We start from the raw sequence: 72,089 nt of genomic DNA on the forward strand, positions 1-72,089 counted from the left end.
GCATTTTGTCCAGAACTATGCTCGCCATGCAGAGCCCCTCCATGCACTCACAAGGAAGGATGCAGTTTTCTGCTGGGATGACAAATGTCAGGAATCCATGGACATTTTGAAAGAGCATGTCACATCTGCACCTGTCTTAAGATTCCCTGACTTCACAAGCCCTTTTTTCATTCACAGTGACGCCTGTGACCTTGGGCTGGAAGCTGCATTGATGCAGAAAGACTCAGAGGGAGCGAGAGATTGTTGTGGCTTATGCTAGTCGCTCTCTTCACAAAGCTGAAAAGCCATACTCCACCCCAGAAAAGGAGTGTTTGGCTTGGGCTCTTGAGCATTTCAGGCCTTACGTGGAGGGCCTCCACATGACCATTTTCACAGACCACAACAGTTTCAGGTGGCTCATGTCCCGCCCAAGCCCCTCTGGCTGGCTAGCCCGCTGGTCGTTACAACTTCAAGATTTTGACTTCTCAATAGTGCTCAAGCCTGGCGCTCGCAACACTGTGCCCCTGACCAATGACACTCCCATAGATCTATTACCTGAGTACGCTGTGATTGGCAGTTTAGACCTCCGCACCTTGCCACTTGTGCTTTTAGCAGATCGCTCACATTTGAAACAGCTGCAGAAGGATGACCCAGACATAGATCAGCTTCTCAGGGATCTGGAGACGAACCCACATGCTGACTTAGACAAAACCAACCCCCCACAGTTTGTTGTTCATGATAGTCTGCTTTACTACTCAGACCCAAAAGCCAGATGTGGTTTGCATCCTCTGAAAGAACTGAAGCTTTACATCCCCACATCAATCCATGGCACCTTGCTCTCCTATTATCATGACCATCCCACTGCAGGTCATCTCGGTTTTTCAAAAACATTAGCAAGGCTGCAGTTCAGATTTTTTTGGCCCAAGATGGCAGCAGATGTCAAGCAATATGTCACATCCTGCTCAGTCTGTCAGCTAACTAAGCCCAGCCAGAGGAAACCAGCTGGTCAAGGTGCCCCAACCTACCTGATCTCTGACAGAGGCTCACCCTTTGTCAGTGAGTTGTTTGAGCATGTTGTTTCCACCCTGGGATCTGTGCACAGGCTCACCACTGCCTACTACCCTCAAATGAACGCGACAGAATGCGTGAACCGGACATTCAAAACTGCTCTACGTGCCTATGTTGGGAACAAACACATGGCGTGGGATAAATACCTGTCACAAATCTGCTTTGCTCTGCGTACAGCCCCCCATGAAAGCACAGGCCTCAGCCCCTCCATGATGCTCTATGGTCGGGAGCTAGACACCCCGCTCGACCTCATGACACACCCTTCTAGTGACAGTGTGGATGAGCCGGGTGTGCCGTACCCAGAGACTCTCAGAGCCTCCCTACAGGAAACTCACGACCACGCCAGAGCAGTTCTTGACCACAGTCACAACAGACAAAAACACTATTATGACTTGAGACACCGTCAGGCCCCCTATGCTGTTGGTGATCTTGTTAGGGTAAAGACCCACCCTAGGTCTGACGCACAGTCCAACTTTGCAGCTAAACTAGCACCCCTGTTCACAGGCCTACTCTGTGTTAGTCAGAAGCTGGGAGATGTCAACTACAGACTAACTGGGCTGGATACTGGTGTGGATGCTGGAGTCTTTCATGTAGTTAACTTGCAACGTTTCCACACCTGGGACTCTGTTTCCCCTAGCAGGCATGCTGTGCCTGTGGCCGTGGAGCAAACCAACGCCTGGGCTCTGGACGAAGGCGGGCCCCTCACCCAGACTGACAGCCAGACATGTGCTTTGACTTGCCTAGTGACACTGACTCTGGCCCAGTGCCAGTCATGGACTGTGACTCTGAGGTGCGCTCAGCTATGAGCGTGTCTGACCTGAACCCTGATCACACTGACCGATATGATCTCAGACCAAGACATCACCCCGGAATCACATCTGGTTGGCTGGCCAGCATATGGACAAACTCTTACCATACTGACAGACTTGACCTGTAATCGGCAGTTGGTTTGTTATGTTGAGTATGTGTTGAAAATTGAAAAGCATTGCAATTTTTACAGTTCTGTGTTATAGAATTATTTTTTCATTCTTTGTCTTTGCATTGTGTATACTGTCTCAGTGGTACATGTTTCACCACAGTTCAAATTTCCTTGCAGGGTTTTGTTGAGGTAATTATCTTCATAGACCAACATAAGGAAACAGCTTATAATTATGGTAATGGGTTTTTTCACTGTTCTTATTCACCTGATGTGTTTAATGGGTATTTTTCTGTTTCACTGTGTACTGTGTACTCACACCAAACGCAATGGATGCGATGTCATCGCCCGTAACGCAAGTATCGCGTTGCTCGACACATTTGTGTCACATTTTTGATCATCGCTTCATCACTTCATCGCTTCAATCGCACAATGACGCAACCCACCCCCCGCTATTTTCTTCACATCCTGCTGTTTTATTTCTTTTTCTCGTCAACCATGGCTGAGTTAACAACCGTAGCTGCGCTTTATCTGTTGTGGACGTCTGATTTAATTAAGACGTCCACAGTCCAGCTGTACCTCCTCGCTGACCTTCTTCCAGGCATTATCTTTTTTGTTTCTGTCCTGGTAAAAGTGGGACGTTGTGTCGTATAGCTCCGTGTATCCACAGACAGCCACAATAATTTTCTCCTCCATTTTTTGAAATGTGCATCTGACGTAACTACGTCGGTGACATGGTTTGGACATCAACGCTGATTGGATGTCGCGGCACAGCGTCACGCGATGTTGCTTGAAAAGTTAAAATTTTTCAACTTCAAGTGATACACGTGAAGCGTCCATCGTGTCCATCGCGTCACTCCTATTGCCCGAAACGTGTCGCTCGACACGGCATTGCATGTCATCGCGTCATTTACATTGACTTTGAATGGAAACTTGTGGCGTTCATTGCGTCCATCGCGTTTGGTGTGAACGCACGGTTAGTGCTGCAGGTGTCACTCTTGCGTCTGTCTTTTTTTTCTCGACTTCCTTGATTTCAGTGATGTGGACCGTTGGTGAAGACTGTGAGCCATGAACATTTTGTTGTATATGTGTGTTGAGTGCGGTGGGACCTGGCCTCATATGGTCTGTACTTGTGTTGAATAAATGTACTGTGTGGAAATCCCTCCACTTCGTCTCCCGTCCTGCTACTCTATCTATGTTGGAGCTATGCTAGTGGCTAGGTCTTCCACCAACTCCATGTTACAAGACTGAAGATATGGACATAAAAACACAACTGAATCAACAAAAACAGCTGTTGTTGTTGTGTATGTATTTTTTTCTTACACGCAATTCGGCTGTGATGATGTTTGGTCGTAGTAAACACAGCAAACATTTGAAATGACATGAATCTTTCTTTATTCAGACTCAGACCTCAGATCAGGTCCTGGTCTCTGAAAAGCTAGTGTCCTAACAAAGCTTTGTTAGGACACTGACAGGTTCAAACTCAGCTGTTTGAATATGCAGAAACACAACATGACTGACAGTGGAGGAGTTGGCTGTGATTGTTTTGTCTCCTGTGATGAACACAGCATATAATGAAACTCATGATTATTTTACCATGTGGAAATCCTGCGCTGGTGATTATAGCCTGGATTTCACAGTGGGAGGTTCCCTGCAGTCAAATCAAGAACACAGAAGACAGCTGTATTTTACAGTTAATTTCCCACTTTCAGGTTTCATTTTGCATATTAATTTTCTATCAAATTACATTATTACAATATAACATTAAAAAGTCACTGATCTGGTTCATTTCCAAACAGCACAGGTAATGTTTAAACTAATAAACAACCTATTCCCTTGCAATATTCAAAAACAAATTTTTAATAGAGATGGGGATTTAAAATTAAAAAAAACTTTGTGTCCAAACAAAATTAAAAAGTTTTTGTATTTCTATATGTGGGGTGAAATTGTGGAATGGATTGAGGCAGGAACAAGGGCTTTGACCAGGTGTTCTCTCAGTTTATTTACTTACTTGTTTATTCACATAATTTATTCTCCAATATTGATATGAATGTATGTGTGTGTATATATATGTGTGTGTGTGTGTGTGTGTGTGTGAATGTGTATGTATGTATGTACATATGTATATGGGTATGTATATATATTTATAAGTAGACTGATGATTATTAAATTCTGAGAAGTGGAGAAGGAGTAGCATTAAATAAGCTTATGCTTCTTCCTATTCCTTTTCAAACATGCTAAGTTATTGTTATTTTCTTTTTTTGTTTTTTCTTTCTTTCTTCTGTGTTTTCTTTTCTTTTGCACTTAAATGGATTAGTTTCACAAGTTTGAAATAAAGCCTTCACTCATTCATTCATTCATTTATTCATTCATTCATTCATTCTATTTTAAGTTTTGCACTCCACCAATAAAAACTGATGTTGTATCACAGTACTATCTGTTTTAATATCAGATTTCATTTTTATATTATTTATGTTCCTGTTTTATGCTCAGTGTCAGATGTTTCCAGGTGATAAGTCACTTGATCCCTTTATTTGCTGACTTAATGGGACACAACAAGGGCAATGCTATAATTGTGTTCTGTCTGAGGTGTAAACACACCACTAAACAGGAGGATCACAGACATGGTCATCTATTTTAGATGGCAGCATGAGATGATGGAGGTCAATAAGCAAAGGGTGAAAAAGTATAGAAAGCAGTAAGAGAGACTGATGACTCATTCTCATATGTGGATGAGAGTATTTGGAAGAGGGGGAGGTTTTGTTTCAGTAGCATTTAAAGTAAATTGTCCTGTGTTGTCTTTGAAAGTAAATGTTACCACAGTGTCAGACTTGGCTGCTTTTCTGTCTCATGGTTTGGCACAAGACCAAGATTTTAATTTCACAGGGATCATGTCACAATTGATGCATTATTTATCATGGAAAAGTATTCTTCTGAATCTGGTCCATTCTGCTGTAATGGCCTCTCTGAGACTAGACAGGGTTAAGATCTGATACCTTCATCCCTCAGTGGCCTTTTTCTGACTGTTTGATCCTGAGTGCAGGAAGGATTAATTATTTAAACCGTCCTGAAACAAAGTGTGTGCTAGTGTTTCATATTGAAACAAACTTTTACTGTGTCTGTTTCCTGTCTCAGTCTTTATCTCTCTGGTTCAGCTGCCTCTTGTTTATCAGGACTGGTTAAACAGGGTGAATCTGGATTTTCATAACAAAAATCACACATCTCTCTTCCAACATGACCCCTTAAAACATTATATGAAAGAATATATAAACCTGATGTTGCTAATAATGACAGAAAGGAACAACACATAATGTGGATTCCATATTAGTATCACTCAAAACCTTATTTAAGCATAATACAAGTAGTTAATTGATCAACACTAATAGTAAATATATGTGGGTTACACAGCAGTCCTTTAATTATAATAATAATAAAGACACCATGGTGAGTGTTTAATTGTGTTACATTATGTGGAGGGTGTAACAGTCACATTATATTTTATATTTTGGTCATTCTGTAGGATAGAAATCTTGGGATTGAACGAAATTACATAAAACATTACGTGGGTTATAGAATATATGGACAGTTAATTTTATATTATTTCAAAAGTAATACATATGTGTCAGAGAGGAGTAAACTGCTGGTTTCTAGTCAGGATTAGATTGTGGCTTCTGACCTACAAATGTTTTTGGTCATTTGTTGTAATTTTTCCTGATGAAAAAAGTGAAAGAAAGTAAAAACCTGTTGAAATGCAAATTTTCTTTCATGGTTCTCTGCATTTCAACATCTATAACAATTTCAGCAGAGCTTCTTCTGTGAAAACACACAAACATTTTTATTTTTTAAAGAAGGACAAGGACACAAATGGAAACAATAGGAGAAGAAGATGACAACAGAAGCCAACTGCAGGGTTTAGAGGTGTTTAATTCAGTAAATGTGGATTAAAACAAATGAGCACAGGGCTGATTTTTAATGTCTTGGTGCTGCTTGTGTAAGTGTTTTAATGCCCCCTACTCTAGTTGCCAAAGTGTGTGCAGATGCCAGACACTTTTTCCAGGGTCAGAGGATAAGTATTTACAAGCATGTGTGCAACCGAGGACCTGAGGACTATAACCACACACAGCTGTCGTGGGTCAGTCACATCACTCAACAAACAAACACACACACACACACACACACACACACCAATACTTTTACACAATCCTAATCCCTCAGGTCCTCAGCTTCGTTCTTAACTGACACAAATTCCATGTATTTCCTTCTTCTCACTGAATCTGTTTTTTTAACCCCTTCATTCCCTTTGCATCATTCTATGTTATGACACAAGAGCACCAGAATAAATCATTAAAATAGCTGTCTGTCCTCATCTTTCTGTTCAGATGTATATTCTCATCCTCTATCATTACTCTCCTCAGCCTTATCTCTCTTTTTCTTCATTTTGCCAAATCCTCATGTAACACCTCCTGAAGAGCATATGATCATTTTACAAGCAGTGTGAGAACCAGGGCTTAAAGTGCTACAGAAATGATTTGCTCTCATTTCAGCCATCGTGTCCCCAAACCTTTGTTTTTTCTCAGAAAAAAGCTGACAGGATCGATGTTTTTCCTTCTGCTTTAGGGAGCTATAACGTCCCCATGTTGTCCTATCTATCTATCTATCTATAGTCTTGGTACAGCAGGTTGAGCTCATACATTAGTGTTATTACTGACTGGGCAAAGTGGACAACTGCCCTTTGAGCTAAGCATCATAAGCCTCCTAATGCAGCTGCACAGACCCTCTCTGGAATCTCATTGGCTGCCCATGGCCAGGGTTAGAAGGTGATAGGTTGTTGCCTTGTAAGAATAATGGATGGATTACTGAACAGGAATACAAGGCACAGGCCTGGGGTCCCTGTACAAGAGTTTGTTTTAAGTTTATTGACTTGCTTGAATCTCACCACAGTAACTTGAGATTTACTTGAGACTTGAACCTTAAAACTTCAAACTTGCTTGTGATTTGCAGATATTGTGATTTACTTTCACCTCTGCTCTGCACAAACTGTCATTAATTCCTTACTCACATAAGATGTCTGACTTGGGACTGGGAAAGAAAAAAGTGTGATGCCTGATGAGTCAAATGGAAAAATTGATGTGCTCTAATCTAATGACGATGAGGGATTGTGACCCAAGAAGAAGAAGAAACTATGTATAATACAGTTATGTGTATCAAATCATCAGAGGAACCTGTGTTTCATCAGCTTAAGACCTTTGTTGATGAGGGTTGGGACATTAACATGAACCCAGCAAAATAAGGGGGCACTGGATCCATCCCAGTCTCTAATCTTGCAGAACAGCAGTGGAGGGTGAGTTAAGTCCCAGATGATGCAGTCTATAGCTATTACAGGGAGAGCTTCCTATAACCGATGATGAGAGGACAGCAATTCCTTTTTCCAATTTCCAAAATGAACCAAGTCAATGTAATCATCTTTCAGGTATATCGCCGGGAGATCAATAGTCCTTTTACCCTCATGAGTGAAAGAAAAGTGTGTGTGTGTGTGTGTGTGTGTGTGTGTGTGTGTGTGTGTGTGTGTGTGTGTGTGTGTGTTTCTGGATCCCCTTTACAGAGGTCACCTATACTTAGTTCTGCCAAGAGACCCTCAGTCAAACTGCTGCTTCATCAGGCAGTTGAATTAGAAGCTGTATGTGGAAAAGCTATAAGATGATAACCAAGTTAATGAGTTCTGTATCAGTATTTCTATAACAGCCTGTGACAGATGAGGAGGCTTTGCAATGGGGCTGACATGTGCAGCTCTAGACATGGGATTAAAGCAATTATAATTAAAGATGGAGCATGTCCAGTCTGTGAGGGAATGATTACTTCACAGTCAAGTATGATCAAAAAAAGTCAAAGCCTCCTTCCTTTAATCTTTGTGGTTTTTAAGATTTGTACATAGCTATAAATCTGTGTGATTTGATAGCCTAGATAATTTATGTCAACAGCCCAGCAGATATATTTCTTCATGATTTCAACAAGACTATCATGGTCCACATGTGTGAGGCTTCACTTATGCACAGTGTTGCTTTCATCTAAATGCTAACATTAGCAAGCTAGCATGTTCAAATGACAATGCTTATTGTACATGCTGATGTTTAGCAGATATGATATGTACCATGTTCATCATTTGAAATTAGCATGTTAAGCATGCTAAGATTTGCTAATTAGTGATAAACACAAAACGGAACCCAAAAGAAATTAAGAATTAAAGTCATTATTGTATTTTCTTAGGACAATTTAGAAATTCAGTTAATTGAGGGCCATGCTAACGTCAACTGCAGATGGACTTGAAACTAGACTAGAAAATGATGGAGACTTGAATGCCGTGGATATCACTCATAGTGATCATGTCTGTCCAGGTCAAATTGATCAATGTATGATTATTTGATCTGATTTTTTTTTTCTTTTTCTTTATTTCTCTTGCAGATTAGCATCTAATTGACATTTGTATGTGGGTTAGGGTTAAGGTTACGTGGACACACATGCTAAGTGTTTACACAGCAAAAACCTAGAAATAACCACGGTGGGTTTCAACTTCCACCCATGACTGAGGCACATTTATTGAAATTGTCCTCAATGTGTTGCTGTAATATTTAAGGTTACCTTTTCACAATCATCTAAAAACAACTTGGGTTTGAGTCTAAATTCTTTCATCATTTTAATCTCTCAAATCTTCTGCATCGTTGCCCCACTGGTATTCTACTCATAATTCATGAATTCTGCAACAATAGGTCCCAGTGTTCTCAAGCTGCTTGGATCCTGATTTAAGGGTTCAAGCCCAAGGGGCCCTGGGGGCTACATATGCAAGCAGCAACTCTATTGTAATTGCTCAGCTTTTTAGGGGTCCAAACAAGACAGCAAACAGCAAAGCTACTGGAGACCTATTGTTTAGAATGTGGACAATAATACATGTTTTTTTGAGTTTTCATGGTCACATAAGTTGATCCGTGAGGTGTCCAAGAAAAGGTTTTCACCTGTGGGTGCTATCAGATTTAGGAGCTGAAAGAAAGCTGTCGTATTCATCAGCCTCAGCAGTTGCAATTTAGCACCAAGAGCTTAGAGCCTATCGCAGCAGCTGCGAGGAAGTAGCAAGCATCACACAACTGCTATGCAAAACATAGGAAGCATATATTACAATCTGTTACACTTCTTTTTCTGCAAAACTATGTTAGCTAGTCCTGCAGCCTTGACAGAAAACCCAGTCAAATTATACTTTCCTTAGTGCAAAGAGTGCTGCCCAAACCCATTCCCGCTGACAGCCATATTAAACTGAGTGTTATAGCCTGGCTGGGTTTTTTCCCCAGTGCTTTTTCTTCCCCAGTGTTTCCTTGTGTATCTTTCCTCTATGTCTCCTCCCACCTGTGTTTGTGTGTGTTTCCTTCCAGCAGGGGCGTGGTGCAGCACTGGCAGTCATCACTCATCAAGCCAGTTGAAAAACCTCAGTTGATCACCCACTCTCTGCCAGATTGTTCCGCTTGCTTCGTGGTAACACTTCAGGCCATTCTAGTCCCTTGTGTTTGAACTTAGATATTCGCTCATCTGTGTTCTCCTCACTCCAGAGTTTTCCTGCTCCAGTGCTGCTACCTGCTCCTACTGTGAGACCAATCCTGCTCCCTCAACCCTGACTCTCCATCTGTCTCCACACTCTGCTGTCATTACCTGCCACGCCACTCACCAGCTGGATTCATCGGCTTCCTAGCTTATTCCCTGGAAAAGAGACTTTGACCACTCTGATCTGCTGAAGTCAAACAATAAATCTTCTTTTTCTTTCACCTGCTTGTCTGTGTCTGAATCTGCTCTGGGGTCCAATCCTGAAAAAATTGTATGAGCCGTAACACTGAGCTCTGCAGTTCTTGGCAACAGATAAGTTGGGAATTTGTAATTTGTGATAGATCCTAAACAGTAAACAGTTGGTACACATATTAGTTATTGAATAAAGCATTACTTCTTCAGTGTGCTGTCAGCACAGGCCTAACATTAGCAGATCAATGAATGGATTTACAATAAGTCATAATGGAAGCAATATCATTGGACGGATGCTGTTAAAGTATAAAATTTGTCTGTGTCACACCCTAATCTTTGAAACTTGCTGCATTGTCATTCACCATTATTGCTGAGGAACTGCACGCAGGTTAATTTGATGATGAACAATATGGAGACCAGTGTTCACTGGTAATGTGTGCCAGTAATAATTTAACTTGTTCCAGTGGCAAACAGTATAACAAATTACTATTTTAGTTCCAGTAATAAGTGCAAAAAGGCTCTAATACACAAATTGCCACTTGCAGTAATGTTAATTTTTTTCACAGAGAGTAATTTTATAGAGATTCCACAGAGAGGTATCAGCATTTATTTTAGTTTGGGCTAAAATAAAGCAGATATACATCTAACTGAGTGGATGAACACAAAGCTGATCTTCACATGTTTTTCACATCATTTTTTATTAATCTTCCCCAAAGATATTTTAAGCTACTAATTATCATGAGACCCTGAATAATTAAAGTTTGTGTATTTCATATTTCATTTCATATTATTTAGTTAAAGACAACAATGACAGAAAAAACGTCAACGTTTTTAAACACACAGTCACACTTTGTTATAGACACTCATGCTGTCTTTCCTCACTGTAAAATAAGAATTTTGGAAGAATGACAAAACAAAATACAATAAACAAATACATTTTTCTCATTCAGCCAAATATCAGCTGCAAGAATATTCAACTGGTACAGATTTAAAGAAGAGAGAGACACTGACTGACTGTGAATTTACAAATGTGTCACAAAGATAGCAAAGGTTTGTTGTAGGGCTATAAGAAAATATTATCTTCATTCTTGACTGATCTGTTGATTATTTTTTTCAATTATTAATTTAATTTAGTTTTTAAATGTCATGACATTGTGAAAATTGCATAAAGTGACATCTGCATTGTTGTAGTTCATCATTGTCCTTTTGGAAATTCCTTGGGATTTACTAGAACTCCTATAATATGTTGCTTACAAAAAGTGTTTGTTTGAGCCAGATGAAGTTACATGTGTGCATGTGACCAGGATGGTACCAGGAAAAATCTGCTTTTCTTTTATTAAAATTTCAACTTCCTCTGCTGACGGATTTCCTCTCCTTATCTGGGAGGAAAGAGGAAAGCATTTAAACATGTCACTACTACAATGAAAATCCATGATATATTACTGTGTTTTCAGAACATGCTATGTACAGTAGAGCTATTCATAATCATATATGCACAGGTTACATGACTGTTATTGATATCTTTGTATCACCATGTGTAATAACCAAGGCTAGGGTGTATTTTCTTTTATCCAGACACAGTTTTTGTGAGCCTATTATTATGTAGATAATTTGTACCAGTGTAAAGTTACCACAGATCAGAACAAGAAGTATGAAAGCAAATGAGTCAAAGTCCTTCTTATCCCTGTCAGTCTCTGACACTTTAACAGCACATTTCAGGGCAATCTTAAACTTGAGTGTGCAGGGAATATTCCTCCTTTATAAGTATGGAATAATTATCTTTTCAAAGGGGAAATTCCATGTGTCCGTGCTGCTGCAGTGAATATTAAACCACAGCCTTATAAAATTGGGCTATGCATTACGTGTTTTCCACAGTAACTGCTAAAATGCCTGGTTCCTACCATGTCCTGCCTCTGCTGGCTGCTTACTTGTCTGGCATGTTGGTCAGTAAACATGCAATGCAATCAGCATGCATTAGCAATTGGGGCACTTCCACTGCCAGGCAGTGGTCACTCTGTAGACTTTAGCCTGTAGAGTTTAGTCTGCAACTCTTTATTGAGGAAACATTTATGGGTCACTACAGAATCTACCACACAACCATATTAGTTGGCACTTATGCATTGTCAACAGGCTCTTTCACAAAAATCCACCTAGGGCAGCGAAAGACATATGTGGAAACCAATAAAAAGAAATCAACAGGCAAGTTTTAAGTAATTTTTAAATGGGTAGACTGAAAATTGAAAATATATGATTCCATTTTTATGACCCATTACGTTTTCTAACAGCTCACTTATTCCAAAACTGATTTTCCAAAGGTGCTTTGGTAAAGTGAGCCAACCTCTGTATGTACCAGTTTCCAGTAGTCTCCAGAAGTGAGCAGACCCAGGTAGCCTATGAGAAAGGGAGGGGAACTTGTTGCTATCCAATGACTGACAAATTAATAAATAAAATGTCAGTGTGTAATAGATTTATATGTTTTTATAAAGATTTATCACAGAAAATTTTTTTTTTTTTCTTAGCCAAGTTTGTGATAGCTGTAAAATCAGGTTGTGTTTTTCCCAGACACAAACTGTCTATATGTCATTATAGTTAAACACTCATACTGTATATTGTTTTTGGTAAATAGCAATTTGATGTTTCCCTACTGTTTGGTTTAAATCAAAGCACATTAAGCCAGACTGTCAACAACCTTCATATGAGCTGTACATAACATGGCCGCTGTGTGCGCCTCTGCAGTCATGCTGTATATTTAGTTTATATGTAATTAAAATAATTTAAAAATGTAAAGATTTACCTTTTGCATGTAATTCATTAAAAGAGTAATTATGTTACTTGATAAGAACAATTATCTACATGTTTCATTACCTTTCTCTGAGTCATACTGGATTTAAACTGGACTTGAAGATGTGCCTTCTCTTGCCTCAGTTCTTACTGGAGTTCCAGGTATTTCACCTGCTGTGAGGTCATTAACCCATTGAGATCTGTTTAGGTGGCATGAGTTGTTGACTCACCTGGCCATCATGAGAGTAGTTAGGGTGACATGAATCCTGGTGTCAATGGGTGGCAAGCTGCCTGGGGAGGGATCTGAAGACTACATTGTAAATGGCTAAGTTAGTCATGGTCGTTCCAGTTTGATGTAAATGGTTTCTCTAACTCCTTTTTCCAGACCAGCATCCTTCTCTGAGTAAAATGTGGACGTTGCAGTTCTCTGTCTTTTAGATATAGGTGGACTGCTGAGTCCTGACCTGAGAGATCGACTCTCCTGTTTCCACAGTGTACAGGTCTGACAGTCCTCACTGCATTTATCTACATACACTACACTGCTTTGCCTATGCCTGGGTGTTTCTTGTCCTTAGTTCTTAAAGTTTTTAAAAAAAATTGATTTCTTCTCTGTCTGTTCTGTATTTTTATGGTTTTGACGAAGGCCCAGTTTGGGTCACTGCCTGTTTTAAGTGCTGCCCTGATGTGTTGTCACTCTTTTTAATGCCCAACACTTTAAAAATAAAGGTTGTCATTAAAGCAGATACACAGTCTTGGACGGAGTTTGGTAGTGGTGGCAGTGGAGAGTATATTGGAGATGCTCTGTGTGTGTGTGTGTGTGTGTGTGTGTGTGTGTGTGTGTGTGTGCCCTTGTTATGGAAGATGTCACTCTGAACATGATATCCCAAAGCAGACAGTGTTAATATGACTCTGTTTCTGTCTCTGTAGGCAGCTTGAACACACACCACCCAGCAGTTAATGGTAAAGCATTAGCAATATATTAGCAGAGTGTAAAGTGATAAACAGGATTGTCAATATTGGATTTTTCCTCATTTCTTCTCTTGGGGGATGAATTCAAATGAAAAGTGATATTACTGTAGAACAGAAAATAGTCTAGTTACATGGGGGGCTTGTGGGAAAAAAGATGAACAATATCCTGCTGTGTCAATCTGGATTGAGGTATGATCCACATCCTATAAGTAGCCTATTTATTTAGTTTCAGTCTTTATCATTCTTCCATTTTCTTCCGTACGTTTTTTAGTACGCTACTAGTCCTATAGTTTTGTAGTTAGAAAAATGGTTCCAAGCTAATTCGTTAAGCCTGTCTAGGAGAGGTATGCTATTACTTTTGGATCAGACATCTGTAATAATTAATTTTATGTACGATTTTTTTCCACCTTTAAAATGGAAAGCATAACTAGGCCATGTTAGCATGTAAACAGCTTTTTGATATATCTCATAATTAATAAGTAATGAATTCTTTAATGAGGTCATAAAATCCTTAATATCTCAAAAAAATGTGAAGGAAAATTAACAGCTGTTACCAAACTCTCTAAGTGGCAAGTTCATAACGTGTGTGTGTGTGTGTGTGTGTGTATTTGTGTTTTCTTGTCACACAACCCTGTCCCCCTCGCCCGGCTCTTCCCCCACTTTAATTCAGTCCCATTTAATGTATGAGATGGTCCTCACAACATAAATTCACTGAAAACATTTTTGTATTGCAAAAAGTGGGACACCTGGTGATTGTGAATGGCTGAGTAACAATCAAACTTTCAGTGTATAATAATAAGATTATTTTAAATCTTATTTTCTGTCAGTAAAAATTGAAATAAAGCAAAATCTGGAAAAAAAAATATCATATTTTAAAATGAATAGGAAAAGAAACCTTGAGAAGAGTCTTTGAGGAAAAATAAAATAGCAATTATGAAGGATAATATTTCATTAACACTGAAAAGCATTCAAGAAGACAGTAGATACATCTTAATTTATGAGAGTGGGGGCACATTTTTGACCTTTAGGAAAAGTATGTCTAAATAAAATAATCAGTAATCAATAATCAAATAATAAGGTCCTCATGATTTAAGAAAAATGTCCAATGAAATTTCTCTTACCAACATTGATTGAAATTTAGATTGTGATTATTTTCTAGGAATAGAATAAGAGGTCTTTATTTGTGATCCACAGTGTATTTAACTAGATGATTTTACCAAGAATATTCCAACTCTTAGTTGTACATTAATGGAATTAGATAAAATAATGCAATTGCTTGTTTCTGTTTTTAAACCACTTTAAGAAAACTTTCCTAGTTTTTGATATAAAACAACAACATTTAGCAAGAGGATTTATAAAGGATATTATATTAGGGGCATACCTACAACATGTTATTCAAATATAATTAGGACATTCAAAAGTGGTGCAAATAACAGATACATAGCTTGCCAGTTATGGTAATATTAACACGTCTGAAAATCGGTTACTTTCAGCTAACTAATTCAGACTCATTAACCTATACTTTTAGTTAACATTAATTATTTTCGCTAATTATTTAAACCACTTAGTCATTACTTTTCATTAACTATTTCAGATGTTTATCAATTAGTTTATCAATTTTGATCATTTTCCATTACTTAACTGTTTAGACTTCTCTGTTGGCTTAAGATAATCTTGCACACACTCTGTACACTGTGTGTTACAGCTGACTGAATATGTTTGTTATTGGACTGACACCCACTCACACATCTGCACTGTAGTTGTTCAAGGTAATAATGGGATTAAATTTGTCTCAATGTCTTTGTGTGAACAGATCGACAATCTGTGTGTAAATGTGTAATCTGTAAATATAATATAAAACACCTTCCACAAATACAAAAAATAAATTTAACTCACAAAAATATCTTGCTAATATAAAACGAATTGAATAATAGTAAGGAGTATATTATAATGCACAATACTGAATGAATATAGGGTTTATGATATGTAACTAAGTAAGTAAAAAGTTACAAGGTTCATTTTATACATTATTTTACAACACAGGGTTGTATATCAAGCTGATACTCCATGATGAAAATTTTTTTTATTTTTGTCTTATTTATTCACTCTTTACTGCATATAATATTTGTACATAATTTTAATTTTTGTGAGAAGAATAAAGGGAACTACAATTACCATTACCTATTAATTAGTGGAAATTAATTTAGTGTAATCTGTTTTATATATGCAAGATATTTTTGTGAATGTGCAATTTATTTTTGTGTTTATGGAAGGTTTTATATTTACAGATTACACATTTACACACACTCATTTACACAATTACACATGGATCTGTGAACAGATTGACATACTTGACTGTGACTATCTTAAAATTGTGCTATGATGCACTTGAAGGTGTAACTAGTCAATTTCCTCTCTGTCTGACAGTTATCATTTACACTTGACAAGTACCAAGGTACCTGGTTGCTTCTTCTCTTAAAATCAACAGGAGGTGTTTACCTCAATCTGCTATTTTGTTGGTCTTTTATGAATGAAACTCAAAAACAAAAAACAAAACAAAAAAAAGCCATATCACCATCAAAATATACAAAGTGGTGTTTATTCTTCAAGAAAACCAACAGACAACTGCCAGGATTTAGTTTTTGGTGTTTTGCCACTCAAAATTAATGGTAATGAGCTACAGCTGAACACAGCCCTAAGGTCTACCTACTGTTCTACAAAGAAGATTGCAAGATGCAGTTGAAATCCCCAAAAAGCTAGTAAGTGGACTTACCCTCTGGACGTTGATTAAATCACACAATGTAATATATTGTCAGCACAGTGGTATAGTGCCAGGTAGAAACATACTGCCAGTATGAAACCAGGAGTGGGCAAGATAGAACACATTTCAAAATTTCTGATGAATGAACTTCATGAATTGTTCTTCTTTAGAAAGAGGATTACTTTCTTCTTCTCTATGTACATATAGATATATATAGATAGAAATGTATGATTGTAAGTTTATGGAAAAGCTAAAGTTCCCACCCTGAACCTCCTGGATTTCCCATGCAAATGAATATTTATTGTTACCACCCAGTTGTATATGTAACCCAGCTGGGTTACACATACGTAAACATCAAGCGGCAGAGATCCCATATGGACATGTTTACTTTGCATTCCAAGAGGCAGGAATCCTAAACTGACATGGGTTTTAGAGGGCCAAAAATCAATGCCATCTTTCATCCCATAGCCAATCACAACCAAAGCTTTCCTCTGATAGAAAACTCCAACACAGCTGCCAAGTCTAAAGCATTCTCTGGCTCCCAGGCTACGGGTGCATAATTGCTGGTAAAAAGATGGAAAAATGGCTGGACATAGTGCAGCGCAAGTATTTTTCAGGCTTGTGGCGTACTTAAGAGATTGTCATACTTTGTTATAGTTTTGTCATCAGCTAACAAAATCACAAATGTTAGTCAAAGAAAGCTGCTCCTACCTCACAAACTGCTGTTATGAGCCTGCAGGGAGGCTGTGTGTGTGAGCATGAAGCTCTCAGTACAATGCTGACTGCTGGAAGATGGTGACCTGCGAGGTGAATGCTGAAAACGACTTCTTCTGTTGAAGTAGCTGCCAGCTGTCCAGGAGCGCTTGTGCTTCCTCAGGTACTCCTTGTAGTTTTTGGTGAGCAGTGTGTAGAGGAAAGGGTTGATGCAGCTGTTGGAGTATGTCAGACATGTGGTCAGGTAGTTGATGTTGCGCTTGGCTTTGGTGGAGATGGACAGCAAGGGGTGGAACAGATCCAGCAGCTGCCAGATCCAGAATGGCAAAAAGCATGCCCAGAAGAGGAGCACAATGGTAAAGATGAGGTACAGCACCTTTAGGGACATAAGACCAAAGAGATGAACCATTAATGAGACTCAGATTTCCCTTAGACCAGTTTTACAAACAAGAGTTAGGGATTTCCACAGCTATTAACCTATTAGGCAATGTATTCCTGCAACACACAGTAAATTAGTTAAGCTATTTTTAAGCTTGTTTACAACATATGTAACTTTGAACTTTGTCTTTTTAATCTCATATCTGCAGTGGTTGTGATGGTGTCAGGTCAAATGAACTCATAAATGTGGTTGTGTGTTCCCTGCTTTGAAATTGAACAGTCTGCATTCTCTTTTGCTCCAAGGTACAAGTAATCCCTATGAACAGTCTGCAATGCAACATTGGACAATATTGGACACATGATTAATCACATTGATAAGACAAAATGGACCCATCTTAAGCCCTGCTATAAAGCAAATTGCAATGGGGTTTGTCTCAGCATGAGGAAAGAGCAAGACAAAAGAGAATGGAAAATAGAAAACCTATGGCAGCAGAGAGAGGATTGATAATGGAATGCTTAAAGCAGAGTGCCAAAGTGATGCTGCAACATTCACACACTCTTAAAAAAGCAACTGTTTATCAGCCATGATGACAGTGTTGTTGGCGAACCTATACCCAGAACAGTGCATGCAAAAGCTGTGAGAAAGAATGTCACAAGCCTATGAGCTACATGATAGAGGACCCCTCCCTCAGAATAACCAGCCTTGGTGTGTGGACTGTCTGTGGTGGTTTGTACAGCAGAGCCATCCCTAACTCCCAAACTATATATCAAGTTCAACCTGATGCATGTGTCTGGATCCATCTTTAGCTAAGTTGCAGATTGGGGAAGATGTGAATGAAAATGTCTAGTGTGATCCTGTCCAAGAAAAAAGGAGGATCAATGACAGAGCCCCAGACTGCTTTGGGGAGATGGTCCTTCCTCTATCAGACACATCAGAAGTTGTTCTAGAGCTGCAGGAGGAGATTTCCATGATTATTCCCCAGTCTTAACATCTTTACCCAAACTGTACTCTTTCACATATCCAAATGAAGTTGTTTTTGTGCATAAACCTACCCAAATCTTAACCAGAGATTTTATATCAGAAAGCAGTTTTATTTTTGTAGTAGAGGTTTTAAAATCTTTGAAAATGAGCAGGGAAACACTATCCTATCTTGTGATGCACTGACCTTTTGGTTGGGAAGTTTCTTGGTCTGTTTGAAGGTCTCTGTCTGTGAAACCCAATAAGTCCTCGCAAGCTGGGTGTAGAGATAGCCAATGATCAATCCTGGAGCGACAATGCTAGTGCAAAACAGGATGGAGATGTAAATTTTGTAGGAGAGTGGAGACAAAGTGGACTGACAGATGGCTTTGTTGCCCACTGTCATTAGCTGAATGCTCACAATCATTGGTAGGGCCAGGATGAGAGAAGATGCCCAGGCCAGCAGAGCAATGGCCTTCCGGTAACTTTTGGATCGCTTGACTGTGTCAAGTGGCTTGAGCACTGCAAAATAGCGCTCTGTGCTCATAATTGTTAGCGTGAAGATACTGGCATGCATGGTCAGGAAGTCCATGCTAATTAGAATTCGACACCCTGTGTTTCCAAAATACCATCCTTTCAAGAAGTATGTGCAGACCACAAAGGGGATAGTGAGAAGATACATCAGATCTGCCAAAGCTAGGTTTATGATGTATATGTACATTGAAGCTACAGTCCTCATGGAATGGCACATGACCACCAAGGTGTAAATGTTTCCAGAAACTCCAATTAGGCACATGATGGAGAGAATGGTGCCGATGGTAAAGGTGGCGGCTGTGTCCTCATGTGAGTTAAGAGGGAGGTCAGTGGTATTGGCACCCTTTTCCACAAGGACTCCTATAGGCTCCATTGACACTGTGGTCATTCCTGGATGGATGAGAACAGAAATGTAAGGAGTGAGGGTGGCAAGTTATTTTTTGGGCATTTCTATTCTTAGGGTTAGAGTGGGGGAGAGACATGCAGTAAAGGGATCGAACCAAGGACCTGCTGCTCAGGCCTCTTCATGCCTATACGATATAGGCCCTAACCACTTGGCCATGGGGCTGCCACAGAGGGTGGTAACCTCACAGAGCAATGATAATTGATAATTGATTCATCATCTGACTTGGGTTAGTCTTTGAATTATTATTTCATTCATAGTTAAATCGGGACTATTATAGTCAGCGCAACTAAAGTAAACTGGCTTCATTAATTTCATTCATATTCACCATTAGTGACAGTAATGAGCTTGCTTTCAGTGGAAAGCTTTGGTGGAGACCAATCATGGCCAACTAAATCATATTAAAGAAAATTAAATCCCTCATTTTACTCATGCCTTAGAAAGCAGCTTTGTTAATATTTTCTGACTCACACCAATTCAATCAATGGTTTTTAGATAGAGTAAAACAAAATTCCATGAAGTACAGCATGTTCTTGTTTGGCTATGCAAGTTTTCCCAAAACAGGTCATGAAATGAGATGTTGGACAAGTTCTGGAACAATGTCTGTCTGACTTCAAGTAGTCAAATAACTTTTGACACATCTGTTTGGAATTAATATGAACAGAGGTGCCACAGCCTGATTAAAAGGTAGGTTTGCAAAGCATAAAAAAAATAAAATAAAAATTAGAGCAAAATACAGAAGTAAATACACAGAATACATATTCTAAAGGTTGCATTTTGATTGCATAATAGTGACAAAATTATCAGTTCTCAACAGCTAAATAATTTCTGACGAAAATAAGAGCTATAGGTTTTTAGGTGATAGTCTAAGCATTACTTATGTCAGCAGAAATTCTGACAGCTGATGATGAAAGGCATTCATTCATTCTCTAAGTACAGTTGTTAAAAATGGAGCTAAATATAATGTAACAATTAATGCAACTGTTAAAGGAACACAGATGACATTTTAGTCAGCCACAATTTTTCCAAATGAATACCTGAGAGTCAGACAAAAATCACTGAGAAAGTATTCTTCCTTTGTGATTGAAGCTGTTCCAAAATCACCAGGGGCCGAGATAAATCAGACAAAGTTAATCTTATATTTCAGCCTTCACTAATAGACCTGGCTGGCATGCCCTCATAAGCACGACAACCCTCAGTCAATGCATGTAACTATATCTTTATGGACAATTACAAATCTATTTGGGCATGCAAGTGAATTACAATAAACACATAGTCTTACCTTTGGTGCCTCCCTGGACAGAAAGGTTCAACACTCAGCTGTTTCATCAGCCATGCTTTGTCTCACTTTGCTCCTCCAAACCTCGCACTTACTGCAAATATTTCACACTCTATAAAAGTCACAGCAGATTCTACAGAATATCTGAGAGGTGAAACATGCACGAGGAACAAAAGGGGAAAAAATCTACATCCAGCAATCGTGAAGAGGGAAAATAACCTAAATGAGTCATCCACGACAACAAAAATCCCTCCATTGTTGAGTAGGCTCTCAACAGTAAATAAGCCTGTCCAAAATGTGCACTGCTAATGGCCTTAAAAGAAGATCAATGAAATTATGATGACAACATATTGAGATGAGGAACACATAAAGCTACAGCTGGTTACGGAGAATTCCCTCTTTGACTGAGTGAGAGTAAGAGGGAGAAAGACTGCCAGAGGTAGAGAAGGAAGAGCAAAAGAGGGGAGAGAGAGAGACAGGAACACAGTGCGTGTGAGGCAGTCTGACTCTGAAGCCCAAAGTGGGAGGGAGAACACAGAGAGAACTGGTAAGAGAGAGGTATGCAGGAAATGTGTTCTGCTCTCTCCCTCTCACTCTCTAAATCCTTTGCCATCTATTTCCATTACAACGGGGGCGTGTGCCACAAACTAGGGTGTGTGCCACAAATGTGTAACACCAGGACTTGAGACACATTACACACTGACAGAATGACCCCACTGACTCTGACTCATTTGTTCCTGCATGGGATATCCACTATCTTTTATTTTGAATGGATAGTACCAGAGTCAATGTCACCTGGAAGTGCTGCAATCCTCCTAAACACAGTCATCAAACATAATCTGCTGTAGGTGGGGCACTGAAGCTGAACAAGTCTGTGGCCTTCTGTTGCTGCTCGTACAGGCTACAGAGGGAAAATGCATTAATACAGTTGTATGGCAAAAGGGAGTCTTTTCTGCTTGTGCTATCCCTATTTTAAATATATATATATATATATATATATAAAAAGAATTATCACCTCATGGTTGTATGCCTCTGTAACAGTTAGTGTTCATCTGTGGATGGATGTGTCCCTTTCTGTCTATGGTGCAGGAAGGATGGCACAACCACAAGGGACTTGCTCTTTACTCTGGTACTCTTTAATCTTGAGCTCAAATATCTGGTGAAAATCAACAAAAACACACAGCCGTCATCACCAGTGTGTTATGCAACTTCAAGCATTCACATCTGCAGCATGAGAGTATTTTCCTTTTTTCTATCACAAAAGACTGATGTTAAATACATTTTCACATTATAATGACATCAAGTCCCTTTTCTACACATTCTACTAGAAACAAACAAGTGATTGTATAGTGGCAATATTGTTGTGATTTTCTAGAGTACCTAAACAAGAAGAGCTTCTTTCAATATTCAAAATACAAATAATAAAACATTCCACATAAACATTTTGTCCCATGACAACAAATGAAACACCATTTTGTGCCATTCAACATTACTATTGTTATATAAACTTGTAATAGTGCAATGTGCTGCGGTAAGCGTATTGTGTCACTTCCAGTTGCTGGTGGTGTTGTGTGTGTTGATGCTCTCCCTGAATTCAGCTGATCCTAGTTGTATTTTTGTATATAACCGCTAATTATCTGTTGTACTGTTGAACTTCTGTTTGATCACTCTTAGCTCTCTCCTTCTCTCAGTGAGATTTTCATTAAAACACAGCTGTTTACACGCTAGCTCTGTTTACCACTTTAGCTTAGCAGTTAGCGATGGCTTCTCTCTCTCCCTCTCACTCTCCTGCTCTCTCTTGCTCAGCCTGCTTCATGTTTAGTTACTCCTCTGCCTCCTTCAGCAGTAATGGTACATGTAATAAATGTAGTTTGTTTGCAGTTATGGAGGTGAGGCTCAATGATTTGGAATCCCAGCTCCGCACCATGGAAACCACATCTTTAGCTTCTCCAGTTAGCCAGCCCCCAGTAGCTGGTGCGGACCAACCCAGTGTAGCTCCTTCTGTAGCTCCTTCTCTTCCCCCAGCAGCTCCTGAGCAGCCAGGAGGTCAGGGCGGCTGGGTGACTGTTCGTAACAAGAAGAGGCTTAGTCCTAAACAAAAGCTCACGGCTCACCACCAACCTGTTCACGTTTCTAACAGGTTCTCCCCCCTCAGCGACACACCCGCTGGGAAAGAAACTCTGGTCATTGGTGATTCTATTCTGAGAAACGTGAAGTTAGCGACACCAGCAGCCATAGTCAAATGTTTCCTGGGGCCAGAGCAGGCGACACTGAATCAAACCTGAAACTGCTGGCAAAGGATAAACGTAAATACAGTACGATTGTAATGCACGTCGGCACTAATGACACCCAATTACGCCAATCGGAGATCACTAAGATTAATGTGGAGTCGGTGTGTACTTGTACTAAAACAGTTTTCGCTGGGCCCCTACCCAACCTGACCAGCAATGACATGTACAGCTGCTTGTCATCGTTCAACCACTGGTTATCGAGGTGGTGTTCCGCTAATGATATGGGCTTTGTTGATAACCGGCAGACTTTCTGGGGAAGACCTGGTCTGATTAGACAAGACGGCATACATCCCACGCTGGATAGAGCTGTCCTCTTATTTAGAAATCTCACTGAGTTTATTAGAAAGCCAAAGCCATGACAAACCAGAGTTGAGACCAGGAGGCAGAGTCGCAGTCTTACACTCTTCTCTGCGCCTCTCTTAGAGCGGTCGCCTGCCATTCACCCCCTAAAAACTGTGTCGGTCCCCCGACCACCTAAATTTAAATGTAATAAATCAAAAGTGAACAGAGGAGGAGTTAGACATGAAAACCTAATAAAAATTAACACAACTGTTATTCCAGAACCAAATAATAGGAAAATTAAATATGGATTATTGAATATCAGATCACTCTCATCTAAATCTCTACTAGTCAATGATCTGATAACTGATCATCACATTGATCTGCTCTGTCTGACTGAAACCTGGCTGCAGCAGGATGAATATGTTAGTTTGAATGAATCAACACCCCCCACTCATGTTAACATTCATATCCCTCGAAGCACAGCCCGAGGAGGAGGGGTGGCAGCCATTTATCACTCCAATTTATTAATAAATCCTAAGCCTAAGGTTAATCATAATTCATTTGAAAGCCTTATTCTTAGTCTGTCACACACTAACTGGAAAACACAAAAACCAGTCCTACTAGTTACTGTATATTGTCCACCTGCCCCTTACTCTGAGTTCTTATCTGAGTTCTCAGGCTTTTTATCTGAGTTAGTTCTCAGCACAGATAAAGTCATCATAGTGGGTGATTTTAACATTCATGTAGATGTTGAAAGTGACAGCCTGAGTATTGCATTTAATTCATTATTAGACTCAACTGGCTTCTCTCAGCATGTTAATGAACCCACTCACTCTTTTAACCATACCCTTGATCTGGTTCTGACTTATGGGATTGACATTGAATATCTAACAGTATTCCCCAGAAACCCTCTTTTATCTGACCATTTTCTGTTAACATTTGAGTTTTCAGTCATGGACTACACAGCATCTGGGAAAAAAGTAGCAAATTTAAAGAAAGAATCCCATCAGTACTTAGCCCACTGCCATGTATCAATGCAGTAGGGAACGGCTCTCTTAACTTCACATCCACACAGGTTGATGATCTTGTTCACGGTACTGTAGCCTCACTGCGTGCAACACTAGATACAGTAGCCCCTCTGAGGAAGAAGGTAGTGAGTCAGAGAAGGCTGTTTAGCACTGTAGCCAGGGTGACAGACAGCTACAGCTCTGTTGATCCATCTATACCTTTAGCCCTCAGTTATAATGACTTTATGAGCTTCTTTACAAATAAAATGGTCTCTGTTAGAGAAAAAATTCACCATCTCCTCCCCACAGCTGGCTCAGATGTACTGTCCAGTTCAGCAGCCTCAGAGTCCACTGTAACTGGTTCATATTTTGACTGTTTTTCTCCTGTACATCTCTCCGAGCTTGCTTCAACAGTTTCTTCATCTAAACCATCGACTTGTCTTCTAGACCCCGTTCCAACAAGGCTGTTCAAAGAGGTTTTTCCTTTAATCAACACCTCTATATCAAGTCTGATTAACTTATCTTTATCAACTGGTTATGTACCGCAGGCTTTTAAAGTTGCAGTAATTAAACCTCGAGTTAAAAAGCCTACTCATGATCCAGATGTTTTAGCCAATAATAGACCTATATCCAACCTCCCCTTTATTTCCAAAATCCTTGAGAAGGTCATTGCAAACCAGTTATGTGATTATTTGCACAGAAATGGTTTATTGGGAGATTTTCAGTCAGGTTTTAGAGTCCATCATAGCGCAGAAACAGCTCTGGTTAAGGTTACCAATGATCTCCTCATAGCCTCAGACAATGGACTTGTCTCTATACTTGTCCTGCTAGATCTTGTGCTGCATTTGACACCATCTATCATAAGATTCTATTACAGAGACTAGACCATATGGTCGGCATTAAAGGAACCGCACTAAGCTGGTTTAAGTCATATTTGTCAGATAGACTCCAGTTTGTTCATGTTAATAATGACTCTTCTGTCATCACAAAAGTCAGTCATGGAGTTCCACAAGGTTCTGTGCTAGGACCAATACTTTTCAGTCTATATATGCTTCCTCTAGGAAACATTATTAGGAGGCACCAGATAAATTTCCATTGTTACGCAGATGACACCCAGCTGTACTTATCCATGAAGCCAGGTGAGACTAACCAGGTAGCCAAGCTTCAGGTGTGTCTTAAGGACATAAAAACCTGGATGACCAGAAATTTCTTACTCTTAAATTCAGACAAAACTGAAGTTATTGTAATTGGCCCAAAACACCTCAGAGATACACTATGTGATAATATACTGACTCTGGATGACATTACCTTGGCCTCCAGTGCTACAGTCAGAAACCTTGGTGTCATGCAGCTGAAACTACTACTCATGAATGAAGTTACTATTTCTGCACAGAAATGTCTATAACTTTTACAAGACATGCTAATAATGTCAGGTCTGAACCATGGCTCGGACTCAGATGCAGACAGACACAGTTTGCAAGTTCACAATAAGTCCTTTAATAAAGGCAAAGTAGGTACATGGGTGATCAGTCAGCGAAGCAAAGGTATCCAAATCGGCAGGCAAAGGCAGGGTCAAAAACCAAAAACAAGACAAGGAACTAATCAGGCTCACGGGGAAAAAAGGCTGGAACGTAGTCACAAGGAACAAGACGAACTGGCACAGAAGGAAGGGAACACTGAGACTAAATACTCTGGGAGAGGGAAGACAATGAGACACAGGTGCAACACATTAGGGCAGGGCAGGTAATCACACAAGGGGAAGACACATGAGGGCAGGAAGTGAAGAACCTGAAATGAGATAAGAGGTGAGTATCAGAATAAAACAGGAAGTACAAGACAAAGAACACTGGGGGAAACAAAAAAGAACTCAGCTATCCAGCTGAGGCATGACAAATAATGTTCACAGTAAAAATACATGCTTCTGATAGCTGCTAATACAGTTTTAAAGCATTAAATACAGAAACACAGATCACAGCATTGCACACATCCATTTCCAGCATGAGAGTACAGTGCATCTGGGAGGTATTTACAGCACTTCACTTTTTCCACATTTTGTACATCCTGTTTCCACTGATCATCCTTCAGATGTTTCTATAACTTGATTGGAGTCCACCTGTGGTAAATTCAGTTGATTGGATGTGATTTGGAAGGGCACACACCTGTCTATATAAAGTCATGTAGTTGACAGTGCATGTCAGAGCACAAACCAAGCCATGAAGTCCAAGGAATTGTCTGTAGAGCTCCGAGACAGGATTGTATCGAGACACAGATCTGGGGAAGGGTACAAAAAAAATTCTGCAGCATTGAAGATCCCAATGAGCACAGTGGCCTCCATCATCTGTAAATGGAAGAAGTTTGGAACCACCAGGACTCTTCCTAGAGCTGGCCACCCGGCCAATCTGAGTGATCGGGACAGAAGGGCCTTAGTCAGGGAGGTGACCAAGAACCTGATGGTCATTCTGACAGTGCTCCAGCGTTGCTCTGTGGAGAGAGGAGAACCTTCCAGGAGGACAACCATTTCTGCAGCACTCCACCAATCAGGCCTGTATGGTAGAGTGGCCAGATGGAAGGTCAATCTGTATCCCCTTTCAACACTTTGTTGACCAGATGCTGAAATGTAGCTGGTGCATTCCGCATCTTGGGCATGGGATTTGACAGTAGCCCATTAGGAGGTCTAATTTGGTGACAAAGGCTGCAGACCCCATTCTGTCAATACAGTCATCCAAACAAGGAAGAGGGTAACAATCTGGCTTGGTGACAGAGTTGACCGTATGAAAGTCAGTGTAAAAGCAATGTGTTTCATTGGACTTCACAAGCAGGCATGGGGCACTCAGTGAGCTCGCACTTGATTCCGCAATGCCATGCTGTAACATGTAGTCCACTTCCTTATGCATAAGCTCACACTTAACAGGATTCACCCTGTAAGGATGTTGCTTAATAGGAGCAGCATCTTCTACATCAATATCATGCTGAAGGATATTTGTGTGTGTTGGCACATCAGAAAAAAGGGCAGGACGTTTTACAATCAACTCAGTGATGTCTGAACGGTACAAAGGGTCCAGAAAAGAGACATGGACTTCCAAACTGGCCAAGATTTTAGAATTTGGCAGCCTACCCTTAGAGATATTTCTTGATTAACAACATTATCATGCCCTTCCCACCCACAGAGACCACAGTGTTTAATATAGCAGCAATCTTCACTACTGAGAGCATAGCAGGGTTTCTCTCAGTAGGGTTTCAGAAGGGTTAACATGACATAAACGTGTTTTACACATCCGATCTATGGTCTTAACCAAATAATCACATTCACCAACCTGATGCTGAATCACATATGGTCCACTGTACTGAGCCTGCAAAACGGACGCTGGCAGTGACAAAAGCACTAGTACTTTGCCCCCTGAAGAAAACACTTGATACCTTGCCCTTTTATTGTATCATCCCTTCATCCTTTCTTGGCCTTCCTCCAAGTTTTGCCTGGCTATTTCAAATGCTTTGCTAAGCTTAGATGTGAAATTACACACAAAGTCCAAAAGGTTGGAGGAGGCTGGTTTGCCAACCATTTTTCTTCAACAGTTTCAAAAGTTGAGCTGGACTAAAACCAAGGTACCCTTGGGTCACCTCTCTAGCTGTAAAGAAGAGTAGTGCTAAACAGTTTTTAGAGGTTTTTTGTTTCTTGCTAAAGAGAGACCGGGCAATCAGCAATGAGATCACCAGATTTCTTAGAAGTAATTAGAAGCAAGTCTTTTCTGAGGAAGTACTTCCTGCTGCCAACTTTCTAGTGAAAGGGACAGAGGAAGGAACAGTGGGAATCCGAGCTCTGTGACACCCTATTTTTCACTTTCGCTCACTCTGTCCATTGTCAAAAGAATCTTGTGTGTCAACAACTTGTATGCTAAAACAGCAGCTTTGTTAACAGTTGTCACTTTCTGCTCATTTAGATACAGCATGTACAAATGACATCAGGCAGGCATTTTTTAAATTATTCAAGGAAGATTAGTTGTCTAAGATCTTCCATAGTCTCTACCTTCTGGATGTGCACCATCTACTAAAGAGGGTTCCTTTTCCTTAGCAAACTTAGCAAACATAAGTTTTCTAGTTGAGCCTACTCAGGCTCCTAAAGCATTGGCGGTAAGCCTCAGGAACTGGCTCATAAGCTCTCAGTATAGCACCTTTTAACTGTCTCAATTCTTGTTTTGCTCAATGCTTAAAGCAGAGTAAGCTCTCTGTGTTTTTCCTATTAGAACACTTTACAAATGCAGTGTCTCGGCATGGTTAGACTAGTTTGAGATTGTGGCCACATGTTCAAAATGAGGGAAGTACTTTTCAGCATCTTTCTCTACAAAAGGAGGAACTAATCTTATATTTCTGACTATATCAAACCCAAATGATTCAACATTGGTGGGTCTCAGTAGGGTAGCATCCTCAAGTTCCAGTTACTTAAGCTAATGCTCATGCTCTGCATTTGCTTCTCTTTTAGTAGCTGCTCTCTTTGCTTGTCTCAATGACACGACAATGATTATGCAGCAAAGGGTCATGGGGTAGATTTGATACCCAGGCTGCAGCAGTTAGGACTAAGCATTAATGGTACATGCTCTACCAGGTGAGCCACCTAAAGCCAGTACTTTAAACCACAGCTCAATGGCAGCATGTGACATGTGAGATGTACTTTGTTGAGATATTGGTGGAGGGACAGGCTTTAGAATACCATTTTCAGTTAGAATAGCCGTAAGAGCTTCCTTAATACTCTTTTAGTCATTTGTCACTACTGGCAATCTCAGTGCCATAATGATGCAAGTTTTAGAAGCTGGTCTTTAGTGAATTGCTCAAGCAACTCCTCCAAAGGTGCACTAAGAAAGTCATCAAGGGGTGTCATACTAGATAACATTCTTAGATGCAAAATGGTTAACTGCACCTGAAATCTGAAATTTTAACCAATGTGCATGTAATGCACAGCACAAAATGTCCCATAAAACAGAAAAGCAGCCAAAATCACAAATGCTCTCTCAGCCTACTAGCTAGCAAAACCATAATCACAAAAGTAGGAGTAGAAACAACCCATCAAGCTACTAATGTAGCACAAATTACTCAAGCAGATCCCGTTACCCAAATAGAAACTGCCAGTAAATAACAACTAAAACAACCACAAACTCAGGGAGAACTAGCCTACACAAAGTCAAGTTACACACCACCACTTGACATTACAAAAGCTGCACGACACAAAAAGTTAGGATCATGGACACTTGAACAGAACACCAACTTAAAACCACCTAACTTACTACATCACACACTGCTCAGCACAGCAAGCAGCCCCGGAGTGCACTGACAAGTAAAACTAAGCCCCTGGTACCTCCCAAACCTTTTCTAAAGCCTGAGTACCTTCTGAGGCCTGCTGAGCTCTAGGCAGCTATAAAAGCAAAACTGCAGTGAACCTCAGCCAAAGACCTGAAATGCTTACCCCCACCAGAGAAGCATGTCTCCACCCAGGATTACCTCAAAAACAAAGGCAAAAAGATAAATGAGTGGCCAATGGACGGACAGATTACTCAGTCCAGCTGGCACACTTCCTACCTAACCAGGGAAATCCAGGCTTTCACAGCATCTCTTTTGATATTACCACTGGCGCTAATCTCGAACTGCTTTACATTTTGTGCTGTGCTTAATTGCTGTTTTAGAAAGTCAGCACCAAAAGAGAAAAAAAAAAAATCTAATCAAAACAATCGTAATTTTTTGTTAGCATGGGAGACGAATGCGAATATATCAATGAGCAGCTTGCAATTATAGTCAGTCAAGCTTCCTATTATTTGGTTGCTGATATTGTCATTTTAGGTAACATCTAAGCTAGGATCTAACTTACAGGTGTGGCCGGAGCATGGCTTACTCCTCCTCACAGTGGGGCACTGTGTCACCCTGTGGCACTGATTTGTAGGCGGGGAGCGCACCTTTATATATAGGGGCCTGGGTACACCTGGCGCGCCCTCTCTCTTCCTGTTCCGCTCGTCCGTGGTGGTGGCTGTGGCCTGGAGTGGCGTGGTGAAGCCGTGTGGCGGGCTGGCACCAGAGCGTCTTCAGCGTTTTGCCATAATAACGCACCCTCTGCCCTTCAGCTCAGTGCAGCGTGCCCAGCATCAGTGCGTCTTTGGCGTGTCGCCAGAACGACGCACGCTCTCCTTCGGCGCATGGTGTGGCGGACTGCTGGAGTCACGGGGCTGAGCTGCCCTGCTGGGGGACTGTCGGCGTTGTGGCGCAGTCCCCACGTGACCTCTCGGCGCTCTGTAATGCCCTGCTGGTGAGGCCCAGAAACTATTAAAGCCACCATTTCCTGGACCCACTGCTGTTTTGGCTGCATTTGGTTCACCCTGACTGTTTTGGCTCACTGAAGCTGTTTTGACTCCTCAGCTCTTCTGAGCTGTGGGGAAGCGACGTACTAAGGCTCTTCATAGAGCTGGTGTCAGGGCCTATTGCTACTTTAAGGATTCTGTTTAGTTCATTAATCAACCTTGAAAAGATTTATTTTGTATTAATTTGTTTAATTTGTTGAATATTATTGACTGTTTGTTGTTTAAGGAACATTATTTACCTTTGTTTGATGGTTTGTTTCGTTGTTTTTAATTACTTAAAGTATATTGTGTGTGTGTGTGTGTGTGTGTTTGTGTGTGCGTGTGTGTGTAAGAGTGTTAGGTAGCAATCAAGGGCCATATTAACTGGGAGGCCAGTTTTATAACTTGCTTTCTTGTCTTTGCGGACAGGTGCGGAGAGCCAGGCGGCGACCCAATTCCTGGTGGTGGTATTTTCTTCACGAACCCCTTGTGGGTGTGTGTGTTTGCAGTGTCACGGGTGTTTTTGGTTAGTTATTCCTCCCTCTTGATTTGATTTTGGGCCGCCGTAGCCTCCACGGCCCTGTTCATTCCGCTCTGTGGCCCCAGTACGTAATTACGAGCCAGTACTGTTCCAGTGATATTTTAATTGGTTGTAAAATAAACTATTTTTCTACTTTTCCAAATACGTCTCTGCCCGTGGTATATGGACCTGTGTAGACCTGTGTATAGTAAATTTAACCATCTAACCATATAACCATCTCATATAAACTATCTCCTGGGGCGAAATTCCTCAGGTGGCGTTGTCGGTACACCCTTTTCCACCCCTCCACTCGCCACACAGGCCACTTATGGGTCTGATAGCATGCAAGTATTCCTATCAGAGATGAGCAGCTCTAACTGGAAATAAACATGTCAGTCAAAAAGCAAGCAGACCTCTGCATTCTTTAAAAATGACTGAAAATAAATTATTGGCTTTTATGTAATACCCTGTTCTCGGAGAATGAGTATGTGTCTGTGTGAGGGTTTAGCTGGAATTTAGTTGGAGTTTATAAGGGTTGTCTGTGGGATCTTATCACCGTTGTGTGTGTGTGTGTTTGTGTGTGTGTGTTTAAAGACCATCATAAAATTAGAGGCAATCTGTAAAGGGATCAAGGGAGCATTGATAATCAACTAATACAGCCGTATTAGGACTGGATATCATCAGCTTACTCAGTACATGATGGGAGAGAAGAGAGAGAGACCAGGAACAGCTGTATATACTATTGATCGTTGAGGCAGAGCTGAAGGCTCTCTGCCTCCCATTCAACTCTTAGAAATTCTAGGAATCAGGGATTACTGGGACGTCCTGATAATAAAGAATTACAGTCCAGTCTAAAGGTAACAAATGCATGAACTAGTTTTTCAGCATCCTTTAGAGTCAGCATGTGTCTGATTTTTACCTTAGTTATCCTGCTACAGACCTAGACTGCAAGGGTTAGGGTTACGCCACTGTGGACACTGTGTCATCGCAGAGACAACGGAGGACAACAGCTTGTCTCCTGTGGTACATAATTCAGATGTGCTTGAATTTTGGATTTCACTCAAAAGTACCTATTCACACACTATCAACTTTCAACCAGCTCACTAGCTACCAGTAAATAACTGTCGAGGGGCGAGAATGTGAGAAATACTCCTTTAAATTACTCTCTGTGTCTGTGCACTTGTTTATATTACAGAGATCTCTTATGAATTAATCTTTAAAGTGTTGATCATTTAATCTTCATCCATCAAAATATCAAATACATTTATTAAAGTGAAAAACACCTCATTTCATGTTCATAGATATTGATTGATCATCAATAGATATCTATAAATAATAAACAAGTAACAAATAAGCACAAATAATTTAATTAAAATTATCAAACAGACAAATAACTTATAAGAATAAATAGTCAATAGTAATAAATAAATAAATAAATAGTCAGTCAATAAATAGTCAATCTGAAATATTTAATATATTCAATATTTTTACAGGTTGTTTCAAAAGGGCTATAATTCCAGGTAATTTCTCATGTCCCCCCTGTTGTGCCTGTATTTTGAGGGAGGTGACTGAAGCAACCACCTCCGTTTGGGTTGTGTCAGAGGCCTTTGACATTCCCTGCACCACATGTCATGACATGGTACATTGGGTCAGCAAGGGCATCCAAGGTGATGAGCTGACGCTGGGGCTACGTTGCAGCAGCTGTCTGGTTCCCCAGCCTTCATCAAGGTGGTAGGGAGCATAGATGGGGCCATGTGCAGATTTTACCATCTGGATGGTTTGCAGTGGACTACTTTGATCAGAATCTATTCCACTTCATCCAGTTCCAAACCATCTGTGACCATATGGGTCACTTTCTGGATGTCACCGTGGGCTTTTCTGGCTGTGTGCACAATGTGAGATCGTACCCTTCTCCAGGATGGTGTCTCATAGGTGATGGAGGGTATCCCTGTTTGGTTCAGCCCATTTGCCTGACGATGCCATTCCATGAGCCTGTCTGAAATACTGTTTAGCCCAGGTACAACACAAGGCTGTCCAGGACAAGGTGTGTGGTGGAGAGGGCATTTGGAGTGCCACTCCAGGGTTAAATTGGGTTAGGGTTAGTTGTTGTTAGAGTTGTGTGATTTTCATCATTTCAGTTTCAATGTTATCCAACCCTGATGAATACATGTATATAGGTGTTTCAATTTACATAATTTACAGTCTGGTGCATGGAATCAGCTTCATGAACACATCAAGTCAAGCATCAGAATACACTGCTCTACCTCTGGGTCTTATGTGTGCTTCCGTAACTAATTTAATAATTTATTTTATTTCATTATTATATCATTATTGTCTCTCTGTCTCTCTGAAAAAATGCTAACCCTAATGCTAAAACAATCACAGAAGAAACACTGCAAACTTCTTTCTTTTACTTTTTGGGCTGAACATTTCCAACATTTTCATGAGTCTTAGGTCTTTCTCTCCCTCTCCTCTCTTTATCATTGTTCCTACCTTGTTTTGCTGTTCACCTATTCTCCCCAATCTCTGTCCTTTCTTTCACTTTGCCTTCTCTCTTCTTCTCTATTTCCTCTCTCCCTCCTCTCTCTCTAAGGCCTCTCTCTACCTCTTCTTCTCCCTTTGTTCCCCTCTATTTTCCCCTCTCCCCCTCTCTCCTGGAACTCCCTGAGGAATGTGAGCCACTCTGACTCACACTTCCTTCTGTCTCAGGAGTAGAGACCACTGCTGCAGCGGTTGATACCATGGATGAAGAGATGAGGTTTGGTGGGATTATAGACGGTCTCTGCCCCATCACCTCATCCATAGCTTCAAACCAGTTCCAGTTAGCAGAAGTGGCCTCTCTTCCCTCAGTGCTGACACCAGTGTGAGGTGCCTTCAATTCCTTTAAAAGATACACATATCTATATTCATTCATATTCATATATTATTACGCAGCACTAACTTGCCTGATTATTAAATTAATAAAAGTAAACATCATCAAACATCATCATCACATCGTTTTTGTACTAAATATCAAGACTTTAGTGCTTTCAAGACTTCCGGCGTTGAGATGTGCAGTGGCATAATCTGAGTGCTCCCAGACAGTTTGGTCTTTCCTTGGTTAAATTAGAAATTTTGAAAAGTCTATGGAGGGGGACAAGCATAGGAGGACCAGGGGTACTAAGTTACCATTGAGGCACAATATAGATGAGAAAATAACAGTTGAAACAGAAGAAGGTTCTACCAACATGGACAACAATGATGAACACAAAGCTATGGAATTACTCCAAACAAGCATGAAATAAAGGCTGTTTGCTCCGATGTTAGGATGGAGCTGAACAATTTTTGTGACAAGTTTAAAAGAGAGATGTTGGAAGACCTGGGAAACCTCAGGGAAGAAGTTAACAAGAATCTAAGCGAAAATGTCATGGAGCTGAAAGATACCGTGCGCTGGGTGGAAAAAGTTGAACAGTGGGTGAGTGACTTCGAAGATTGGAGCCCTGAAGCAAAAGAGGTGCTTTGTCACACTTTACGAACTCAGGAAGAAACTCAGGCCAAACTTACCGACCTAGAGGCCTGGTCGAGGAGAAACAATCTTTGCATACATGGGATTCCTGAAGGAGCCGAGGGAGTATGGAATATGCTTAAGGAAAAAGGGTTGCAGTTCCAGACTCCTGCCCGCTAAGCTTCAAGTCTTTTTTGAAGATGGCTTGATTACCTACAATACTGCGAGAGAGGCAGCGGACGACTTAGTGAGGAATGGACTGCTTAAAAACACCGACCAACATTCCAACCACACTGGATCAGCAGGGATGGAGAGTCCAAAGAAAAACTCCTGGGGGAGTGTTGGGAACCGCAACAAACACCGGGAGCGAGCCTGGGAAAATCTCTTGAGATTCAGCTGCATCGCAAGTCCCACTTGAGTGGTCCATGTGTAAACAGAGGACTGTGTGAGGGTTAACGATAATCCCTGGCTCAGTTTGATCAGTCAATGTATTTGGGACTGCTGATTGACAAAGTCTGATGTACATCAAGATTGTTAAAAGTTTGCAGTATAACATGTTCCTGCTCTAGCTCATATCCTAGATGTAATAGAGGTAATGTTATTTTTTCGGTGAGGGAATACGGTTCAGCTACAGTTAGACCTTTCTACAGTACCTGGTCCTAAAGGAAGACAATTGGCTTAAACTATGATCAACATGTCTGGGAGATGATTGGCGACTGACTAACTATGTGCACTGGAATTACTCACAAGAGTATATCAGTTCACATCTGGAGGGTCCCTACTTTTAAAGCAGGTCTCCCCTCCCCACTGAGAAGTTCTTTTGAAACCTCAACTATGGAAGTCTTTTTTGTTACATTTAAATGTTCACAGTTTTATTTTATAGCACAGACAGAAGTTTATGGGTTAAAGTTAACGAGGGAGCATAAAGCAGACATACGAAAGACTAACGAAGAAACCTCTTATCAGGAGTACAGGGTAGTCACTCTGAATGTTAATGGGTTGCACAATTGTATTAAAAGAACTAAATTGATAGCTAAGATGAAGAGGGAAAGACAAGATATAATTTTTTGGCAAGAAACTAATCTTTCTAACAAGGAACATTAGAAATAAAAATTTGGGATTTAAAAACACATATTATTCCTTGTACAGGAACATGCATGCAAGAGGGGTGGCAATATTAATCTCAAATAAAGTCACTTTCCAGCTCTCGGCTGAAGTCACAGATTTGGAGGGGCGTTATATCCTGGTTAAGGGACTTCTTGATCATAAACAAGTAACACTGTTGAATTTTTATAGGCCACCATGAAATGATAAGATGTTTTTTAAGAAAATATTCAATATGATAGCTACTGAGTCCTCTGGTGTCCTGATTTGTGGTGGAGACTGGAATATGCAGTTACAGCCTACTCTTGACTCTACAAATGCAAACAAGAGAACAAACTCAGAGACAATACTTATTAAAAAAATTCTTAAGGAAGCTGGTATGGTATGACATTTGGCAATAACTCCATCCAGTACAAAAGCAGTTCACTTTTATTTTACACCCACACAATGTCCATTCAAGCATTGATTACTTTTTTATGTTTAAAATGGATAGGCATAGAATTAAGTTAAGTTAAAGATATTTCTGACCATGCTGATGTATACCTGTCCCTACACTTAGATAATAAAGCTAAAAATACTACTTGGAGACTTAATACCAACCTTCTAAATGATTTGCGATATAAGAAATATATTGAGCAAGAATGTAAAGATTATTTGGAATACAACAATAATGAGGAAGTATCTCCTATGGGATGCTGCTAAAGCAGTTATCAGAGGGAAACTCATATTGTGGTCTTTAAAGAAAAAGGAAAAGCAGAGAAAGTTAACAGACTTAAAATATTTAGAAACTAAGCATATGGAACTTAATGATCCTCTCTTATTTCAGGAGATAAACAAGATATATGATGATCAAGTGGTGATGAAGGTCAAATCTATGAAAAAAACAATACTATGAGAATGGACCTAAAGCCAAGAAATTACTGGCTTGGTGAATACACAAGCAGCAAGCAGAAAGGTCTATCCACAAAATCAAAGATTTTCATACTGGTGAGATAAGTCATAGATTAGAGGAAATACAACAGTGTTTTGAAAGATGTTATAATGATCTATACTCAACCCAGGGGTGTTGAACCTGTAACAATTACCAAATTTTTTAGAATCATTAGACCTATCCTCCATTGGCACTGGACAAAATTAATCAATGACCGGAGAAATAACAAAAGAGGAGATAGATCAGGCTATCTTCAGGCTCAAAACGAATAATGTACCTGGGACATATGGATATCCAGGGGAGTGGTATAAAACTCACTCAACTATATACTTAAAGGGGGAGATATACCGACCTCATGGAGACAAGCAATAATATCTGTACTCCCAAAGGCAGGTAAAGATAAGACAGAATGCAGTTCATATAGACCAGTATCAATTTTAAATGTTGACTATAAATTGTATGCCTCCATACTGGCAAAAAGACTAGAGGATATAATCCTTGATCTAATTGATACTGACCAGACAGGCTTTGTGAAAAACAGACAGACTCATGACAATGTGAGGCAAGTTTTGCACCTGGTCGAACATATGAGTAAAAATAATACAGAGTCCATTGTCCTCAGCCTTGACGCCAAAAAGACTTTTGACTCGGTAAAATGGGAGTATCTTTATTTACATTGCAACATGTGGGATTTGATAGAAGAGTGATTGGATGTTTAAAAAGTTTGTACCACTCCCCCACTGCCATGATTAAAATAAATGGCAGCCTTTCCAGACCATTTTTGTTTCAGAGGGGTTGTCGCCAGGGATGCCCCTTGAGCCCTGCCTTATTTGAAGAAGATGGGGAAATAAGAGGGATCCATGTTAAAGATGCTGAATATAAAATCTGCCTATTCGCAGATGATGTCCTAAGTTAATGTACCACCTTAAAGAATTTGGCAACTATTAAATTAAATCAGCAAAAAACACAAATCATTACATACAACTACTCACCACCGGTGATTATATGGAAAATATACAATTTCAAATGGGAAAATTATAATATTAAGTACTTAGGGGTCCAAATACCTGATGACTTATCAAGGATTTACACAACAAATTATTCTCCCATCACAAAGGAAATTAAAGCTGATCTGAAAAGATGGACTTTATTACCTTTGCATACGTACAATAGGATAGATATTGTTATAGATTCTGTAAAGCAGAAAAACATATGAGTTCTGAGTTTGCCACACCACAGAAAAATGGCATATCAAACCCCCTGCCAAATTTGAATGAATAAAAATATTGCCAAAATATATAAAATTAAGTTTCAAACTTGTGAAAAAATAAGCAGTATTATCAACTCTGGAACACTGGGGGCGTGTCCGCTGGAGGCACTGAAACCACGCCCACCGTCGGGAGAGCTTCACACACACGCTACACACGTTGTATATATTTTCACATTACAAATTGCTCTAAATTGTCTGATGCCCTGGATCTTATCTATTTTAAGAGAAGCTAGCTTATAAGCTATACACAGAGCTAACTTAGCCCATTTTCCACTGTTCAAAAAAACCTGCTAAGACCCGCTAACATCGGGCTTTTGTCGGCAGGGTTTAATCAGTACTCACAGCCGGGTTAAATGAATTTGCAGTAGACACGGGTATTTATTGGCTTCTGGTCCAATCAGCTCTGATCGGCATTGATGTAAACATAAACCCAGGTGAACCTGCTAATTTTTGCCTCTTTTCCTGCTGTAATGTCTCTCAGAGGACACAGACACACACCTGTCACCTGTCTGGCATGGCGCTGTTACACCAGAACCTCCATGGCTACACTGATGGTGGGGATGAAAGAGTGAGCTGCAGCTCTGACAGTTTTAAAAACACACAATCACAGATCGAAACATCAGTTTGCAGGGCGGCTAGCAGCTCACTCTTCCTCCACTGCTTCTGTGTGTGTGCTCTTAGTGCAGAGGTGACATTGCTCCCTGCAGGTGTGTGTCCTGAGTCCGAACAGAAAGACAAACTGAACTGGCGGTGGAAAAGAAATGTATCAGCTTTTAATAGTGGGTATACCGCTGTTTAAAAAACCCACTTATACCCGCTAATTTTGGTGGAAGAGGGTATTTGATGAGAGGATGAAGCAGAACTATGCTTCTGGTAATAAAAAGAAGGGAATCAGAATCAGAATCAGTTTTATTACCAAGTATGTTTCCACATACAAGGAATTTGTGCTGGTGATTGGTGCAATTGGGGATCAGGGGGATCAGTGACAGTGGGGCTCTCTAGCCTTGTTGATGAGGCTGATAGCAAATGGGAAGAAGCTGTTTTTGTGGCGAGAGGTTTTGGTCCTGAAGGACCACAGCCTCCTGCCAGAGGGGAGTGTCTCAAAGAGTTTGTTTCCAGGGTGAGAGGAGTCAGCTACAATCTTCCCTGCAAGCCTCAGGGTCCTTGAGGTGTACAGGTCCTGGAGAGATGGTAGATTGCAGCCAATCACCTTCTCAGCAGAGTGCATGATATGCTGCAGTCTGCTTTTGTCCTTCTCAGTGGCAGCAGCGAACCAGATGGTGATGGAGGAGGTGAGGATGGACTCGATGATGGAGGTGTAGAAGTTCACCATCATTGTCCTTGGCAGGTTGAACTTCTTCAGTTGCCTCAAGAAGTACATCCTCTGCTGGGCTTTCTTGATGAGGGAGCTGATGTTCAGCTTCCACTTGAGATCCTGTGTGATGGTGGTTCCCAAGAAGCGGAAATGCTCCACGGTGACCACGGGGGAGTCGCACAGGGTGATGGGGGTGGGTGGGGCCGGGTTTTTCCTGAAGTCCACTAGCATCTCTACTGTCTTCTGAGCGTTAAGCTCTAGGTTGTTCTGCCTGCACCAGGTCACCAGACGGTCAGTCTCCCACCTGTAGGCAGACTCATCGCCATCAGAGATGAGTCCAATGAGAGTGGTGTCATCTGCAAATTCAGGAGCCTGACAGACTGGTGGCTGGAGGTGCAGGTGTTGGTGTAAAGGGAGAAGAGCAGAGGAGAAAGAACGCAGCCTTGCAGGGATCCAGTGCTGATGGTCTGGGAGTCAGACACATGCTTTCCTAGCTTCACGTGCTGCCTCCTGTCACACAGGAAGTTGGTGATCCACCTGCAGGAGGAGTCAGGCACTCTCAGCTGGGAGAGCTTGTCCTGCAGCAGAGCCAGGATGATGGTGTTGAAGGCAGAGCTGAAGTCCACAAACAGGATCCTGGCATAGGTCCCTGAGGAGTTGATGGTGTCGTCTACAGACCTGTTGGCTCTGTAGACAAACTGCAGGGGATCCAGGAGTAGGTCAGTGATGGATTCGAGGTGGGACAGGACAAGGCGCTCAAATGATTTCATGACCACAGAGGTCAGGGCAACAGGTCTGTTAGGTTAGGTAAAAGGCGCAGCACTCTTGGGAGGGCTGCGAAGGGCACGGGCACACGAGGACCCATTAAAAACATTAAAATAGGTCTCTTTTAAGATAGTACCAGGTGCTTAAAATTCACTTAGGGGTGGTGGGGGTTGGGCTGTGGATTCCTTAGTGTTTTAGTATTTTGTTAGGCAATACTGCTCTTTTGCTAGGGCTGGGTTTTGAACCCCAGTCATCTGTTTGGGGGTCCACAACCCTAACCCCTACACCACCGGGGGGACCCAGGAAACCATGATCCATTTTAAGAGGGTTATGGTTTAAAATAATGGTAAAATTCTAAAAATTAAAATAAAAGGAGCTGAGAAGGGATAAAACAAGGGCAGCCGTAAGAATGATGGTAGGATTAGACTGGTGAAATCTTTTTCAGACTGTGGACCCCTATTGGATAGAGGTTACAACCTGGGTTTGAACCCAGGTCTCCCGTGTCAGTGTCCACAGTCTTATCCAGTACACCATCAAGGGCTCCAGTCTCACTGACCGGTAAAGGTCAATGATAGGGTTAGGGTAGGTTGGGATAAGTTGTGGGGTCAAAGGTTGAGGTTAGGGATGAGGTGGGGTGAGGTTATGGTTAGGGTAGAGGTCAGGTCAACGTTAGGGATCAGTAAAACGTTGGTAGGGTGAAGGTGGGGTTATGGTTAGTATAGGGTTGGGATAAGTTGTGAGGTCAAAGGTTAAGATTAGGGTTCAAGTGGGGTGGGGTTATGGTTAGGGTAGAGGTCAGGTCAATGTTAGAGATAAATAAAACGTTGGTAGGGTTAAGGTGGGGTTATGGTTAGCGTAGGATAGTGGAAAGGGGTAAGAAAAGGAGAAAAAAAAAAAAAAAAAAAAAAAAAAAGGGGGGGGGGGGAACAAAATATGTGGTAGCCAAGTGCCAAAAGCAACTCATGCCACTAGCTGGGTTTGAACCATGGGTTTCTGAACCAAGGTCCTGTGTTTCCACCACTATGCCACCCCAGTATGTCTCAGCAACAGGCGACGGAAAGGGGAGGCTTGTTAAAAACTTCCTTCTGAGTACCGACACCATCTTCTCAACAGGTAGAGCAAAATCAAAGGAGAGTTAAAATTTCATTGGAAAGAATCTAAGATCATAAATTTAACAATTGAATGTGATAAGAATAAATACTAAGATGATAAATAAATATTAATAGGTTAAATACAGAGTGTAAGAAGTATATCAAAAATGAAAGGATACTAACCCAAGACAATTTTAAATTTAAAAAGTGCTAAGGTTGATACATAAAATACAAAAACACACAATATATACAAAAATAAAGTAAAGTTGATTAATAAATACCAAAATTGCCAATGTAAGAATAAAACAAGTGCATGCAATAAAATCGTCATTGAGTTATGTGTCCATATCCTTCACTATATATATACTTACTTGTTGATTTGTGGAAATCATAAGTGATCAAATATATTTAGTTAGTAAATAAATAAATAAATAAATAGATAAATCAATAAACTCTCCTAATTTATCTGCTTTATGTATGCATCTGTTTGAAAGTGGGTTCAATATCCGTCTGCGGAGCACACCTCAAGCTCGAGAAACCACTTCCCGAAAATTTTTTCAAAAATAAAATCCCTGTGACCATAAAGTGCTGTTAGTCAATAAAAGCATAAGTGCATAAAATCACAAATCAAGCAATAATATTCAAATAATCAACACAAGCAATTAGTTATTAAAAAGAAAGGGGGGGGGGGGGGGGGAGAGAAGAAGTATTAGTAGTAAGTTAAGAGCTAAAAATATATAAGTGCTCTAGAGGTACACAGGAAAAGAATTAAAAAATGGAGTATCTGTTCAGGGAAGGGCTCCCCGAACTCGAGGCACCGATCCGCAGAGAGGGTCACCAATTTTGCCTGTTAGAAAAGAAAGGGTCATGGTGAGGTCAGGAAGTACATTAAAAGGCTCACAAGTAAAAGGAGCGTTATGGAGTCCATCAATATTTTTCGTTAAGACCTCCCGGGTCTATAGTTTGTAGTAGGTGAATCCATTTTCTTTCCGCCGTCCGTCGCTGAGCCACGGTCCAGGTGCCGTTGCTTTGGAGTCCCAGACTTTGAAGATTGTGGGCACCATGGAGTTTAAAATGAGTGTATAAGACACTGGTGCCTGTCCCTCTTTCCATCATATATTTATGTTGTTTTATTCTAAGAATAATATTATTCTTTGTCTCCCCCACATATAGCTTGTGACAAGCCTTACATCTAATTGCATAAATTGCATTAGATGTGGTTGGTTTCAATTTTGTATTTAGGGTGTAACCCTTTCCTGTGTATTTGTTAAAAATGTAGGGGAGATGAATAAAATCTATTTCCGCCATTTGAAGCGCTTCCCTAGATCTATGGTCTTTATTCAATGTTGTATGGACCAGAATATCTTTGAGGTTCTTGTTTCTTCTATAGGCGGAGATCATACGGCACTCCCCCAGGACAACACTATTTTCTCTGATTCCCTGGAAGTTCCCCTTTACTCTTGATAATAATGGTCTTAAACTTTCGGAGTAAGTAATCACCAGGGGGACGAGGGTCAAGCCAGGTAATTGTTCTGATGTCCTGTTTGTTTGGGTGTTATTAGTGAATGTGCCGCCGACCTCCGCCTTGATTCCCCTAAGGAAGCGCTTCGAATAGCCCCTCAACCTCAGCGCAGTAAAAAGGATCTTGGTGGCCTCCTCCACATCCCTCGGGAAGGTGCAGATTCTGTGGAAACGGATCAACTGGGATTTGATTAGACCCCTGTATGTATGTCTTGGATGGTAACTTGACTTATGTAATAGGGCGTGACGATCCGTGTCTTTGAAGTAGACTTTGGTAGCCAATGTTTTGCTTTGTTCGCCGGAGGGGCAGAAGAAGACCCTTGTATCCAGGAACTCAACAGTAAGTGGTTGTAAATTGTGCTTTAATTTTATTTTGGGGTGGTGTGTGTTCAGAATATTGAAGAATGTTGCAAATTCTGTTTCTGTCCTGTCCCAAAGACCAAAGATGTCATCCAGGTAACGGAAATAAAGGAGTGGTTTTATTGCTGTTTTGGTAAATGCTGTCTCTTCCCAATTGGCTAGGTATATGTCGGCATAAGATGGAGAATATTTCCGGCCCATAGCACATCCGCACAGCTGGAGATAGTGGTTATTATTGAATTGGAAGTCATTTCTGGTAAGTGTGAGTTCTAGCAACTGTAAGATTTCTCTGTCGGGTCTGGATGGGTCTGGATGTTTATTGAAAATGTGTTGTATGGCTACAAGGCCAAGTGGTGTTTCAATATTCGTGTATAGAGATTCTATGTCTATGGAAAAAAGGAGAGTATGGCTGGGTACTTGAAAATTTCTTATTTTATTAACAAATTCGTATGTGTCCTTAATGTAGCTAGGGTGGAGTTTGGAAAGTGGATTGATAAAATGATCTATGTATTCTGTTATTCTATAAGATTCTGAACCACAGTCGCTGACAATCGGGCGGCCGACCGGAACTACAAAGGGGACCGTCCACGTCTCAGGAGGCTTGTGGATTTTAGGAAGTAGATAGAAGAGGCGGGGCCTGGGCTCATCTGGACCGTCCAAATAACTTTTTTGTTTGAAAGTAATGCTTTTATTTTGGTATAAGGTGTTTGTGATGTTCCTGATCATGTTTTGAGTTTCTAATTGTAGCGAATGTGAGAGTGGTTTATAATAGATTGTGTTATTTAATTGTCTGTTTGCTTCAAGTATGTAATTGTTTCTATCCTGTAAAACAATTTGTCCCCCTTTATCTGCAGGTTTAATAATTATGTGTTTGTTGTTACCTAGTGACTTGATGATCTGTTTATGTTCCTGAGTTATGTTTTGTGTATGAGGACGGGGGTACCATTGTCTGAATGCTTGTATGTTATTGTCTATGATTTGTTTAATTTCTGATGAAATGTTATCAATGTGTGGTTCCCAATGGGACGGTCCAGTAAAGGGCACAGGCTCCCGCCTCTGTGATCCCTGGAAGTGGTCCAGGAGTTTCAGCCTCCTGTGAAAAGCATGGAGGTCCCCCCTGAGCTCCGGTCGGGTTGGAGGTTTGGGTGTTGGGATGAAAGTGAGGCCTTTCTCCAGTATCTCAAGCTGTGCGGATGTGAGGGAGAGAGTAGAACAGAGATTTGTAATGTTGGAATTCTGGGGGGTTGTATTGAAACAGTTGTCCCCCATTACAAGTTTAATTGTTGTAACCAGTAATTAATAATCAGGCGGGCAGTGTCTTTGGTCCAGTGGATGAGATCTTTGGCATCGGTCTGAAAAAGAAGCGGATTTATTTCAGGGAGGAAGGTACATTTGTTAGATATGATATTGTTGAGTTTTGTGAGACGTTCTTTCTTGCGGGGATCCAACCTGTCAGAAAAATTTATTAGTGGGATGTAAATGGTGGCATTCGGAAAGGTGATGTTACTAGTTTTTAATAGTTGCTGCAGCTGTTTCCAGGTGGTCGCGGGTTCTTGTTCCTGTAAACAGTTATTTAGGCCTGCAGCTAAAATCACCTGTTTCGTGTTGTGATGTGGAGTGAGTTTTTTAAGTATGGCATTAATATGGTGAAAAGTGGCTCCGGGGTAACTGTCAACTTGTACTTTAGAGTTTGAAAATGGTGGGATACGTGATAGATTGGAGTCCCCAATGATCAGGGTCTCCTTCTGCACCTCCAGCGACCACTCCTGCAGTTTTCTGAAAGTACGTGGGTGTGTGTATGGTTCTGGACGTCCTAAGGAGCCAGGTGCTACCCCAGACACCCTGTTGGAATTTGAAGTGGGTGACTCAGATGTTTGGAGAGGAATCAGTTTTTCACTTTTCATTTTTCCAAGCCTCATCATCGTTTCATTACCCACTTCAGTGATTGTTTCCTTTTCACAGGGATCTGAGGCATGCAGCTCTGGCTCCATCTGCTGTTGGTGTGATGTGGCTGTGTCTGGAGGTGAAAGAGATGAGATGGTATTACTGCAGGGTAAGACAACATTGCTATAGAGCTGATTGTGCTCTGATTGAATATGATCAATTTGTGGGGAAGAAAGAAGGGGGGGGGAGGCAGGGGGGCAGACGGAGGGCCCGGCTCTCACCAAACCGAGTTTTTCCAGGTCTTCCTCCGGAAGGGGATGGAGCATAACTTTAACCTGGCGTCTCGGATTACGTTTGGGTAGTTGGGCTGGGGGCCGGGCCCCCACATCCCGTGCCCCCGTCACCGCCCCCTCCAACGCACAGGGGTCTGAGGGGACAGGGATAGGGTTCGAAGTAGGTGGAAGGCTAGGTAGAGCATTGGAGGGAGATGTAGGGTTCAGAGGGGAAGGGGTAGCTGGAGTCGGGGGAGGAGGTTCAGGAAGAGAAGAAGAAGAGGAGGTAGTAGGGGGAGGGGGAGAGGGTGGTTTGGAAGGAAGGTAACTGGAAATGGTATCCTGAGGGAGGGGTGGGCCGGCTGGTTCTGGGAGCGGAGGGAAATGTTGGGGGGAGAGCTGAGATGATACTTTGTCCTCCTCTGTTTGTGGATTCTTGATTACAAGATCCTTTAGAGTTTCAACAGAGGAGGACGTGAGTTTTCTCTTATATCTCGCTCGCCCCCACTGGATGGCTTTGTCCAGAGCAGATTGACAAAACTGAGGGATGTTCTCCAGCTCCGCAGCAATGACTGTATCATAATGTTCCCGGAGAATGATCATATTGTTGTACATCCATGTGTCAGTGTTCTGTTTAACCTTTTCAAATGTGTTACTGTTAGGTGATGATGGTTTGATAAATGATGTAAGTCGATTAACCTTTTTCATCATTCCCTGTGGGTAGCTGCCCTTAAGGAATGTGTTATTGAGAATTTCTGAGTGGTGGATAGCCTGAAGGATTTTGAAATATTTTTTTGTTTGTAGGTAGTTATCAGTTGGTTGATTATGGTTTCTTGAGGGATGGCTGTTCGTTCCCGGAGGAGAGGGGGGGCAGTGAACAGTGCTCCCCCATGTAATATTCCCTCCGGGAGGAACAGCCAATGGTGCAAAGCGATTGTTAAGGGTTATCATATTTGGTTTGGTGCGGAGCTGGAGAAATTGCCTGTTGGGATGAACATTGAAGGAAAGACCAGTTGATCCCAGACTGCTTCCACAGAATTATAAGAGGTACTGGCACCCCCCCACGGGACCGGAGGAGCCACCTGAAATAAAATGGGGTTAAAAGATGTCCAACCTATGCAAGGAAGCAAGGGGAAAAGGGAAGGAAAATAGTGTGTTGTCTGTTTCCCTCCTACTAAAAGAGAATAAAAGACAGGGGAGATAAGGAAAAAAGAGGAAGAGGAAAGAAAAGGGAGTGATTAGTCATTAAAAACAATTAGTCCTAAAAACTCACAGGTCCACGGCCTCGGTGGTGTTTGTAGGCCCGGTTTCTTCAATAGAAAAGGAGGGAGGCCCCCTTGGGGGCTCCCCAATTCATACACAGACTTCCAAAAAGCAAATAAAAGCAGTCTTTTAAAGTTCACAAACGAGCCATCTCCATAGGTGGTGAGCTTCAATGGAGTTCTTCAGTGTGCACACGCTTTTTTTGTGGGTCCAAAAACTCACCACCGTCGGTCTTGTAGTCGTAGGTCTCTTTGTTTTGGTGCTGCCTTTGCCTCTTGTAGATCTGTGAAAGTGTCCCGTGAGTAAAAAGGCTAAAATGACAATCACTGTCCTTTAAAAACAAACTTTAATAGTAGTTAAAATAAAATAAAAGGGTTTAAAATGAAGAAGTCCCAACGTTTCGCCTATCGGCTTCTTCAGGGGATTAAGAGGGGCCCCTTTAATTTTGAGCTTTTAAAATATGTTGTATGGGGCTGGTCCCTTACTTCTCAGTTTCTTATTGGATCATGCAGTCATGTGTTCGGATGATGGAAATTTCCATTGTTCTGAGGGTACCAGCCCCATTTGCTCACAGGTGGCCTTTAGAGAGAGAAAAAAAAAAAAAAAAAAAAAAACACAGGGGGGAAAAAATCAAACTAGGAAAACTATACAGTACATGTTATTTTATTCATTAAATAAGAAAAAAAGTTAGAGAAAAGAGGAGAAAGGGACAGGAAAAAGTAAACATATTTCAATATAAGAACATCAAGTTATACACCGGGTACAATACTTAAATTCTGAGATCATTTAAATCCAATAGTATGGTAAACAAAAGGGGGTTGGGGTGGGGGTAGCTGAGGGAGGGGCTAGAGAGGGGCGAGGCACCAGCGTCCAACCACATTTAAAAATAAAAGGATGGGTTAAAAAAATAAATCAATAAATAAATAAATAGTGAATAAAAGGGTCCTCGGGGCGCTGGCAAGGTTAGGTTAGGTAAAAGGCGCAGCACTCTTGGGAGGGCTGCGAAGGGCACGGGCACACGAGGACCCATTAAAAACATTAAAATAGGTCTCTTTTAAGATAGTACCAGGTGCTTAAAATTCACTTAGGGGTGGTGGGGGTTGGGCTGTGGATTCCTTAGTGTTTTAGTATTTTGTTAGGCAATACTGCTCTTTTGCTAGGGCTGGGTTTTGAACCCCAGTCATCTGTTTGGGGGTCCACAACCCTAACCCCTACACCACCGGGGGGACCCAGGAAACCATGATCCATTTTAAGAGGGTTATGGTTTAAAATAATGGTAAAATTCTAAAAATTAAAATAAAAGGAGCTGAGAAGGGATAAAACAAGGGCAGCCGTAAGAATGATGGTAGGATTAGACTGGTGAAATCTTTTTCAGACTGTGGACCCCTATTGGATAGAGGTTACAACCTGGGTTTGAACCCAGGTCTCCCGTGTCAGTGTCCACAGTCTTATCCAGTACACCATCAAGGGCTCCAGTCTCACTGATCGGTAAAGGTCAATGATAGGGTTAGGGTAGGTTGGGATAAGTTGTGGGGTCAAAGGTTGAGGTTAGGGATGAGGTGGGGTGAGGTTATGGTTAGGGTAGAGGTCAGGTCAACGTTAGGGATCAGTAAAACGTTGGTAGGGTGAAGGTGGGGTTATGGTTAGTATAGGGTTGGGATAAGTTGTGAGGTCAAAGGTTAAGATTAGGGTTCAAGTGGGGTGGGGTTATGGTTAGGGTAGAGGTCAGGTCAATGTTAGAGATAAATAAAACGTTGGTAGGGTTAAGGTGGGGTTATGGTTAGCGTAGGATAGTGGAAAGGGGTAAGAAAAGGAGAAAAAAAAAAAAAAAAAAGAAAAAAAAAAGGGGGGGGGGGGAACAAAATATGTGGTAGCCAAGTGCCAAAAGCAACTCATGCCACTAGCTGGGTTTGAACCATGGGTTTCTGAACCAAGGTCCTGTGTTTCCACCACTATGCCACCCCAGTATGTCTCAGCAACAGGCGACGGAAAGGGGAGGCTTGTTAAAAACTTCCTTCTGAGTACCGACACCATCTTCTCAACAGGTAGAGCAAAATCAAAGGAGAGTTAAAATTTCATTGGAAAGAATCTAAGATCATAAATTTAACAATTGAATGTGATAAGAATAAATACTAAGATGATAAATAAATATTAATAGGTTAAATACAGAGTGTAAGAAGTATATCAAAAATGAAAGGATACTAACCCAAGACAATTTTAAATTTAAAAAGTGCTAAGGTTGATACATAAAATACAAAAACACACAATATATACAAAAATAAAGTAAAGTTGATTAATAAATACCAAAATTGCCAATGTAAGAATAAAACAAGTGCATGCAATAAAATCGTCATTGAGTTATGTGTCCATATCCTTCACTATATATATACTTACTTGTTGATTTGTGGAAATCATAAGTGATCAAATATATTTAGTTAGTAAATAAATAAATAAATAAATAGATAAATCAATAAACTCTCCTAATTTATCTGCTTTATGTATGCATCTGTTTGAAAGTGGGTTCAATATCCGTCTGCGGAGCACACCTCAAGCTCGAGAAACCACTTCCCGAAAATTTTTTCAAAAATAAAATCCCTGTGACCATAAAGTGCTGTTAGTCAATAAAAGCATAAGTGCATAAAATCACAAATCAAGCAATAATATTCAAATAATCAACACAAGCAATTAGTTATTAAAAAGAAAGGGGGGGGGGGGGGGGGAGAGAAGAAGTATTAGTAGTAAGTTAAGAGCTAAAAATATATAAGTGCTCTAGAGGTACACAGGAAAAGAATTAAAAAATGGAGTATCTGTTCAGGGAAGGGCTCCCCGAACTCGAGGCACCGATCCGCAGAGAGGGTCACCAATTTTGCCTGTTAGAAAAGAAAGGGTCATGGTGAGGTCAGGAAGTACATTAAAAGGCTCACAAGTAAAAGGAGCGTTATGGAGTCCATCAATATTTTTCGTTAAGACCTCCCGGGTCTATAGTTTGTAGTAGGTGAATCCATTTTCTTTCCGCCGTCCGTCGCTGAGCCACGGTCCAGGTGCCGTTGCTTTGGAGTCCCAGACTTTGAAGATTGTGGGCACCATGGAGTTTAAAATGAGTGTATAAGACACTGGTGCCTGTCCCTCTTTCCATCATATATTTATGTTGTTTTATTCTAAGAATAATATTATTCTTTGTCTCCCCCACATATAGCTTGTGACAAGCCTTACATCTAATTGCATAAATTGCATTAGATGTGGTTGGTTTCAATTTTGTATTTAGGGTGTAACCCTTTCCTGTGTATTTGTTAAAAATGTAGGGGAGATGAATAAAATCTATTTCCGCCATTTGAAGCGCTTCCCTAGATCTATGGTCTTTATTCAATGTTGTATGGACCAGAATATCTTTGAGGTTCTTGTTTCTTCTATAGGCGGAGATCATACGGCACTCCCCCAGGACAACACTATTTTCTCTGATTCCCTGGAAGTTCCCCTTTACTCTTGATAATAATGGTCTTAAACTTTCGGAGTAAGTAATCACCAGGGGGACGAGGGTCAAGCCAGGTAATTGTTCTGATGTCCTGTTTGTTTGGGTGTTATTAGTGAATGTGCCGCCGACCTCCGCCTTGATTCCCCTAAGGAAGCGCTTCGAATAGCCCCTCAACCTCAGCGCAGTAAAAAGGATCTTGGTGGCCTCCTCCACATCCCTCGGGAAGGTGCAGATTCTGTGGAAACGGATCAACTGGGATTTGATTAGACCCCTGTATGTATGTCTTGGATGGTAACTTGACTTATGTAATAGGGCGTGACGATCCGTGTCTTTGAAGTAGACTTTGGTAGCCAATGTTTTGCTTTGTTCGCCGGAGGGGCAGAAGAAGACCCTTGTATCCAGGAACTCAACAGTAAGTGGTTGTAAATTGTGCTTTAATTTTATTTTGGGGTGGTGTGTGTTCAGAATATTGAAGAATGTTGCAAATTCTGTTTCTGTCCTGTCCCAAAGACCAAAGATGTCATCCAGGTAACGGAAATAAAGGAGTGGTTTTATTGCTGTTTTGGTAAATGCTGTCTCTTCCCAATTGGCTAGGTATATGTCGGCATAAGATGGAGAATATTTCCGGCCCATAGCACATCCGCACAGCTGGAGATAGTGGTTATTATTGAATTGGAAGTCATTTCTGGTAAGTGTGAGTTCTAGCAACTGTAAGATTTCTCTGTCGGGTCTGGATGGGTCTGGATGTTTATTGAAAATGTGTTGTATGGCTACAAGGCCAAGTGGTGTTTCAATATTCGTGTATAGAGATTCTATGTCTATGGAAAAAAGGAGAGTATGGCTGGGTACTTGAAAATTTCTTATTTTATTAACAAATTCGTATGTGTCCTTAATGTAGCTAGGGTGGAGTTTGGAAAGTGGATTGATAAAATGATCTATGTATTCTGTTATTCTATAAGATTCTGAACCACAGTCGCTGACAATCGGGCGGCCGACCGGAACTACAAAGGGGACCGTCCACGTCTCAGGAGGCTTGTGGATTTTAGGAAGTAGATAGAAGAGGCGGGGCCTGGGCTCATCTGGACCGTCCAAATAACTTTTTTGTTTGAAAGTAATGCTTTTATTTTGGTATAAGGTGTTTGTGATGTTCCTGATCATGTTTTGAGTTTCTAATTGTAGCGAATGTGAGAGTGGTTTATAATAGATTGTGTTATTTAATTGTCTGTTTGCTTCAAGTATGTAATTGTTTCTATCCTGTAAAACAATTTGTCCCCCTTTATCTGCAGGTTTAATAATTATGTGTTTGTTGTTACCTAGTGACTTGATGATCTGTTTATGTTCCTGAGTTATGTTTTGTGTATGAGGACGGGGGTACCATTGTCTGAATGCTTGTATGTTATTGTCTATGATTTGTTTAATTTCTGATGAAATGTTATCAATGTGTGGTTCCCAATGGGACGGTCCAGTAAAGGGCACAGGCTCCCGCCTCTGTGATCCCTGGAAGTGGTCCAGGAGTTTCAGCCTCCTGTGAAAAGCATGGAGGTCCCCCCTGAGCTCCGGTCGGGTTGGAGGTTTGGGTGTTGGGATGAAAGTGAGGCCTTTCTCCAGTATCTCAAGCTGTGCGGATGTGAGGGAGAGAGTAGAACAGAGATTTGTAATGTTGGAATTCTGGGGGGTTGTATTGAAACAGTTGTCCCCCATTACAAGTTTAATTGTTGTAACCAGTAATTAATAATCAGGCGGGCAGTGTCTTTGGTCCAGTGGATGAGATCTTTGGCATCGGTCTGAAAAAGAAGCGGATTTATTTCAGGGAGGAAGGTACATTTGTTAGATATGATATTGTTGAGTTTTGTGAGACGTTCTTTCTTGCGGGGATCCAACCTGTCAGAAAAATTTATTAGTGGGATGTAAATGGTGGCATTCGGAAAGGTGATGTTACTAGTTTTTAATAGTTGCTGCAGCTGTTTCCAGGTGGTCGCGGGTTCTTGTTCCTGTAAACAGTTATTTAGGCCTGCAGCTAAAATCACCTGTTTCGTGTTGTGATGTGGAGTGAGTTTTTTAAGTATGGCATTAATATGGTGAAAAGTGGCTCCGGGGTAACTGTCAACTTGTACTTTAGAGTTTGAAAATGGTGGGATACGTGATAGATTGGAGTCCCCAATGATCAGGGTCTCCTTCTGCACCTCCAGCGACCACTCCTGCAGTTTTCTGAAAGTACGTGGGTGTGTGTATGGTTCTGGACGTCCTAAGGAGCCAGGTGCTACCCCAGACACCCTGTTGGAATTTGAAGTGGGTGACTCAGATGTTTGGAGAGGAATCAGTTTTTCACTTTTCATTTTTCCAAGCCTCATCATCGTTTCATTACCCACTTCAGTGATTGTTTCCTTTTCACAGGGATCTGAGGCATGCAGCTCTGGCTCCATCTGCTGTTGGTGTGATGTGGCTGTGTCTGGAGGTGAAAGAGATGAGATGGTATTACTGCAGGGTAAGACAACATTGCTATAGAGCTGATTGTGCTCTGATTGAATATGATCAATTTGTGGGGAAGAAAGAAGGGGGGGGGAGGCAGGGGGGCAGACGGAGGGCCCGGCTCTCACCAAACCGAGTTTTTCCAGGTCTTCCTCCGGAAGGGGATGGAGCATAACTTTAACCTGGCGTCTCGGATTACGTTTGGGTAGTTGGGCTGGGGGCCGGGCCCCCACATCCCGTGCCCCCGTCACCGCCCCCTCCAACGCACAGGGGTCTGAGGGGACAGGGATAGGGTTCGAAGTAGGTGGAAGGCTAGGTAGAGCATTGGAGGGAGATGTAGGGTTCAGAGGGGAAGGGGTAGCTGGAGTCGGGGGAGGAGGTTCAGGAAGAGAAGAAGAAGAGGAGGTAGTAGGGGGAGGGGGAGAGGGTGGTTTGGAAGGAAGGTAACTGGAAATGGTATCCTGAGGGAGGGGTGGGCCGGCTGGTTCTGGGAGCGGAGGGAAATGTTGGGGGGAGAGCTGAGATGATACTTTGTCCTCCTCTGTTTGTGGATTCTTGATTACAAGATCCTTTAGAGTTTCAACAGAGGAGGACGTGAGTTTTCTCTTATATCTCGCTCGCCCCCACTGGATGGCTTTGTCCAGAGCAGATTGACAAAACTGAGGGATGTTCTCCAGCTCCGCAGCAATGACTGTATCATAATGTTCCCGGAGAATGATCATATTGTTGTACATCCATGTGTCAGTGTTCTGTTTAACCTTTTCAAATGTGTTACTGTTAGGTGATGATGGTTTGATAAATGATGTAAGTCGATTAACCTTTTTCATCATTCCCTGTGGGTAGCTGCCCTTAAGGAATGTGTTATTGAGAATTTCTGAGTGGTGGATAGCCTGAAGGATTTTGAAATATTTTTTTGTTTGTAGGTAGTTATCAGTTGGTTGATTATGGTTTCTTGAGGGATGGCTGTTCGTTCCCGGAGGAGAGGGGGGGCAGTGAACAGTGCTCCCCCATGTAATATTCCCTCCGGGAGGAACAGCCAATGGTGCAAAGCGATTGTTAAGGGTTATCATATTTGGTTTGGTGCGGAGCTGGAGAAATTGCCTGTTGGGATGAACATTGAAGGAAAGACCAGTTGATCCCAGACTGCTTCCACAGAATTATAAGAGGTACTGGCACCCCCCCACGGGACCGGAGGAGCCACCTGAAATAAAATGGGGTTAAAAGATGTCCAACCTATGCAAGGAAGCAAGGGGAAAAGGGAAGGAAAATAGTGTGTTGTCTGTTTCCCTCCTACTAAAAGAGAATAAAAGACAGGGGAGATAAGGAAAAAAGAGGAAGAGGAAAGAAAAGGGAGTGATTAGTCATTAAAAACAATTAGTCCTAAAAACTCACAGGTCCACGGCCTCGGTGGTGTTTGTAGGCCCGGTTTCTTCAATAGAAAAGGAGGGAGGCCCCCTTGGGGGCTCCCCAATTCATACACAGACTTCCAAAAAGCAAATAAAAGCAGTCTTTTAAAGTTCACAAACGAGCCATCTCCATAGGTGGTGAGCTTCAATGGAGTTCTTCAGTGTGCACACGCTTTTTTTGTGGGTCCAAAAACTCACCACCGTCGGTCTTGTAGTCGTAGGTCTCTTTGTTTTGGTGCTGCCTTTGCCTCTTGTAGATCTGTGAAAGTGTCCCGTGAGTAAAAAGGCTAAAATGACAATCACTGTCCTTTAAAAACAAACTTTAATAGTAGTTAAAATAAAATAAAAGGGTTTAAAATGAAGAAGTCCCAACGTTTCGCCTATCGGCTTCTTCAGGGGATTAAGAGGGGCCCCTTTAATTTTGAGCTTTTAAAATATGTTGTATGGGGCTGGTCCCTTACTTCTCAGTTTCTTATTGGATCATGCAGTCATGTGTTCGGATGATGGAAATTTCCATTGTTCTGAGGGTACCAGCCCCATTTGCTCACAGGTGGCCTTTAGAGAGAGAAAAAAAAAAAAAAAAAAAAAAAAAAAACACAGGGGGGAAAAAATCAAACTAGGAAAACTATACAGTACATGTTATTTTATTCATTAAATAAGAAAAAAAGTTAGAGAAAAGAGGAGAAAGGGACAGGAAAAAGTAAACATATTTCAATATAAGAACATCAAGTTATACACCGGGTACAATACTTAAATTCTGAGATCATTTAAATCCAATAGTATGGTAAACAAAAGGGGGTTGGGGTGGGGGTAGCTGAGGGAGGGGCTAGAGAGGGGCGAGGCACCAGCGTCCAACCACATTTAAAAATAAAAGGATGGGTTAAAAAAATAAATCAATAAATAAATAAATAGTGAATAAAAGGGTCCTCGGGGCGCTGGCAAGGTTAGGTTAGGTAAAAGGCGCAGCACTCTTGGGAGGGCTGCGAAGGGCACGGGCACACGAGGACCCATTAAAAACATTAAAATAGGTCTCTTTTAAGATAGTACCAGGTGCTTAAAATTCACTTAGGGGTGGTGGGGGTTGGGCTGTGGATTCCTTAGTGTTTTAGTATTTTGTTAGGCAATACTGCTCTTTTGCTAGGGCTGGGTTTTGAACCCCAGTCATCTGTTTGGGGGTCCACAACCCTAACCCCTACACCACCGGGGGGACCCAGGAAACCATGATCCATTTTAAGAGGGTTATGGTTTAAAATAATGGTAAAATTCTAAAAATTAAAATAAAAGGAGCTGAGAAGGGATAAAACAAGGGCAGCCGTAAGAATGATGGTAGGATTAGACTGGTGAAATCTTTTTCAGACTGTGGACCCCTATTGGATAGAGGTTACAACCTGGGTTTGAACCCAGGTCTCCCGTGTCAGTGTCCACAGTCTTATCCAGTACACCATCAAGGGCTCCAGTCTCACTGACCGGTAAAGGTCAATGATAGGGTTAGGGTAGGTTGGGATAAGTTGTGGGGTCAAAGGTTGAGGTTAGGGATGAGGTGGGGTGAGGTTATGGTTAGGGTAGAGGTCAGGTCAACGTTAGGGATCAGTAAAACGTTGGTAGGGTGAAGGTGGGGTTATGGTTAGTATAGGGTTGGGATAAGTTGTGAGGTCAAAGGTTAAGATTAGGGTTCAAGTGGGGTGGGGTTATGGTTAGGGTAGAGGTCAGGTCAATGTTAGAGATAAATAAAACGTTGGTAGGGTTAAGGTGGGGTTATGGTTAGCGTAGGATAGTGGAAAGGGGTAAGAAAAGGAGAAAAAAAAAAAAAAAAAAAAAAAAAAAAAAAAAAAAAAAAAAAAAAAAAAAGGGGGGGGGGGGAACAAAATATGTGGTAGCCAAGTGCCAAAAGCAACTCATGCCACTAGCTGGGTTTGAACCATGGGTTTCTGAACCAAGGTCCTGTGTTTCCACCACTATGCCACCCCAGTATGTCTCAGCAACAGGCGACGGAAAGGGGAGGCTTGTTAAAAACTTCCTTCTGAGTACCGACACCATCTTCTCAACAGGTAGAGCAAAATCAAAGGAGAGTTAAAATTTCATTGGAAAGAATCTAAGATCATAAATTTAACAATTGAATGTGATAAGAATAAATACTAAGATGATAAATAAATATTAATAGGTTAAATACAGAGTGTAAGAAGTATATCAAAAATGAAAGGATACTAACCCAAGACAATTTTAAATTTAAAAAGTGCTAAGGTTGATACATAAAATACAAAAACACACAATATATACAAAAATAAAGTAAAGTTGATTAATAAATACCAAAATTGCCAATGTAAGAATAAAACAAGTGCATGCAATAAAATCGTCATTGAGTTATGTGTCCATATCCTTCACTATATATATACTTACTTGTTGATTTGTGGAAATCATAAGTGATCAAATATATTTAGTTAGTAAATAAATAAATAAATAAATAGATAAATCAATAAACTCTCCTAATTTATCTGCTTTATGTATGCATCTGTTTGAAAGTGGGTTCAATATCCGTCTGCGGAGCACACCTCAAGCTCGAGAAACCACTTCCCGAAAATTTTTTCAAAAATAAAATCCCTGTGACCATAAAGTGCTGTTAGTCAATAAAAGCATAAGTGCATAAAATCACAAATCAAGCAATAATATTCAAATAATCAACACAAGCAATTAGTTATTAAAAAGAAAGGGGGGGGGGGGGGGGAGAGAAGAAGTATTAGTAGTAAGTTAAGAGCTAAAAATATATAAGTGCTCTAGAGGTACACAGGAAAAGAATTAAAAAATGGAGTATCTGTTCAGGGAAGGGCTCCCCGAACTCGAGGCACCGATCCGCAGAGAGGGTCACCAATTTTGCCTGTTAGAAAAGAAAGGGTCATGGTGAGGTCAGGAAGTACATTAAAAGGCTCACAAGTAAAAGGAGCGTTATGGAGTCCATCAATATTTTTCGTTAAGACCTCCCGGGTCTATAGTTTGTAGTAGGTGAATCCATTTTCTTTCCGCCGTCCGTCGCTGAGCCACGGTCCAGGTGCCGTTGCTTTGGAGTCCCAGACTTTGAAGATTGTGGGCACCATGGAGTTTAAAATGAGTGTATAAGACACTGGTGCCTGTCCCTCTTTCCATCATATATTTATGTTGTTTTATTCTAAGAATAATATTATTCTTTGTCTCCCCCACATATAGCTTGTGACAAGCCTTACATCTAATTGCATAAATTGCATTAGATGTGGTTGGTTTCAATTTTGTATTTAGGGTGTAACCCTTTCCTGTGTATTTGTTAAAAATGTAGGGGAGATGAATAAAATCTATTTCCGCCATTTGAAGCGCTTCCCTAGATCTATGGTCTTTATTCAATGTTGTATGGACCAGAATATCTTTGAGGTTCTTGTTTCTTCTATAGGCGGAGATCATACGGCACTCCCCCAGGACAACACTATTTTCTCTGATTCCCTGGAAGTTCCCCTTTACTCTTGATAATAATGGTCTTAAACTTTCGGAGTAAGTAATCACCAGGGGGACGAGGGTCAAGCCAGGTAATTGTTCTGATGTCCTGTTTGTTTGGGTGTTATTAGTGAATGTGCCGCCGACCTCCGCCTTGATTCCCCTAAGGAAGCGCTTCGAATAGCCCCTCAACCTCAGCGCAGTAAAAAGGATCTTGGTGGCCTCCTCCACATCCCTCGGGAAGGTGCAGATTCTGTGGAAACGGATCAACTGGGATTTGATTAGACCCCTGTATGTATGTCTTGGATGGTAACTTGACTTATGTAATAGGGCGTGACGATCCGTGTCTTTGAAGTAGACTTTGGTAGCCAATGTTTTGCTTTGTTCGCCGGAGGGGCAGAAGAAGACCCTTGTATCCAGGAACTCAACAGTAAGTGGTTGTAAATTGTGCTTTAATTTTATTTTGGGGTGGTGTGTGTTCAGAATATTGAAGAATGTTGCAAATTCTGTTTCTGTCCTGTCCCAAAGACCAAAGATGTCATCCAGGTAACGGAAATAAAGGAGTGGTTTTATTGCTGTTTTGGTAAATGCTGTCTCTTCCCAATTGGCTAGGTATATGTCGGCATAAGATGGAGAATATTTCCGGCCCATAGCACATCCGCACAGCTGGAGATAGTGGTTATTATTGAATTGGAAGTCATTTCTGGTAAGTGTGAGTTCTAGCAACTGTAAGATTTCTCTGTCGGGTCTGGATGGGTCTGGATGTTTATTGAAAATGTGTTGTATGGCTACAAGGCCAAGTGGTGTTTCAATATTCGTGTATAGAGATTCTATGTCTATGGAAAAAAGGAGAGTATGGCTGGGTACTTGAAAATTTCTTATTTTATTAACAAATTCGTATGTGTCCTTAATGTAGCTAGGGTGGAGTTTGGAAAGTGGATTGATAAAATGATCTATGTATTCTGTTATTCTATAAGATTCTGAACCACAGTCGCTGACAATCGGGCGGCCGACCGGAACTACAAAGGGGACCGTCCACGTCTCAGGAGGCTTGTGGATTTTAGGAAGTAGATAGAAGAGGCGGGGCCTGGGCTCATCTGGACCGTCCAAATAACTTTTTTGTTTGAAAGTAATGCTTTTATTTTGGTATAAGGTGTTTGTGATGTTCCTGATCATGTTTTGAGTTTCTAATTGTAGCGAATGTGAGAGTGGTTTATAATAGATTGTGTTATTTAATTGTCTGTTTGCTTCAAGTATGTAATTGTTTCTATCCTGTAAAACAATTTGTCCCCCTTTATCTGCAGGTTTAATAATTATGTGTTTGTTGTTACCTAGTGACTTGATGATCTGTTTATGTTCCTGAGTTATGTTTTGTGTATGAGGACGGGGGTACCATTGTCTGAATGCTTGTATGTTATTGTCTATGATTTGTTTAATTTCTGATGAAATGTTATCAATGTGTGGTTCCCAATGGGACGGTCCAGTAAAGGGCACAGGCTCCCGCCTCTGTGATCCCTGGAAGTGGTCCAGGAGTTTCAGCCTCCTGTGAAAAGCATGGAGGTCCCCCCTGAGCTCCGGTCGGGTTGGAGGTTTGGGTGTTGGGATGAAAGTGAGGCCTTTCTCCAGTATCTCAAGCTGTGCGGATGTGAGGGAGAGAGTAGAACAGAGATTTGTAATGTTGGAATTCTGGGGGGTTGTATTGAAACAGTTGTCCCCCATTACAAGTTTAATTGTTGTAACCAGTAATTAATAATCAGGCGGGCAGTGTCTTTGGTCCAGTGGATGAGATCTTTGGCATCGGTCTGAAAAAGAAGCGGATTTATTTCAGGGAGGAAGGTACATTTGTTAGATATGATATTGTTGAGTTTTGTGAGACGTTCTTTCTTGCGGGGATCCAACCTGTCAGAAAAATTTATTAGTGGGATGTAAATGGTGGCATTCGGAAAGGTGATGTTACTAGTTTTTAATAGTTGCTGCAGCTGTTTCCAGGTGGTCGCGGGTTCTTGTTCCTGTAAACAGTTATTTAGGCCTGCAGCTAAAATCACCTGTTTCGTGTTGTGATGTGGAGTGAGTTTTTTAAGTATGGCATTAATATGGTGAAAAGTGGCTCCGGGGTAACTGTCAACTTGTACTTTAGAGTTTGAAAATGGTGGGATACGTGATAGATTGGAGTCCCCAATGATCAGGGTCTCCTTCTGCACCTCCAGCGACCACTCCTGCAGTTTTCTGAAAGTACGTGGGTGTGTGTATGGTTCTGGACGTCCTAAGGAGCCAGGTGCTACCCCAGACACCCTGTTGGAATTTGAAGTGGGTGACTCAGATGTTTGGAGAGGAATCAGTTTTTCACTTTTCATTTTTCCAAGCCTCATCATCGTTTCATTACCCACTTCAGTGATTGTTTCCTTTTCACAGGGATCTGAGGCATGCAGCTCTGGCTCCATCTGCTGTTGGTGTGATGTGGCTGTGTCTGGAGGTGAAAGAGATGAGATGGTATTACTGCAGGGTAAGACAACATTGCTATAGAGCTGATTGTGCTCTGATTGAATATGATCAATTTGTGGGGAAGAAAGAAGGGGGGGGGAGGCAGGGGGGCAGACGGAGGGCCCGGCTCTCACCAAACCGAGTTTTTCCAGGTCTTCCTCCGGAAGGGGATGGAGCATAACTTTAACCTGGCGTCTCGGATTACGTTTGGGTAGTTGGGCTGGGGGCCGGGCCCCCACATCCCGTGCCCCCGTCACCGCCCCCTCCAACGCACAGGGGTCTGAGGGGACAGGGATAGGGTTCGAAGTAGGTGGAAGGCTAGGTAGAGCATTGGAGGGAGATGTAGGGTTCAGAGGGGAAGGGGTAGCTGGAGTCGGGGGAGGAGGTTCAGGAAGAGAAGAAGAAGAGGAGGTAGTAGGGGGAGGGGGAGAGGGTGGTTTGGAAGGAAGGTAACTGGAAATGGTATCCTGAGGGAGGGGTGGGCCGGCTGGTTCTGGGAGCGGAGGGAAATGTTGGGGGGAGAGCTGAGATGATACTTTGTCCTCCTCTGTTTGTGGATTCTTGATTACAAGATCCTTTAGAGTTTCAACAGAGGAGGACGTGAGTTTTCTCTTATATCTCGCTCGCCCCCACTGGATGGCTTTGTCCAGAGCAGATTGACAAAACTGAGGGATGTTCTCCAGCTCCGCAGCAATGACTGTATCATAATGTTCCCGGAGAATGATCATATTGTTGTACATCCATGTGTCAGTGTTCTGTTTAACCTTTTCAAATGTGTTACTGTTAGGTGATGATGGTTTGATAAATGATGTAAGTCGATTAACCTTTTTCATCATTCCCTGTGGGTAGCTGCCCTTAAGGAATGTGTTATTGAGAATTTCTGAGTGGTGGATAGCCTGAAGGATTTTGAAATATTTTTTTGTTTGTAGGTAGTTATCAGTTGGTTGATTATGGTTTCTTGAGGGATGGCTGTTCGTTCCCGGAGGAGAGGGGGGGCAGTGAACAGTGCTCCCCCATGTAATATTCCCTCCGGGAGGAACAGCCAATGGTGCAAAGCGATTGTTAAGGGTTATCATATTTGGTTTGGTGCGGAGCTGGAGAAATTGCCTGTTGGGATGAACATTGAAGGAAAGACCAGTTGATCCCAGACTGCTTCCACAGAATTATAAGAGGTACTGGCACCCCCCCACGGGACCGGAGGAGCCACCTGAAATAAAATGGGGTTAAAAGATGTCCAACCTATGCAAGGAAGCAAGGGGAAAAGGGAAGGAAAATAGTGTGTTGTCTGTTTCCCTCCTACTAAAAGAGAATAAAAGACAGGGGAGATAAGGAAAAAAGAGGAAGAGGAAAGAAAAGGGAGTGATTAGTCATTAAAAACAATTAGTCCTAAAAACTCACAGGTCCACGGCCTCGGTGGTGTTTGTAGGCCCGGTTTCTTCAATAGAAAAGGAGGGAGGCCCCCTTGGGGGCTCCCCAATTCATACACAGACTTCCAAAAAGCAAATAAAAGCAGTCTTTTAAAGTTCACAAACGAGCCATCTCCATAGGTGGTGAGCTTCAATGGAGTTCTTCAGTGTGCACACGCTTTTTTTGTGGGTCCAAAAACTCACCACCGTCGGTCTTGTAGTCGTAGGTCTCTTTGTTTTGGTGCTGCCTTTGCCTCTTGTAGATCTGTGAAAGTGTCCCGTGAGTAAAAAGGCTAAAATGACAATCACTGTCCTTTAAAAACAAACTTTAATAGTAGTTAAAATAAAATAAAAGGGTTTAAAATGAAGAAGTCCCAACGTTTCGCCTATCGGCTTCTTCAGGGGATTAAGAGGGGCCCCTTTAATTTTGAGCTTTTAAAATATGTTGTATGGGGCTGGTCCCTTACTTCTCAGTTTCTTATTGGATCATGCAGTCATGTGTTCGGATGATGGAAATTTCCATTGTTCTGAGGGTACCAGCCCCATTTGCTCACAGGTGGCCTTTAGAGAGAGAAAAAAAAAAAAAAAAAAAAAAAAAAAACACAGGGGGGAAAAAATCAAACTAGGAAAACTATACAGTACATGTTATTTTATTCATTAAATAAGAAAAAAAGTTAGAGAAAAGAGGAGAAAGGGACAGGAAAAAGTAAACATATTTCAATATAAGAACATCAAGTTATACACCGGGTACAATACTTAAATTCTGAGATCATTTAAATCCAATAGTATGGTAAACAAAAGGGGGTTGGGGTGGGGGTAGCTGAGGGAGGGGCTAGAGAGGGGCGAGGCACCAGCGTCCAACCACATTTAAAAATAAAAGGATGGGTTAAAAAAATAAATCAATAAATAAATAAATAGTGAATAAAAGGGTCCTCGGGGCGCTGGCAAGGTTAGGTTAGGTAAAAGGCGCAGCACTCTTGGGAGGGCTGCGAAGGGCACGGGCACACGAGGACCCATTAAAAACATTAAAATAGGTCTCTTTTAAGATAGTACCAGGTGCTTAAAATTCACTTAGGGGTGGTGGGGGTTGGGCTGTGGATTCCTTAGTGTTTTAGTATTTTGTTAGGCAATACTGCTCTTTTGCTAGGGCTGGGTTTTGAACCCCAGTCATCTGTTTGGGGGTCCACAACCCTAACCCCTACACCACCGGGGGGACCCAGGAAACCATGATCCATTTTAAGAGGGTTATGGTTTAAAATAATGGTAAAATTCTAAAAATTAAAATAAAAGGAGCTGAGAAGGGATAAAACAAGGGCAGCCGTAAGAATGATGGTAGGATTAGACTGGTGAAATCTTTTTCAGACTGTGGACCCCTATTGGATAGAGGTTACAACCTGGGTTTGAACCCAGGTCTCCCGTGTCAGTGTCCACAGTCTTATCCAGTACACCATCAAGGGCTCCAGTCTCACTGACCGGTAAAGGTCAATGATAGGGTTAGGGTAGGTTGGGATAAGTTGTGGGGTCAAAGGTTGAGGTTAGGGATGAGGTGGGGTGAGGTTATGGTTAGGGTAGAGGTCAGGTCAACGTTAGGGATCAGTAAAACGTTGGTAGGGTGAAGGTGGGGTTATGGTTAGTATAGGGTTGGGATAAGTTGTGAGGTCAAAGGTTAAGATTAGGGTTCAAGTGGGGTGGGGTTATGGTTAGGGTAGAGGTCAGGTCAATGTTAGAGATAAATAAAACGTTGGTAGGGTTAAGGTGGGGTTATGGTTAGCGTAGGATAGTGGAAAGGGGTAAGAAAAGGAGAAAAAAAAAAAAAAAAAAGGGGGGGGGGGGAACAAAATATGTGGTAGCCAAGTGCCAAAAGCAACTCATGCCACTAGCTGGGTTTGAACCATGGGTTTCTGAACCAAGGTCCTGTGTTTCCACCACTATGCCACCCCAGTATGTCTCAGCAACAGGCGACGGAAAGGGGAGGCTTGTTAAAAACTTCCTTCTGAGTACCGACACCATCTTCTCAACAGGTAGAGCAAAATCAAAGGAGAGTTAAAATTTCATTGGAAAGAATCTAAGATCATAAATTTAACAATTGAATGTGATAAGAATAAATACTAAGATGATAAATAAATATTAATAGGTTAAATACAGAGTGTAAGAAGTATATCAAAAATGAAAGGATACTAACCCAAGACAATTTTAAATTTAAAAAGTGCTAAGGTTGATACATAAAATACAAAAACACACAATATATACAAAAATAAAGTAAAGTTGATTAATAAATACCAAAATTGCCAATGTAAGAATAAAACAAGTGCATGCAATAAAATCGTCATTGAGTTATGTGTCCATATCCTTCACTATATATATACTTACTTGTTGATTTGTGGAAATCATAAGTGATCAAATATATTTAGTTAGTAAATAAATAAATAAATAAATAGATAAATCAATAAACTCTCCTAATTTATCTGCTTTATGTATGCATCTGTTTGAAAGTGGGTTCAATATCCGTCTGCGGAGCACACCTCAAGCTCGAGAAACCACTTCCCGAAAATTTTTTCAAAAATAAAATCCCTGTGACCATAAAGTGCTGTTAGTCAATAAAAGCATAAGTGCATAAAATCACAAATCAAGCAATAATATTCAAATAATCAACACAAGCAATTAGTTATTAAAAAGAAAGGGGGGGGGGGGGGGGAGAGAAGAAGTATTAGTAGTAAGTTAAGAGCTAAAAATATATAAGTGCTCTAGAGGTACACAGGAAAAGAATTAAAAAATGGAGTATCTGTTCAGGGAAGGGCTCCCCGAACTCGAGGCACCGATCCGCAGAGAGGGTCACCAATTTTGCCTGTTAGAAAAGAAAGGGTCATGGTGAGGTCAGGAAGTACATTAAAAGGCTCACAAGTAAAAGGAGCGTTATGGAGTCCATCAATATTTTTCGTTAAGACCTCCCGGGTCTATAGTTTGTAGTAGGTGAATCCATTTTCTTTCCGCCGTCCGTCGCTGAGCCACGGTCCAGGTGCCGTTGCTTTGGAGTCCCAGACTTTGAAGATTGTGGGCACCATGGAGTTTAAAATGAGTGTATAAGACACTGGTGCCTGTCCCTCTTTCCATCATATATTTATGTTGTTTTATTCTAAGAATAATATTATTCTTTGTCTCCCCCACATATAGCTTGTGACAAGCCTTACATCTAATTGCATAAATTGCATTAGATGTGGTTGGTTTCAATTTTGTATTTAGGGTGTAACCCTTTCCTGTGTATTTGTTAAAAATGTAGGGGAGATGAATAAAATCTATTTCCGCCATTTGAAGCGCTTCCCTAGATCTATGGTCTTTATTCAATGTTGTATGGACCAGAATATCTTTGAGGTTCTTGTTTCTTCTATAGGCGGAGATCATACGGCACTCCCCCAGGACAACACTATTTTCTCTGATTCCCTGGAAGTTCCCCTTTACTCTTGATAATAATGGTCTTAAACTTTCGGAGTAAGTAATCACCAGGGGGACGAGGGTCAAGCCAGGTAATTGTTCTGATGTCCTGTTTGTTTGGGTGTTATTAGTGAATGTGCCGCCGACCTCCGCCTTGATTCCCCTAAGGAAGCGCTTCGAATAGCCCCTCAACCTCAGCGCAGTAAAAAGGATCTTGGTGGCCTCCTCCACATCCCTCGGGAAGGTGCAGATTCTGTGGAAACGGATCAACTGGGATTTGATTAGACCCCTGTATGTATGTCTTGGATGGTAACTTGACTTATGTAATAGGGCGTGACGATCCGTGTCTTTGAAGTAGACTTTGGTAGCCAATGTTTTGCTTTGTTCGCCGGAGGGGCAGAAGAAGACCCTTGTATCCAGGAACTCAACAGTAAGTGGTTGTAAATTGTGCTTTAATTTTATTTTGGGGTGGTGTGTGTTCAGAATATTGAAGAATGTTGCAAATTCTGTTTCTGTCCTGTCCCAAAGACCAAAGATGTCATCCAGGTAACGGAAATAAAGGAGTGGTTTTATTGCTGTTTTGGTAAATGCTGTCTCTTCCCAATTGGCTAGGTATATGTCGGCATAAGATGGAGAATATTTCCGGCCCATAGCACATCCGCACAGCTGGAGATAGTGGTTATTATTGAATTGGAAGTCATTTCTGGTAAGTGTGAGTTCTAGCAACTGTAAGATTTCTCTGTCGGGTCTGGATGGGTCTGGATGTTTATTGAAAATGTGTTGTATGGCTACAAGGCCAAGTGGTGTTTCAATATTCGTGTATAGAGATTCTATGTCTATGGAAAAAAGGAGAGTATGGCTGGGTACTTGAAAATTTCTTATTTTATTAACAAATTCGTATGTGTCCTTAATGTAGCTAGGGTGGAGTTTGGAAAGTGGATTGATAAAATGATCTATGTATTCTGTTATTCTATAAGATTCTGAACCACAGTCGCTGACAATCGGGCGGCCGACCGGAACTACAAAGGGGACCGTCCACGTCTCAGGAGGCTTGTGGATTTTAGGAAGTAGATAGAAGAGGCGGGGCCTGGGCTCATCTGGACCGTCCAAATAACTTTTTTGTTTGAAAGTAATGCTTTTATTTTGGTATAAGGTGTTTGTGATGTTCCTGATCATGTTTTGAGTTTCTAATTGTAGCGAATGTGAGAGTGGTTTATAATAGATTGTGTTATTTAATTGTCTGTTTGCTTCAAGTATGTAATTGTTTCTATCCTGTAAAACAATTTGTCCCCCTTTATCTGCAGGTTTAATAATTATGTGTTTGTTGTTACCTAGTGACTTGATGATCTGTTTATGTTCCTGAGTTATGTTTTGTGTATGAGGACGGGGGTACCATTGTCTGAATGCTTGTATGTTATTGTCTATGATTTGTTTAATTTCTGATGAAATGTTATCAATGTGTGGTTCCCAATGGGACGGTCCAGTAAAGGGCACAGGCTCCCGCCTCTGTGATCCCTGGAAGTGGTCCAGGAGTTTCAGCCTCCTGTGAAAAGCATGGAGGTCCCCCCTGAGCTCCGGTCGGGTTGGAGGTTTGGGTGTTGGGATGAAAGTGAGGCCTTTCTCCAGTATCTCAAGCTGTGCGGATGTGAGGGAGAGAGTAGAACAGAGATTTGTAATGTTGGAATTCTGGGGGGTTGTATTGAAACAGTTGTCCCCCATTACAAGTTTAATTGTTGTAACCAGTAATTAATAATCAGGCGGGCAGTGTCTTTGGTCCAGTGGATGAGATCTTTGGCATCGGTCTGAAAAAGAAGCGGATTTATTTCAGGGAGGAAGGTACATTTGTTAGATATGATATTGTTGAGTTTTGTGAGACGTTCTTTCTTGCGGGGATCCAACCTGTCAGAAAAATTTATTAGTGGGATGTAAATGGTGGCATTCGGAAAGGTGATGTTACTAGTTTTTAATAGTTGCTGCAGCTGTTTCCAGGTGGTCGCGGGTTCTTGTTCCTGTAAACAGTTATTTAGGCCTGCAGCTAAAATCACCTGTTTCGTGTTGTGATGTGGAGTGAGTTTTTTAAGTATGGCATTAATATGGTGAAAAGTGGCTCCGGGGTAACTGTCAACTTGTACTTTAGAGTTTGAAAATGGTGGGATACGTGATAGATTGGAGTCCCCAATGATCAGGGTCTCCTTCTGCACCTCCAGCGACCACTCCTGCAGTTTTCTGAAAGTACGTGGGTGTGTGTATGGTTCTGGACGTCCTAAGGAGCCAGGTGCTACCCCAGACACCCTGTTGGAATTTGAAGTGGGTGACTCAGATGTTTGGAGAGGAATCAGTTTTTCACTTTTCATTTTTCCAAGCCTCATCATCGTTTCATTACCCACTTCAGTGATTGTTTCCTTTTCACAGGGATCTGAGGCATGCAGCTCTGGCTCCATCTGCTGTTGGTGTGATGTGGCTGTGTCTGGAGGTGAAAGAGATGAGATGGTATTACTGCAGGGTAAGACAACATTGCTATAGAGCTGATTGTGCTCTGATTGAATATGATCAATTTGTGGGGAAGAAAGAAGGGGGGGGGAGGCAGGGGGGCAGACGGAGGGCCCGGCTCTCACCAAACCGAGTTTTTCCAGGTCTTCCTCCGGAAGGGGATGGAGCATAACTTTAACCTGGCGTCTCGGATTACGTTTGGGTAGTTGGGCTGGGGGCCGGGCCCCCACATCCCGTGCCCCCGTCACCGCCCCCTCCAACGCACAGGGGTCTGAGGGGACAGGGATAGGGTTCGAAGTAGGTGGAAGGCTAGGTAGAGCATTGGAGGGAGATGTAGGGTTCAGAGGGGAAGGGGTAGCTGGAGTCGGGGGAGGAGGTTCAGGAAGAGAAGAAGAAGAGGAGGTAGTAGGGGGAGGGGGAGAGGGTGGTTTGGAAGGAAGGTAACTGGAAATGGTATCCTGAGGGAGGGGTGGGCCGGCTGGTTCTGGGAGCGGAGGGAAATGTTGGGGGGAGAGCTGAGATGATACTTTGTCCTCCTCTGTTTGTGGATTCTTGATTACAAGATCCTTTAGAGTTTCAACAGAGGAGGACGTGAGTTTTCTCTTATATCTCGCTCGCCCCCACTGGATGGCTTTGTCCAGAGCAGATTGACAAAACTGAGGGATGTTCTCCAGCTCCGCAGCAATGACTGTATCATAATGTTCCCGGAGAATGATCATATTGTTGTACATCCATGTGTCAGTGTTCTGTTTAACCTTTTCAAATGTGTTACTGTTAGGTGATGATGGTTTGATAAATGATGTAAGTCGATTAACCTTTTTCATCATTCCCTGTGGGTAGCTGCCCTTAAGGAATGTGTTATTGAGAATTTCTGAGTGGTGGATAGCCTGAAGGATTTTGAAATATTTTTTTGTTTGTAGGTAGTTATCAGTTGGTTGATTATGGTTTCTTGAGGGATGGCTGTTCGTTCCCGGAGGAGAGGGGGGGCAGTGAACAGTGCTCCCCCATGTAATATTCCCTCCGGGAGGAACAGCCAATGGTGCAAAGCGATTGTTAAGGGTTATCATATTTGGTTTGGTGCGGAGCTGGAGAAATTGCCTGTTGGGATGAACATTGAAGGAAAGACCAGTTGATCCCAGACTGCTTCCACAGAATTATAAGAGGTACTGGCACCCCCCCACGGGACCGGAGGAGCCACCTGAAATAAAATGGGGTTAAAAGATGTCCAACCTATGCAAGGAAGCAAGGGGAAAAGGGAAGGAAAATAGTGTGTTGTCTGTTTCCCTCCTACTAAAAGAGAATAAAAGACAGGGGAGATAAGGAAAAAAGAGGAAGAGGAAAGAAAAGGGAGTGATTAGTCATTAAAAACAATTAGTCCTAAAAACTCACAGGTCCACGGCCTCGGTGGTGTTTGTAGGCCCGGTTTCTTCAATAGAAAAGGAGGGAGGCCCCCTTGGGGGCTCCCCAATTCATACACAGACTTCCAAAAAGCAAATAAAAGCAGTCTTTTAAAGTTCACAAACGAGCCATCTCCATAGGTGGTGAGCTTCAATGGAGTTCTTCAGTGTGCACACGCTTTTTTTGTGGGTCCAAAAACTCACCACCGTCGGTCTTGTAGTCGTAGGTCTCTTTGTTTTGGTGCTGCCTTTGCCTCTTGTAGATCTGTGAAAGTGTCCCGTGAGTAAAAAGGCTAAAATGACAATCACTGTCCTTTAAAAACAAACTTTAATAGTAGTTAAAATAAAATAAAAGGGTTTAAAATGAAGAAGTCCCAACGTTTCGCCTATCGGCTTCTTCAGGGGATTAAGAGGGGCCCCTTTAATTTTGAGCTTTTAAAATATGTTGTATGGGGCTGGTCCCTTACTTCTCAGTTTCTTATTGGATCATGCAGTCATGTGTTCGGATGATGGAAATTTCCATTGTTCTGAGGGTACCAGCCCCATTTGCTCACAGGTGGCCTTTAGAGAGAGAAAAAAAAAAAAAAAAAAAAAAAAAAAACACAGGGGGGAAAAAATCAAACTAGGAAAACTATACAGTACATGTTATTTTATTCATTAAATAAGAAAAAAAGTTAGAGAAAAGAGGAGAAAGGGACAGGAAAAAGTAAACATATTTCAATATAAGAACATCAAGTTATACACCGGGTACAATACTTAAATTCTGAGATCATTTAAATCCAATAGTATGGTAAACAAAAGGGGGTTGGGGTGGGGGTAGCTGAGGGAGGGGCTAGAGAGGGGCGAGGCACCAGCGTCCAACCACATTTAAAAATAAAAGGATGGGTTAAAAAAATAAATCAATAAATAAATAAATAGTGAATAAAAGGGTCCTCGGGGCGCTGGCAAGGTTAGGTTAGGTAAAAGGCGCAGCACTCTTGGGAGGGCTGCGAAGGGCACGGGCACACGAGGACCCATTAAAAACATTAAAATAGGTCTCTTTTAAGATAGTACCAGGTGCTTAAAATTCACTTAGGGGTGGTGGGGGTTGGGCTGTGGATTCCTTAGTGTTTTAGTATTTTGTTAGGCAATACTGCTCTTTTGCTAGGGCTGGGTTTTGAACCCCAGTCATCTGTTTGGGGGTCCACAACCCTAACCCCTACACCACCGGGGGGACCCAGGAAACCATGATCCATTTTAAGAGGGTTATGGTTTAAAATAATGGTAAAATTCTAAAAATTAAAATAAAAGGAGCTGAGAAGGGATAAAACAAGGGCAGCCGTAAGAATGATGGTAGGATTAGACTGGTGAAATCTTTTTCAGACTGTGGACCCCTATTGGATAGAGGTTACAACCTGGGTTTGAACCCAGGTCTCCCGTGTCAGTGTCCACAGTCTTATCCAGTACACCATCAAGGGCTCCAGTCTCACTGACCGGTAAAGGTCAATGATAGGGTTAGGGTAGGTTGGGATAAGTTGTGGGGTCAAAGGTTGAGGTTAGGGATGAGGTGGGGTGAGGTTATGGTTAGGGTAGAGGTCAGGTCAACGTTAGGGATCAGTAAAACGTTGGTAGGGTGAAGGTGGGGTTATGGTTAGTATAGGGTTGGGATAAGTTGTGAGGTCAAAGGTTAAGATTAGGGTTCAAGTGGGGTGGGGTTATGGTTAGGGTAGAGGTCAGGTCAATGTTAGAGATAAATAAAACGTTGGTAGGGTTAAGGTGGGGTTATGGTTAGCGTAGGATAGTGGAAAGGGGTAAGAAAAGGAGAAAAAAAAAAAAAAAAAGAAAAAAAAAAAAAAAAAAAAAAAAAAAAAAAAAAAGGGGGGGGGGGGAACAAAATATGTGGTAGCCAAGTGCCAAAAGCAACTCATGCCACTAGCTGGGTTTGAACCATGGGTTTCTGAACCAAGGTCCTGTGTTTCCACCACTATGCCACCCCAGTATGTCTCAGCAACAGGCGACGGAAAGGGGAGGCTTGTTAAAAACTTCCTTCTGAGTACCGACACCATCTTCTCAACAGGTAGAGCAAAATCAAAGGAGAGTTAAAATTTCATTGGAAAGAATCTAAGATCATAAATTTAACAATTGAATGTGATAAGAATAAATACTAAGATGATAAATAAATATTAATAGGTTAAATACAGAGTGTAAGAAGTATATCAAAAATGAAAGGATACTAACCCAAGACAATTTTAAATTTAAAAAGTGCTAAGGTTGATACATAAAATACAAAAACACACAATATATACAAAAATAAAGTAAAGTTGATTAATAAATACCAAAATTGCCAATGTAAGAATAAAACAAGTGCATGCAATAAAATCGTCATTGAGTTATGTGTCCATATCCTTCACTATATATATACTTACTTGTTGATTTGTGGAAATCATAAGTGATCAAATATATTTAGTTAGTAAATAAATAAATAAATAAATAGATAAATCAATAAACTCTCCTAATTTATCTGCTTTATGTATGCATCTGTTTGAAAGTGGGTTCAATATCCGTCTGCGGAGCACACCTCAAGCTCGAGAAACCACTTCCCGAAAATTTTTTCAAAAATAAAATCCCTGTGACCATAAAGTGCTGTTAGTCAATAAAAGCATAAGTGCATAAAATCACAAATCAAGCAATAATATTCAAATAATCAACACAAGCAATTAGTTATTAAAAAGAAAGGGGGGGGGGGGGGGGGAGAGAAGAAGTATTAGTAGTAAGTTAAGAGCTAAAAATATATAAGTGCTCTAGAGGTACACAGGAAAAGAATTAAAAAATGGAGTATCTGTTCAGGGAAGGGCTCCCCGAACTCGAGGCACCGATCCGCAGAGAGGGTCACCAATTTTGCCTGTTAGAAAAGAAAGGGTCATGGTGAGGTCAGGAAGTACATTAAAAGGCTCACAAGTAAAAGGAGCGTTATGGAGTCCATCAATATTTTTCGTTAAGACCTCCCGGGTCTATAGTTTGTAGTAGGTGAATCCATTTTCTTTCCGCCGTCCGTCGCTGAGCCACGGTCCAGGTGCCGTTGCTTTGGAGTCCCAGACTTTGAAGATTGTGGGCACCATGGAGTTTAAAATGAGTGTATAAGACACTGGTGCCTGTCCCTCTTTCCATCATATATTTATGTTGTTTTATTCTAAGAATAATATTATTCTTTGTCTCCCCCACATATAGCTTGTGACAAGCCTTACATCTAATTGCATAAATTGCATTAGATGTGGTTGGTTTCAATTTTGTATTTAGGGTGTAACCCTTTCCTGTGTATTTGTTAAAAATGTAGGGGAGATGAATAAAATCTATTTCCGCCATTTGAAGCGCTTCCCTAGATCTATGGTCTTTATTCAATGTTGTATGGACCAGAATATCTTTGAGGTTCTTGTTTCTTCTATAGGCGGAGATCATACGGCACTCCCCCAGGACAACACTATTTTCTCTGATTCCCTGGAAGTTCCCCTTTACTCTTGATAATAATGGTCTTAAACTTTCGGAGTAAGTAATCACCAGGGGGACGAGGGTCAAGCCAGGTAATTGTTCTGATGTCCTGTTTGTTTGGGTGTTATTAGTGAATGTGCCGCCGACCTCCGCCTTGATTCCCCTAAGGAAGCGCTTCGAATAGCCCCTCAACCTCAGCGCAGTAAAAAGGATCTTGGTGGCCTCCTCCACATCCCTCGGGAAGGTGCAGATTCTGTGGAAACGGATCAACTGGGATTTGATTAGACCCCTGTATGTATGTCTTGGATGGTAACTTGACTTATGTAATAGGGCGTGACGATCCGTGTCTTTGAAGTAGACTTTGGTAGCCAATGTTTTGCTTTGTTCGCCGGAGGGGCAGAAGAAGACCCTTGTATCCAGGAACT

The 72,089-nt window shown here is 41.4% G+C and overlaps 1 protein-coding gene and 1 pseudogene across 1 annotated transcript; one reads left to right on the forward strand and one right to left on the reverse strand.

The window, feature by feature from the left end:
* Positions 1-5,869: 5,869 nt before the first annotated feature.
* On the reverse strand, positions 5,870-21,479 carry LOC139615325 (urotensin-2 receptor). The gene is made up of 3 exons (XM_071473174.1): positions 20,520-21,479; positions 18,509-19,224; positions 5,870-17,340 (listed from the first exon to the last, which is right to left on the reverse strand). The coding sequence occupies exons 2-3, from the start codon at positions 19,220-19,222 to the stop codon at positions 16,963-16,965; spliced, it is 1,092 nt and encodes a 363-aa protein (XP_071329275.1). The 5' UTR covers positions 19,223-19,224; positions 20,520-21,479; the 3' UTR covers positions 5,870-16,962.
* A 53-nt stretch (positions 21,480-21,532) lies between these two features.
* Positions 21,533-25,261, forward strand: LOC139615326 (uncharacterized; annotated as a pseudogene).
* Positions 25,262-72,089: the final 46,828 nt, after the last annotated feature.

This window comes from Trachinotus anak, unplaced genomic scaffold (genome assembly GCF_046630095.1).
Source record: "Trachinotus anak isolate AG129_WGS33_773 ecotype Australia unplaced genomic scaffold, CSIRO_AGI_Tana_v1 ptg000048l, whole genome shotgun sequence".
Lineage (NCBI taxonomy): Eukaryota > Metazoa > Chordata > Actinopteri > Carangiformes > Carangidae > Trachinotus > Trachinotus anak.

Coding starts and splice junctions, on each gene's coding strand:
- LOC139615325 (XM_071473174.1), bottom strand. CDS start 19,222: ATGACCACAGTGTCAATGGAGCCTATAGGAGTCCTTGTGGAAAAGGGT. Junction 17,341..18,508: donor AGAAACTTCCCAACCAAAAG/GTCAGTGCATCA, acceptor ATGTCCCTAAAG/GTGCTGTACCTCATCTTTAC.